The sequence below is a fragment of the Rhinatrema bivittatum genome, chromosome 2 (genome assembly GCF_901001135.1).
Source record: "Rhinatrema bivittatum chromosome 2, aRhiBiv1.1, whole genome shotgun sequence".
Lineage (NCBI taxonomy): Eukaryota > Metazoa > Chordata > Amphibia > Gymnophiona > Rhinatrematidae > Rhinatrema > Rhinatrema bivittatum.
The window spans coordinates 488938076-489010164 of NC_042616.1; positions in this window are offsets into that span (position 1 = coordinate 488938076).

The window sequence follows — 72089 nt, forward strand, 5'->3', positions numbered from 1 at the left end:
GTTATGATTTGTGGGTATGTGGGCCCTTGGCCCGAGATGCAAGTTGTTACTACCTGTGGGAAGGACCCCCACAGGTCTGCACCCTCGGGAGGCGAGGTCAGAGACAGCGTAGACTCTGGATGAGACAATGGAGAGGTCCCGTGGTGCCAGGAGAGGACCCCCGTGAAGAGGAGACTGGAGGCAGTACCTGGGCAGGGACCTCAAGGGTAAGAGTGCCAGACAGACCGCAGAGCGGGGAGAGTGAGACTTGGCCAATCAGGAGGTACTCCAGAGGGCAACCCTGAGGGGAGGAACTGCACAGCGTAGGATGATGTTGTAATGCCGTAGGCCAACCCCAGGACAGGGAAGCCCGAGCTGAGCCTCTGGTGATGACATAGCACCGCCCCGAGGAGCGGGGAAATGTTGGTAGTCTCGATATAGTAGGTTGGCGTGACCCCGAAGAGTGGGGAAGCCCCAGCAATCACTGTAGAAACTGAGCGTGGTCCCGAGGAGTGGGAGACACGGGCAGTCTTGTTCAGGTTGTGGGCGCAACCCTGAGGAGCGGGAAAGTTCCTCTGTAGAACTCACAGGAAGCTGAAATGTCCCAGAGGTAGTCCCGAGGAACGGAAGGCTTTGTAGGTTAGAGCCCAAGAGACGCAGAGTCAGCCCGAGGAGCGGGATAGGCGAGGAAAGCAAGTCCCCAATGCATGCACTAGCCCCTGAGGAGCTGGTGCCAGACAGGGTCCAAATCCAAGGCACGAAGCGAGTTTCAGGAACACATAGGTAGTAATCGAAGACATACAGAACTTGTTGCCAAGTCGGCTAGCTGAGGGCGAAGGTGGAGTTTATGTTTTATCTGTTTTATTGAGTGATACATGTAGGAAACAACTTACAAACCACAACGCTGAAGAACAACACAGAACTGGTGAAGAGAAAAACATCAAGTACAATAACAGCACCAATATACCGTCATGTAATCACTTTTAATACGAGTGTGAAACCCCCCCCCCCCCTTCCTTAAGGCTATGTCCGGCATTCAGGGGATGACCCTAGATCCAGGGAGGCATTGTTCCTTTGCATCCCCTGGATCACGATGCATATTAGCTTAATGTAACAGCTGCGATACCCCCACCCCCATAACGTTTAAACCGCTAGCCCTCCCCCTGAAACCCCCACCCTCCTACCCCACCCCTTAGAGATCAAAGTCAGACAACTAGGTATGGCCCTAGTGTACATCTTTAATTATTAAGTACTAAACTTCTCGTTCTATGAGGCAAGAATTGCAAATAAGGTTCCCAGGTCTGTAGAAAGAGAGCTCGACGTCTGGGCGAACTCCTAGAGGACAAATTCTCCATCTGCATCAGCCGGTGAAAATAACTTCGCCACCCCCAAAAGGACGGTGCAGTTTCCTCCATCCAGTATGTAAGGATTACCTGTTTCCCAATGAAGCCTGCTTTTTGCAGAAGAATACGAGGACCCCTGGTCGGGACTAGATATCGAGTAATACAATGAAATAACCATAGATACGGGGACATAGGCAAATTGACCCCCACCAACGCAGTCAGATAACTTACAATCTGTCGCCAATAACTTTGAATATTCGGACAAGCCCAAAAAACATGTGACATGTTCCCAACAGACACCTGGCAGCGTTTGCAAAAGCGGTACTGGTGAGACCAGCCCGGAACGCTATGTGTGGAGAGATGAAGGCCCGTCGCAAAAATTTGAGATGCATTTCTTTAAGATACATATTACTAGTGATTGGGAGCATGCTCCGAACACTGAAAGCATAAATGGTTGGCATCAGCAGGAAGGTGCCATCTCGATTCCACCGCTCGACCGCTAGCTGAAATGAATCTTTTGGCAGTTCCTGCATTAATCGACGATAATACTTCGAGAGCGTGGGAACTTTCGAGTGGTCAAATTGAAAAAGTTCATCTAGGGCCTTGAACGCTGCCAAGTGTGGCTCTGGTGGTCCCAGAGATCTCACATAGTGACTAACCTGCATGTACCCAAACAAGTGAGATCCCTGTGTTATGCCTGGTAGTCAGATAGTAGTGGAACCACAGTTTAGACCGCTTACCTGGGAATGTAGGAGTCTGGACTCAGGGTGAGAGCGTGGGTACCGGTAGGTAGTCCAAGGTCGGGGCAGGCAGCGATCAATCAGGAACCAAATGCAGGTAATCCGAATAGGCAGGCAGCAGGTAGAGTAATCCAGAGGCAGTCCAAGGTCGGGGCAGGCAGCGATCAATCAGGAACCAAATGCAGGTAATCCGAATAGGCAGGCAGCAGGCAGAGTAATCCAGAGGCAGTCCAAGGTCGGGGCAGGCAGCGATCAATCAGGAACCAAATGCAGGTAATCCGAATAGGCAGGCAGCAGGTAGAGTAATCCAGAGGCAGTCCAAGGTCGGGGCAGGCAGCGATCAATCAGAAACCAATGCAGAAATCCGAATCAGGTCTGAGGCAGCAAGACAGCAATCCAAAACACAGCGATTCTCCCAGGAACAATCGTGGCCGAAGCAGTGAATCAGGGAGCCAGTCTCCCTTAAATAGTCAAGTTTCCTGCGCTGAATCGTCTCTGCCGGCGTCTGACGTCAGGGGGGCGTGGCCAGGGCCCGAATCGCGCGAGAATTGGTTCCCCTAGATGCGTGGAGGTGCTGGCTGGTGCGTCGGAGGGAAACGCCCCGATCCCTGCCCGATCGCGCTGCTATGGCTGCCAAGTCGGCCCCGCTGTTCCCCGGAGCCCGGGCGGTCCCTCCCACACGCTGTCGCGCTGAGACCCGCGTGGCCAAGGTAACAGTACCCCCTCTGCAAGGTCCCCGCCCCCCTCCACGAGGTCCTGGCTTGGAGGGAAAACTAAGATGAAAAGCCCGCAGCAAACGGGGAGCCTGGATATGAGAAGAAGGCTCCCAGGTATTGTCCTCGGGGCCAAAGTGCTTCCAAGAAATAAGATATTGAAGTCGCCCCCTCACGCGTCTGGAATCGAGAATCTCTTGTACCTCGTACTGACCATCATCAGGAAGAATGGGTACGGTGGTCCTCCGCCTCCGCTGAGGCCAAGACAGGATAGCAGGCTTCAGCAAGGAGACATGAAATGCGTTGTGAACACGCAGCGAGGGCGGCAGGCAAAGCCCATAGGTAACTGGGTTGATCCGTCGCTGAATCGGAAACGGCCCAATGAAACGGGGCGCAAACTTAGCCGATGGGAGACGTAAGCGAAGGTGACGAGTGCTCAACCAAACGAGGTCCCCACAACGGAGATCAGGAGCAGGAATCCGCGTCTTATCCGCCCGTCGCTTCATGGCCGCAGTGTGTTTGGCCAACAAGGCATGAGTGGTGGACCACAGTCGAGACATAGAAGCGGCCGTGGCGTTGACCGCCGGGCAATTGGAGACGGTACGAATGGGCAGAGGAAAGTGCGGATGCCTGCCATATACCAAGAAGAATGGGGAGCTGCCGGTGGCCTGGCGAACGTAATTATTATGGGAGATCTCAGCCCAGACCAACAGGGAAGCCCAATCATCCTGGCGTTGGTTTACATACGCTCGAAGAAACGTCTTCACCGATTGATTGGTTCGTTCAGTAAGACCGTTGGACTGGGGGTGATAGGCAGACGAAAAATCAAGCTTCACCCGTAGAAGTTTACAAAGATTGGTCCAAAACTGGGCGGTAAACTGTATGCCTCTATCGGACACAATACTAAGAGGAAGTCCATGGAGGCGAAATACGTGGTGCAGAAAAAGTCGTGCCAATTCCGGGGCTGAGGGCAAACCCGGAAGAGGAATGAAATGCGCCATCCGGGAAAAACGATCCACCACCACCCAGATTACAGTGTTGCCACCGGAGGGAGGAAGATCAGTCATAAAGTCGGTGGCAATATGTGTCCATGGGGACGTGGGAAGAGGAAGCGGGTGTAGTAAACCAAAAGGTCTCCGGCGCGGCGTCTTCTGAGCCGCACAGACAGAGCAGGAGTCCACAAAATGCTTGACGTCCCTCTCCCAGTTGGGCCACCAATAATGGCGCGAGAGCAGTTCCTTGGTACGAGCGACCCCCGGATGGCCAGCTAGTTGATCAGTGTGGGACCACCGCAGAACCTTGAGGCGCAACCGTTTGGGAACAACGGTTTTCCCTATCGGTACAGTGAAGGTGGCAGCCAACTGAAGTTGAGCAGGATCAATGAGGAAGCGGGGAGGATCCGGAGCATCAATGATGTCGAAGCTACGTGAGAGTGCGTCGGCGCGGACATTTTTTTGGGCCGGACGGAAGCGGACAAAAAAATGAAACCTGCTGAAGAAGAGCGCCCACCGGGCTTGACGTGGATTCAGACGCTGGGCGGTTGCCAAATATTCAAGGTTTTTATGATTGGTATATACCGTGACGACATGGCGGGCCCCCTCCAAAAGGTGTCGCCACTCCTCAAAGGCCAGTTTTATGGCCAAAAGTTCTCGGTCACCAATGGTATAATTCCGCTCCGCCGGTGTAAACTTCTTAGAAAAAAACGCACATGTTACCCACTGATCCTCTACTGATCTTTGGAGAAGCACCGCTCCGACGCCCACCGCTGAGGCGTCAACTTCGAGAGTAAAAGGCTTGGTAGGATCAGGGTGGCGGAGACACAAATCGTTGGTGAATTCAGTCTTCAATCGTTGAAAGGCTAATACCGCCTCCTCCGGCCAGTTCTGTATAGAAGCACCCTTCTTCGTGAGAGCCGTGAGCGGCGCCACTAATGAGGAAAAATGAGGAATAAACTGTCTTATAATAGTTAGAGAACCCCAAAAATCTTTGTAAGGCTCTTAACCCCACCGGCTGAGGCCAGTTAAGTATGGCATTGAGTTTGTCAGGGTCCATGGATAAACCGGTGTTGGAAACAATATAACCGAGGAACGGTAGGCGTTGCTTGTGAAAAACACACTTTTCCAGCTTGGCAAATAACTTGTGCTCCCGGAGGCATTGCAAAACTTGTCGAACATGAAGCACATGCTGGGATAATGAGGGAGAAAAAATCAATATGTCGTCCAAATAGATAATGACGTGGGAATAAAGGATATCACGGAAGATGTCATTTATCATGTCCTGAAACACCGCTGGAGCATTGCACAGCCCGAAGGGCATTACCTGATATTCATAATGACCGTCGTGTGTATTGAACGTGGTTTTCCACTCATCCCCCTCCCGGATTCTGATCAAATTGTAAGCCCCCCGCAAGTCCAACTTGGTGAAGATTTGAGCCCCTTTTATCCGGTCAAATAATTCAGAAATGAGCGGAATAGGATACTTGTTCTTCCTGGTGATAGAATTAAGGCCCCGATAGTCAATACAAGGTCTTAGGGACCCATCTTTCTTTTTTACAAAAAAAAATCCGGCTCCTGCCGGGGAAGTAGAGGGTCGGATAAATCCACGATCTAAATTCTCAGAGATGTATTGACGCAATGCGGTGGACTCCGGTTCCGATAGAGTGTAAATTCTTCCCTTTGGTGGGGTCTGCCCAGGCAGAATGTCAATGGCACAGTCATACTTTCGATGGGGTGGCAAGGTCTCTGCGTATTGTTTATTGAAAACGTCCTGAAAGTCTTTATAGGGAATCGGAATGGCACTGGAGAGTTGCGTGGTAAATACGGAGATAACCGGAAGTTTCTCAAGGCAATGTTGGAAGCAGAAGGGGCTCCATGCTGTGAGCTCTAGAGAAGCCCAATCTAGGTGCGGCTGATGAATCCGTAACCATGGTAGTCCCAGTATTATCTGATTCACGGATGCTGGAAGTACAAATAGCTGAATACTTTCTTGATGAAGAACACCGGTTTGGAGCAACATGGGCTTGGTTATGTAGGCTATATGCATTCCCACCGGTTGCCCGGAAACAGAGGTTACCGACAGAGGAGTGGGTAATGGTTCCACCGGAATCCGAAATTTCTGTACTAATTGTTCCTGAATGAAGTTTCCCGCTGCTCCTGAGTCTATGAAGGCTTGGAAATGCAATGATTCGCCATTGAGGCGAATGGTTGTGGGTAGTAATAATTGAGGAGAGGGAATGGTGGAACCCAGGGAGGCCTCTCCCACCCGACCTAGGTCCGAGAGTTTCCCGACTTGTTGGGACATTTGTTGAGGAAATGGCCTGCTCCAGCGCAATACAAACAGAGATTCCTTGCCCGTCTGCGATTCTGCTCCTCGGGAGTCAGGCGAAATCTATCAATTTGCATGGGTTCCTCTGAGTCCCCTGCAGCCGGAGCCGTCGGAGGTACGACCATTGGTTGCTGGAACGTGGGGGCCAAACGGAAATTTCTGCGAGTGGCAGCTCGTTCTCGGTTTTGTTCTTGAACACATAAATCCAAACGGATAGCCAACCGGATCAAGCCCTCTAGAGTCTCCGGAGGATCCCGACCAGCCAATTGATCCTTGATATGTTCTGCTAGGCCTTGTCGAAAAATAGCCGTGAGACTCTCCTCTCCCCAGACCAGTTCAGCTGCTAAAGTACGAAATTGAATGGCATATTCACCCACAGTTCTGGAGCCCTGTCGTATCTGAAGCAATTCTTTAGCTGCGGAAGAAGAACGTCCGGGTTCGTCAAAAATCAGCCGGAATTCTTTGAGGAACCGGTTCAATGAATTGAGGATAGGATCATCTCGTTCCCATAGGGGAGACGCCCACGCTAGTGCTGGACCCTCTAGTAAGGACAGAAGGAAGGTAGTCTTTGTCTTATCGTTGGGAAAAGAAGCAGGTTGTAAAGAGAAATGCATCCGGCACTGGTTGATGAAACCCCGACATAGGGCTGCATTCCCATTGAATCGAGGTGGGGGGGGGGGGGTACCCGGATGGGAGCAGGGGTAACCGCCGGGCTGGGAGCGGGCCCTGTGGGTAAGTGGGCTAAGGCATCCATACATGCCACCAATCGATCTAGGACCCCGTAACTTGATCCAGGACACCTTGCTGTTGTTGGATCTTATTGGCCATCCCGGGAATGGCTTGTAGAGCGGTCAAATCAACTGGCTCCATGGCTTCGGCCAACTGTTATGCCTGGTAGTCAGATAGTAGTGGAACCACAGTTTAGACCGCTTACCTGGGAATGTAGGAGTCTGGACTCAGGGTGAGAGCGTGGGTACCGGTAGGTAGTCCAAGGTCGGGGCAGGCAGCGATCAATCAGGAACCAAATGCAGGTAATCCGAATAGGCAGGCAGCAGGTAGAGTAATCCAGAGGCAGTCCAAGGTCGGGGCAGGCAGCGATCAATCAGGAACCAAATGCAGGTAATCCGAATAGGCAGGCAGCAGGCAGAGTAATCCAGAGGCAGTCCAAGGTCGGGGCAGGCAGCGATCAATCAGGAACCAAATGCAGGTAATCCGAATAGGCAGGCAGCAGGTAGAGTAATCCAGAGGCAGTCCAAGGTCGGGGCAGGCAGCGATCAATCAGGAACCAATGCAGAAATCCGAATCAGGTCTGAGGCAGCAAGACAGCAATCCGAAACACAGCGATTCTCCCAGGAACAATCGTGGCCGAAGCAGTGAATCAGGGAGCCAGTCTCCCTTAAATAGTCAAGTTTCCTGCGCTGAATCGTCTCTGCCGGCGTCTGACGTCAGGGGGGCGTGGCCAGGGCCCGAATCGCGCGAGAATTGGTTCCCCTAGATGCGCGGAGGTGCTGGCTGGTGCGAAGGAGGGAAACGCCTGGATCCCTGCCCGATCGCGCTGCTATGGCTGCCAAGTCGGCCCCGCTGTTCCCCGGAGCCCGGGCGGTCCCTCCCACACGCTGTCGCGCTGAGACCCGCGCGGCCAAGGTAACACCCTGGAGCCCATAATACTCCTGCAAATAGTCAAATGATAACATTGAACCTTTGTCATCTAAAACATGCCCTAGACTCAGGATACCCTTTCGCCTCCAGGCCTGAAAGCATGTCGTGGTGGACCCGGGAGAGAAATCTAAATTTCCACTCAAAGGTAACAAATATGAGCATATCCCAGAAATCCCCAGCAATTTGGTTAAATACGCCCAGGTTTTCCTAATAGGCTGAATGAGTGGGTGATTTAGGATCGGCGGGGGAATGGTCTTTCCCGTACCCATAGGAATATAGCACAAGGCCAGGGGCGCTATCATAGTATGCTCAGCCAGAAGGTTAACACATGAAGATTGCCTCCGAAGCCAGTCACGGAGCACATGGAGATTAGCCGCTAGTCCATATAGGGAAAGGGTGGGGACCCCCATGCCCCCCCCTCCAGGGAAGGCGCAGCCACTTCAATGAGATTCTGGCCTTCCTCCCTCACCATATAAAGTGACGAATAAGATGATCAACACGGGATTGGTCCCGAGCGGTTAGAGTGAAAGGGAAATTCTGGAAAACATAAAGCCATTTGGGTAAAATTACCATTTTAAATAAATGTATCCGCCCTCCCACGGAAAGTGGTAAGTCTCTCCATGTGTTCAACTTTTCCTGCGTGATCCGTAGTAACGGGGGGATATTGAGGCTGTATATACTTTGCATATCTGTAGCAAGATGGATCCCCAAATATTTAATCGAACCGAGAGCCCATTTCAGGGGAAAGGGACCCTCCCGACGCTCCCGGAGGGTCTCCGGGAAAGCCAACGCCTCCGACTTATCCCAATTAATACGCATCCCAGAAATCCCCTCATAAAGCCGAAAAAGGGATAGAAGGGCCTCCAAAGACCTACGAGGAGACGTAATAAATAGCAATATGTCATCAGCGAAGGCCGCATATTTAAAAATTTCTTGCTGCCCACCCCCATGAAATTGTATTCCCCTGATGGCTGGAGTGTCTTGAATGGCTAGCAAAAATGGCTCCAGGGTCAGTAAAAAAAGTAATGGGGAGAGTGGGCATCCCTGCCTAGTCCCTCGTTCCACCACAAAAGATTCAGTTAGCCCCCCATTGACCCATATTTTTGCTTCGGGGTTATGATATAAGAGTTGAATAGCTCGGAGAAAGAGACCACTGAACCTCATTAACCTTAAAATATGGAACATATAGCCCCACTCCACTCTATCAAATGCCTTCTCCGCATCTAGGCTGACCATCAAATAAGGTTCATTTGTTCGAGAGCAGAGAGCCATTGCTACGGCCACTTGTCTGATATTACGCAGTGCGTACCTCTGTTTAACGAATCCCACTTGACCAGGTTTAATCAACGAGGGAAGTACATTCCCCAAATGATCTGCAAGTATTTTAGCTAAAATTTTGTTATCCACATTGAGTAAAGATATAGGATGATAAGATGCGGGTGGTAGGGGATCCTTACCCAGTTTGGGAAGGATGGTTACATATACCTGATTTCCTCCTGCTGGAAATTCCCCCCGGCTAATCAGAGTATTGTAAACCGAAGGGAGCAATTTAGAGAGCGGGACCGTAAGACATTTATAAAATTCCAAGTTATACCCATCTGGGCCTGGAGCTTTTAATTTATGCATAGTATGAATAACTCGAGTAACCTCCTCTTCAGAGATGGGTTCATTCAAGTAACGACTAAATTCCACCGTCAGGCCCGGAAGTTGAAATCGATCCTCAAAAGCCTCCCATTTCGAAGCATCCCAGCCCTCTGTTTTATATAACTGAGAGTAGTAAGCATGAAATGCTTGCATAATACCTGTGGTATGGGTTACAATCTGGTTCTGTGTGTTTTTTATGGCATGAACATACTTAGAACCTCTGGTGGACCTGATGAGCTGAGCCATCAACCGGCCTGATTTTTGGCTAAATTGAAATAATTTAAATTTGTAATATAGGAGGCTCTTCTTAGCCTGCTGATGGATTAGTGTATTAAGAGCAGTTTGTATGGAAAGGTAGCTCTCCCAGGTGGAGTTTAAATATACCGGTCTGATGATGTCATCAACCGGAGATGCCCCCGAGGTTCCCGCTGTTGAGGCTTCATAGGAGGGTCCGGTGGTGCGTGCGTGCGCCTAGGAAGGCCCAAAGTCAAGGAAGATGGCGGCAACATCCAGGCCGCCATGAGGAGTCCCGGGGAATGCGGCGGTGAAAGCTGGCCCGAGCCGCGAGCAGCCCCGGGGAGGGCAGGAGAGCAGTATAGGAAGTAAGTACACACGGTCGCAGCCGTCTGCGACCGATGGGCATAACAGTATACTAATGCTAGAAGTCTAAGAAGTAAGATGGGAGAGTTAGACTGTATAGCATTGAATGATGACAGACTTAATTGGCATCTCAGAGGCATGGCGGAAAAAGGATAACCAATGGGATAGTGCTATACCAGGGTACAAATTATATCACAATGTGTGGCTCTTATCACCCCATTTCTTTGTTGAACTCAGACCTGAAAATCCTGGCAAAGATCTTACAGCTTAGATTAGAAAAAGTTCTTCCTTCACTGGTACATCCTGATCAAACAGGCTTTATAAAAGGGTGGGTTTCCACGGTCAACACCAGGAGGATATTTAATGTTCTACACCTGTCTGGCAGGTTGGGTAAAACGGGACTTAATTGTCTCTCTAGATGCAGAAAAAGCATTTGCTGTATTTCTTGTTCTTACCTCTTTGCTGTTCTAAGATATATACACTTACCGGAGAGATTTCTGCAGTGGGAGAGTGCTATGTTCATGACCCTCTGCGCCTGTCTCTTAATCAATGGGATGTTGTCTCCCTTTTTTCCAATTATGCATGGTACATGTCAGGGATGCCCGCTTTCACCACTGCTTTTTGTATGTCAGGTTACAGTTGTTTGTGTTCTGGGTGTTAGTGCTGGGTTAGTATGGCAGGTTTGCTACATAAATGTTGAGTGTGTTTTATTCCAGGATTTTATGTTACTTCATAGAGAGCCTGCTAATGGAGGGAGTTTCTGTTGCTTTTATTAAGATGTCACTAGAATCTGAATATTCTTTTTGCATAGTGAGTAGCAGGGGAAAGCAGCCTAATTCTGCTCTGTATCCATTACTAGGGCTATTTCTGTGGAGACAGTGTATATGTTTGCAGAACCCTGGAGGTGTAGGATTTCTATCAGCATTCTGTCCCATTCTATATAATCTGAAGTTAATGACAGACCTCACTCTCATATAAGAGGAGTGACTGAATGATGCTAGCAAATTATAGTAGCTTTACTGGAGAGTTATTTCTCCAGAGGTTTCTTTTATGCATATAGGGTTCTTAAGAGATTTTTCTTGTAGTATCTTTATACCCAGTTTAAAACTCCCAGATGCACTTAGTCACACGCCAAGATATGTATAATCTAGGGCACTGGTTCCCAAACCTGTCCTGGGGGACCCCAGCCAATTGAGTATTCAGGTTATTTGCAATGAATATGCATGAGATAAATCTGCATGCAGTGGAGACAGTATATGCAAATCTATCTCATGCATATTCATTGCAGATATCCTGAAAACCTGACTGTCTGAGAGTCCCCCGCGACAGGTTTGTGAACCTCTGGTCTAGGGTATGCTCAATTTCATGTGTTTTTAGGAAGAATTTGAATTTATGTTGGAGATTTTTTGGCCTTTTCTGGAAAATCATTATTTTTGTTTTTTCCAGGTTTACATGTAGAGCCCATGAGTTACAGTAGGTCTCTGGAGGGTTTAAATTCTCTTGCAGACCTTCTGCAGTGAGGGACAGAATAACTAAGTCATAGTTTGATTTCAGGCATTTGATTTCTGAGTCATTTAGTTTTGGTTTTCATTTTTACCTTAAACCTGATGGATGAATACATGGATGTAATTATATCAACGATTATCAGGTAATTCTCTTCCAGTCTGGGACTGAGAGTTTTGCTGACTGCTTGAGGTGAGCTCCCTAGCATGCTAATGCTTGGACTTTCTGATCGGTTTTTGTATTCACCACATGCATCATTTTTTTTTCTCTTTTCTGCTCCTGTCTTGCCCTCTGGTCAAATCTGCGTGTCTCAACAACAAGAAAAAGATTATAACATTTTCAATCAGTATTAATCCTTATGTATTTGTGACTGGCATACTTAAAGTTACTTAGCGAGTTATTCCAGTTTATGCAAATTCTTCAGAGGTAACATAGGGCACAGGCCTTTTATATTTTACAGAACACAGGTGCCCTCTGCAGCCTACTCTATAGACTGAGAGAGGCATAGTCTTTGTGAAAAAAAGTAATTTCTTCCATTTTAATTCCCCCCCCCCCCCCATTAAACTCATGCTATTGTTTCTATCTTGAATCCTGCTAATGCACATGGGAAATGATGTATCATCAGGGCAACGTGCAATCCCATGCTAACATTCTTTTCCACTGGGCTGTACTGGATGGATAATTTTAGTGCCATTAAAATGTATCATCGGGTGCCAAAATAATGAGGCCTTGATCTATTCATGGGAAAACCTGGGATACTGATCTGCAATTGCACACTACCATCATCATAGTGGCAATGTAAATGCCCTCAAAATGACACTGCTCTCCTGGACTCTGTTGCGGCAGAGAAAGATGGTATGTTTTGGGTTTTTTTTCACATGAGAAATATCAATAGAAATTTTACTGACTTATAATATAAAATATAATTGAAATTTCTGATCTATTAGTTAAAATTTGTAACCTATCATTAAAATCATCCATTGTACCTGAAGACTGGAGGGTGGCCAATGTAACCCCAATATTTAAAAAAGGCTCCAGGGGCGATCTGGGTAACTATAGACCAGTGAGCCTGACTTCAGTGCCTGGAAAAATAGTAGAAACTATTCTCAAGATCAAAATCGTAGAGCATATAGAAAGACATGATTTAATGGGACACATTCAACATGGATTTACCCAAGGGAAGTCTTGCCTAACAAATCTGCTTCATTTTTTTGAAGGGGTTAATAAACATGTGGAGAAAGGTGAACTGGTAGATGTAGTGTATTTGGATTTTCAGAAGGCGTTTGACAAAGTCCCTCATGAGAGGCTTCTACGAAAACTAATAATTTAGCATTCGTTTATATACCGAGGTATAGCAGACATTGCCTTCACTCCGGTTTACATTATAACAAACCAGTTACATTTAAATCCATAACAGTATAACAGTAAAAAATTGAATCAGAACAATAACTTAGTAATAGTCAATAAATACATTATATATTAGAAATATGACTGTATAAAAATCTTGTAGGGGGACGGTTGATACCGTAACAAAAGCGAGAAAGGTTTCTGTGAGTCAGGGCGGTCGTCGTAGGAGGGGGATTAATAATAATTAATAAGTCATGGGATAGGAGGCGATGTTCTTTTGTGGATTACAAACTGGTTAAAAGACAGGAAACAGAGAGTAGGATTAAAAGGTCAATTTTCTCAGTGGAAAAGGGTAAACAGTGGAATGCCTCAGGGATCTGTACTTGGATAGGTGCTTTTCAATATATATATATAAATGATCTGGAAAGGAATACGATGAGTGAGGTTCTCAAATTTGCAGATGATACAAAATTATTCAGAGTAATTAAATCACAAGTGGACTATGAAACATTACAGGAGGACCTTGCAAGACTGGAAGATTGGGCATCCAAATGGCAGATGAAATTTAATGTGGACAAGTGCAAGTTGTTGCATATAGGGAAAAATAACCCTTGCTGTAGTTACACGATTTTAGGTTCCATATTAGGAGCTACCACCCAGGAAAAAGATCTAGGCATCATAGTGGATAATACTTTAAAATCGTCGGCTCAGTGTGCTGCAGCAGTCAAAAAAGCAAACAGAATGTTAGGAATTATTAGGAAGGGAATGGTTAATAGAACAGAAAATGTCATAATGCCTCTGTATCGCTCCATGGTGAGACCGCTCCTTGAATACTGTGTACAATTCTGGTCTCCGCATCTCAAAAAAGATATAGTTGCGATGGAGAAGGTACAGAGAAGGGCAACCAAAATGATAAAGGGGATGGAACAGCTCCCCTATGAGGAAAGGCTGAAGAGGTTAGGGCTGTTCAGCTTGGAGAAGAGACGGCTGAGGGGGGTTATGATAGAGGTCTTTAAGATCATGAGAGGTCTTGAACGAGTAGATGTGACTCAGTTATTTACACTTTCGAATAATAGAAAGACTAGGGGGCATTCCATGAAGTTAGCAAGTAGAACATTTAAGACTAATCGGAGAAAATTCTTTTTCACTCAACGCACAATAAAGCTCTGGAATTTGTTGCCAGAGGATGTGGTTAGTGCAGTTAGTGTAGCTGGGTTCAAAAAAGGTTTGGATAATTTCTTGGAGAAGTCAATTAATGGCTATTAATTATTCTTAGGGAATAGCCACTGCTATTAATTGCATCAGTAGCATGGGTTCTTCTTAGTGTTTGGGAAATTGCCAGGTTCTTGTAGACTGGTTTTTGGCCTCTGTGGGAAACAGGATGCTGGGCTTTATGGACCCTTGGTCTGACCCAGCATGGCAATTTCTTATGTTCTTATGTTCTATAAGACATAAATAGTGTTTGGAGTGAAGACCATTTCTGCAGAGGAAGATCAAAACGTCCAGAAGGCTAGAAGAGAGAGGGCTTAGAGATCACAGTTCATGAAATGAGGGAGCATGAAAGCAAACTCCTTGAGCAGGGTCTGTAGAAAAAGCTGGTTCTTTTCTTTTCTTTTTTTTTGTAATTTGTATTCCACTTTTTGTGACATTTCAGATTGGATTGCATTCAAGTACTGTAGATATTTCCCTATCCCCAGAGAGCTTACAATCTAAGGGGCTCATTCATTAAACCACGTTAGGCTTTTTGCCACATGAAAAACACTGTTTTTGATATAGTAAATGGCCTAACGTGGGGATAACACATTTAAATGTGTTCATTAGCATGCAAATGCATGTGAATGATCTCATAAATGTCCTAAACAATGCAAATCAAATAATGCGGCTTGCCGAAAAATTCTCAAGCTCAGTTATTTGAGTCCCAGTTAGTTTCAATTCAAAAGTTGTAGATAAAAATCCCCAAGTACCCTATCTTAAAAGAACTGAGAAACCGGAGCAAACTCCCTTCCACTGCCCCCAAAGTAGGCAAATATATTTAACTGTGATTGTAATTGTAATTATAATTATAACTATGATTGTAATTATAATTATAATTATAATTGAGTATTTATATGCCTTCTAATTATTTAGTAGTTGATATTTGACTGGTTCTCTTGTCATTTCTTCGCTAAGCTTACTGTTCCTATATATCCTATATAGCCCCCCTTCCTGTTCAATGTAATTTCCTCCTTCCTGTTACACTGTAAACCGATATGATGTCACCACGAATATCGGTATAGAAAAGTTTATAAATAAATAAATAAAATACCCCGAGAGTCTGCACCGACTTCCTGTTTCACCCCCTCGCTTCTAGCGAGGGGGTGAAACAATGGTTAGGGCGCACTAACCATTGTTAGTGCGCACTAACAGAAAATGATACAATTTGACACTTTTCAGGTCAGTTAAGGTCAGTTTAGGAATGAATATGTATTCCTATTGGCTGCCCTCTTATTTATTCATGTTACCAAGGTTCCCACTGACAATATATGGGGGATGGGAAATGGAAACGGTTGGTAGCTTGACAAAAAAAGTAATGTGATCAGTCAATGTGACTAGAACTTGTGCCCTATCCCTGATACCGGGAGTGTTGTGATCTTCCTGCATGCAATGCCATATCCCTGATACCGGGAGTGTTGTGATCTTCCTGCACGCAATGCCCTATCCCTGATACCAGGGGTGTTGTAATCTTCCTGCACTCAGTGCCCTATCCCTGATACCGGGAGTGTTGTGATCTTCCTGCATGCAGTGCCCTATCCCTGATACCAGGGGTGTTGTGATCTTCCTGCACTCAGTGCCATATCCCTGATACTGGGAGTGTTGTGATCTTCCTGCACACAGTGCCCTAACCCTGATACCGGGAGTGTTGTGATCTTCCTGAACACAGTGCCCTATCCCTGATACCGGGAGTGTTGTGATCTTCCTGCATGCAGTGCCCTATCCCTGATACCAGGGGTGTTGTGATCTTCCTGCACTCAGTGCCATATCCCTGATACTGGGAGTGTTGTGATCTTCCTGCACACAGTGCCCTAACCCTGATACCGGGAGTGTTGTGATCTTCCTGAACACAGTGCCCTATCCCTGATACCGGGAGTGTTGTGATCTTCCTGCACGCAGTGCCCTATCCCTGATACCAGGGGTGTTGTGATCTTCCTGCACTCAGTGCCATATCCCTGATACCGGAAGTGTTGTGATCTTCCTGCACACAGTGCCCTATCCCTGATACCGGGAGTGTTGTGATCTTCCTGCACTCAGTGCCCTGTCCCTGATACCAGGAGTGTTGTGATCTTCCTGCACACAGTGCCCTAACCCTGATACCGGGAGTGTTGTGATCTTCCTGCACACAGTGCCCTATCCCTAATACCAGGAGTGTTGTGATCTTCCTGCACACAGTGCCCTATCCCTGATACCGGGAGTGTTGTGATCTTCCTGCACTCAGTGCCCTGTCCCTGATACCGGAAGTGTTGTGATCTTCCTGCACATAGTGCCCTAACCCTGATACCGGGAGTGTTGTGATCTTCCTGCATGCAGTGCCCTATCCCTGATACCGGGGGTGTTGTGATCTTCCTGCACACATCCCAGTATCAGAGATAGGGCACTGCGTGCAGGAAGATCACAACACTCCCGGTATCAGGGATAGGGCACTGTGTTCAGGAAGATCACAACACTCCCGGTAGACTAGAGATGTGCATTCGTTTTTCCAGAATTAGGCAATTTCGGGAGTTAGCGCGCACTAACCCGAAAATCGGGGCCCCCCGAAAAAAATACCTGAACCACGGGAAAAATGAAATTTCCCGCAGGGGGCCCTGAAACAAAGCCCGAAATGATACAAAAACATGATGCACATCTCTGGTGTAGACAACCCCTGAACTATAAATTATTATGTGTGTCCTTGAAGAAATATGCCTCTTTAAAGAAAAGGGTTACACTGCTTATAAAGCTCACAGAAGGGGATGGTCATTCCAGCACCCTCAAAATGCAGGGGCTGCATTGAATAGATCCTCCCCTAATTATCCCTCACCAACTGCACTAGGACTTTCATAGGGCTTACTGGTAATGGAACTGTAATGTCCATTACATACAGGTTAGTGAAGGAAAGAAATGGATGATTACAGTTTTTTTTTTTAGTACATATGTCTGGTTGAGGACTTCCTTGCAATATACAAGTCAACTCCATTTCAAGATATATACAGGGATTGATTCCAAAGTATTTATGCAGATCAAAAATAGCAACCTGACATATTTATGCAGGGTAAAACTATATAGAACAGGGATAACACAAAGATCAAGCCTGGGTCACTTAATCCAGTTATATCAGTCTTCTATTTACTTGACACAGTTAGACAGATCACTATACTTTGAGAAGACTTTCACAGTACTCTTCTTCTTACAGGATCACATACATGGGTATGAACACTCATGGGGCTCTCCTGTTCCAACAGCTCAATGTCTCAGACTCTAACTCTCAACTTGCCAGAACATTGGAATGTTCCTAGCAATCTGTTTTGAACCCTGAGGACCAATACATATCCTCAGGAATGGGGCCATGCACCAGGTTAACAGCTGTCTGAGCTTCCTTCTGCTTAGGCCACTTAAGCCACTCTGTGGCTCTACATTGCAAAGCTCTAGCTTCTGACTGAGCAAACTTCAGCTTGAGGCCTGCCACAACACTTTTCGCCCTGACTGGCTGGGGGGTCCCCAGGACAGGGTTGGGAACCCCTGATGTATACATACTTCTCACGTACTGTATCTGTGCTGAGCCTTTGGGCTGTGCATTCTACAGCTCGACTGAGAAATCCCCTTCAATCTCTGGTTTCACTAATGCTTTTATACAAAAGCACACGGATTTGAACAGTGGAAAGCTTACTCCTGGCCTTGCTGAAAGTCTTGGATCCCTCTCCTCCTTTTACCCTTGAGTTCTTCCCTCTAAGGGGGCTATTTACAATGGAAGTCCAATTTCCTCAGGATTTCCTGAAGGAGGATCCCCTTTACTACTCTCAGTTCTATTACACTTACTGCCTAGAAATCTCTCACAGAGAGGGATTGCATATTCCTCTCGGGAGCTTGACATTCCTTCATCTGCCATGTTTCTCAGATACTCTCTGGCACAGCTCCTCTCTGCACAGCTCCTCACACTTCTGATCCTCACTTCTCACACTGAATATCTTTATTTATTTATTTATTTATTTATTTATTTATTTAAATGTTTTTAAAATATACCGACATTCATAGGACATATCATGCCGGTTCACAATCAACATTGTAAGGCGAGAAGGAGAAATTACAAATAACAGGGAGGGGGGAGGTGGAGCAGGAATGGAAAAAGGAGAGGATGGGGGCCAGGTGACAGCAAGCGCAGAAGTCGCGGGAAGGAGAGAGGTAGTAAAGTGCTAGGAGAGAGAGAAATTGATAGGAACTGTGTTAAAAAACTGAGTATAAAAATTAACAAATTTACAAAATCAGCAATTCCATATCTTCCTTTAGAGCAGTGATTCTCAACCCAGGTGTTATACTCACGGTCCCGCGTCCTGCCGGCCGTGCCTCCTGGCTCCCTGTCGCGAACTTGGGGGGGGTCCTCTCCGCTGTTGGCTCCGGTGTAGGCCTGCCGGCGTGCAGGATGAAGCCGCCATTGTCTGTTGCTTGCCCTCTGCCTAGGCACATGCACGCGCCTGGAGAGAAGATTTAAAGGCCTGCAGTGGGAAAATGCCGCCGGCCTCCTTCCCTGACATCAGAGCTCTGCCCAATATAACAGGGCAGCAGTTGGCTTCCCGACGACTTGGCAACAGGTCTTCTTCCGTGTTCCTGGTGCTTCTCCAGTGTTGGTTCCTGCCTTCACCCTCCTGTACCTGTCCCTGCCTCCCTTTGCCTGATCCGGACCCCTGCTCCTGCACCCTTCGGATGGACTCCCCTAGCTTGACTCCTGGACTGGACATCCCCTCGCCTGTTCGCCGCCTGCCCCGAACTTCGGACCAGACCTCTCCACATTTTCTCACTGCCTGCCCAGAAGCTTTGGCCTGGAACTCTCATTTGCTTGCCGCCTGCCTTGGATTTTTGGACCAGACTACTCTGAAAATTGCCTGCTACCTGTCTCAGTTCTCCAAACCGGGCCTTGTCCGGGTGACTGGCGTCGCTGCAGGGGCCCCACCTAAGACCAGCTGATCCCGGTACCCAAGGGCTCAACCTGGGGGGGACCAAGGGTTGGTAGTGGCAAAGCTCCAGCTGGCCCTTGCTCACCTCAGGCCTCGCCTCCTAGCACTGGTGGCCCGTGGGGGCCCAACCCTCTCGGGTAGTGTCAACAGCAACCTAGGCCAAGGGTCCACATCCGCCACCCAGTCATAACACCAGGACTTAGAACATACCTAGCCAGACAGAGTTTCAGGATATCCACAATGAATATACATGAGATAGATTTTCATACAATGGAGGCAGTGCATGCAAATATATCTCATGCATCTACATCGTGGATATCCTGAAAACCAAGCTGGCTGGATGTTCCAGTGGAGTGAGTTGAGAATCTCTGCACTAGAGCACACTCAAAACATTTCTTGAGACCATACTACCAGGGGGTTCACAGTTCCCTGGATCATACCATTTGGTTCAGAGGCTCCATTTGGACAGAAGAACTAGTATCCGTGTAGTGATTTCTGTAACAGAAAATGTGTATGTTATGGAGGCAGTGCATGCAAATTTTTTCTCATGCATATTCATGTTGCAGTCCGCACCGCTTCCTCTCCCTTGTGCCTGACCAGTGCCTACCTTCGCGGCTGGAGACGCCGCGCTCCGCGACCCCAGGATCCCAAGATGCCGATGGCTCCACGTGGTGTCCGCCATTTCCTGCCTGTTTCGCCGCGGCCTCGCGCGCGCGAGTACGCTCACTTTGTGCGTCCAGCACCCGGAAGCCGAGCCCCGCCTGCGATGATGACGTCACGCACCCAGGGCGATATAACCGGCGCCCGGACACCGTCTCATCGCCTTGCAACGAGGTTCACTACTACTGCCTTGTAGTTTTGAGTTGCGCTTCGTCTTCACTAGTTCCTGTCGCTGACCTTGGATTGCCTTGACTACGCTTTGCCTGCTGCCTGCCTCTGACCCTGGTTTGTTCCTGACTACGCTTTGCCTGCTGCCTGCCTCTGACCCTGGTTTGTTCCTGACTACGCCTTGCCAGTCGCCTGCCCTGATCTTGGCCTGTTCCTGCTTGCCCAGCCTGCCGCCTGCCACTGATCTCGGCTCGTCTCTGGTCCTGCTTCAGTCTTCAGCTTGCTCCAGTTCCTGCTTGCTACGGAATCCGTTCCAGGTTACAGCGTGCACCAAGCTCCCGCTCATACATACTTTGTTTCAGGCTACGCCTGCTCCAGTCCCCGCTGGCCACAGTGACTCTGTTACCATCCTCCGCCTGCCTCAAGTATCCGGTCTCCTCCCTACCAAGTACCTTTGGATTTCCTTGCTCTCACCCCTGTCACTGGACTCTCTCTAGATGCCCAAGTCCCAAGGAGCCAGAACCCTACGGGCTCCTCCTGGGGGGTTCCTGGTTCCCGGGTGAACACCTCGAGCCTCTGGCTCCGCCTCCCGGCCTACCCTATCACTCGAGGTAGGCCGGCCCAAGGGTACACTACTTCGCCTGCAGTATCAGACTGCAACAATTCATTGTGGATATCTTGAAAACCCGACTGGCTGGGGGGTCCCCAGGAGCAGGATGGGAACCACTAATGTATACTCAATCATACCTGTTGAGCAGCTTGTAAATAATTTCTTGTGTAAATAAAAGTCAGATCAATTTTGGAAGCATAGCTGTGGAGTTGTGTACTACTATTTCAGATCCTGACCACTGTGAAAGTGTGTTACTGCAGACTAGACTAGATTAGAAACCCTTGACTTTGAGTGCTATCAACCACGGTCTATTAAAACATCTGATTCAACACCATCTAAAGCAGGTCTTCCCAAACCTGTCCTGGGGACCCCACAGCCAGTCGGGTTTTCAGGATATCCACAATTAATATGCATGGAATAAATCTGCATCTACTGAGTCTCCATGATATGCAAATTTATCTCATGCATATTCAATGCGGATATCCTGAAAACCCAACTGGCTGTGGGGTCCCCAGGGCAAGTTTGAGAAGCCCTGAACTAAAAGTACACTATTACAAAATACAGTGGCCAAGATCATAGGGAGTCTTAGTTATAGTGAACATGTTACCCTGGCTACCACTAAAATACTGCAACAAATTTAAACCGTTCATGTTAATTTTTAAGATGAGGAATTATATGGGCCCTGATTATTAGTATGGAGAGTATCTCTTTATATTTCAAAATGCAAATTGTGCTCTTCACAAGGATACAGATTATTGATTCCCTCTCACAAAGAGGCTTGCTTACAGAGTACTTTTGGTTATTGTGTCATCATTGTACTATAGTCTTCCAATAGAGACTAGGCTCCAAAAGGATTATTTACGCTACCGCAAGGAAGTACAAACCTAGATATTTGGACAAGCATTTGGCCAGCTAGAAATTTCATTTCATTTATATTTATAAGCTGGATGAATGATCTAATCAAAGTGGCTTACAGAAAAGAAAACAAAGTGTAACCTTTTTCTTTGGAGGGGCATATTCTCCACGGGAACACAAAATAATTTCTTTCTTTAGGGCTCTCTCTCTCTTGCCACCTATCCCCTCCAGATACTGATTCCCCCCTGGGTGACTCCTTTTTATGGGGGAAAGCTATAATTTGCTTGTAGCCCAGGTGATGAGGTGAATCCCTTATCTGTGTGCAGCTGTTTAGTGTGGTGCTGATGCTTGGCTGGGGCAAAAAATGCTCTGGGTGTTCAAAAATAAAAGTGTACTGATAGCTTCAAAAGGTAATCACTGTCCTTGTGAAATAACCAACTGCACATATGAGAGTCCTTTCCTCTCTGTATGTGCTAGTGACTGAGGTTCCTGGGCCATTCTTTGTTCTCCTGAATTGAGAACATCAGAGTCCCAGTCTCTGGGGAGATCCTATGCTGAGAGGGAGATTCCCTTAGAGGTTGAAAACAATCCAACCTGAGTCCACCAGCTGATCTGCAAAGCTTCCCAGTCTGTGCCTGGGTCCTGTATGCGAGATGAGGGGTTTGGGAACCTGTTTGCTATGGTGCACTCAGACGCACATTTATCGCTCAGATATTAACGCCTGCCTGGAGCAGGCATTAATAGCTGAGCGCACGTAGAAGACGTACAGAAAAGCAGAAAAAACCTGCTTTTCGTTTTCGGTACTTCTTCAATTAAAAAAAAAAAAAAAAAGCTCAGCAGACTGCCGAGTTATGAAAACCAATGCCGAGTTTACCGGTGTCTGTCTACATAACTAGCAGCCTCCTTGCTAGAATGACCCCCTAATTTGCATATTGCATGGCGCCCCCCCTTGCGGGTGCCATGCGTGCACCAAGAAAATGAGCGCTGAAAAGTCAGAGCCTGCTTTCCGCAAAATTTATTGCATCGGCCCCATGGGTTGTTAAGTTTATCTAAGTGGAGCTGTTTTTAGTTTAGACTTCGATGGAGTTTCTTTTTAAATTTTTATTTAAGTGTTAATGGGTGGAGGAGGAGGTGGATGGTGAAAGGGTTGGAAGACATGGGTAGGGCAATATGGCAGTACGTTTTTATGTTGTAATTTTTATTGTACACTGCTTTGGACAACTCGACTGAGCCAATAAGGTAGTCTAGAAAAGATTATAATAATTACATAAACAAACTTGTTTAATCTGAACCTCTAATGATCGATCCAATGGAATCCAACTTATCTCCAAAATTTTTAACTTACTAAATATAAAAGTGCACCACATACTTCCCTATAATTGACTGCAGGGGATTTAAATTAAAAAGGAGATGCAAGAACCAAGACCCTTGAGAAACCCCATATGGACATTTATTTATTCACCAACATTTGTCCATTCAACAATACCGATTGTACTCTTACATCCAAAAAAAATTAATCCAAGACTGAACTGTACCTTTAATTCCCAATTCTTAACATCTAAACAACAAAATCTCATGAACTACCAAGTCAAATGGACTTGATAAGTCCAATAGCACTATCATCATTGTTTCACCCTTATCCAAACAACATAGTGTTACATCCATTAATGATGCAAGCATAGATTCTGTGCCATGCTTGGTCCAGAATCCAAACTGAGAGTCATTCAACAGCATGGATTTTTCAAAAAACAAATTTAACTGTATCTAGACTACCTTCTCCAAAATACTGGCCATAAAAGGGAGATTTGTAATAGGCTTATAGCTGATGTTACGCGTGCCGGCCGCAGCAGATCCGCGGCTCGGCCCCCTCACCTCTCTCAAGTGAATCCAGTGCCTGGTTCCTCGTTCCTGGTGGTGGTAGGCCGCCGGTTCCGTCCTTGGCCGCCCCTGGTGCCTCTGGCTCAGCTATAGATCCTTGTGCTCCATGTCGGGCCTCTCCACGTGGCCCGCGAAGAGATGCCACCACTCAGTGTCGTGCCCCTCCCTCACTATGTCTTAAGTAGGGCCCACGGCGGGAACTGAGCCATGGCCCTGGATGATGATGTCAGCGGAGCTCCGGTACTTAAGCCCGGGCTCCGCTCCCTAGGATTGTCTTTGCAACAGGTCTCCACATTGGTCTTGTACTGGTTGCCTCCTGGTGATTTTCCTTTGTTCCTGGTTCCTGATTCTCACTGACTCCTGTTCCTGGTTTCCTCATTCCTGTGTTCCTGATCCTCAACTTATCCTCGGATTGCTTCCTCGGACTTTGACTTCCGCTTTGCTAGACCACGCCGTTGACTCTCTCCAAGCCCGGACCTCTGCTTTGCCTGACCACGCCATTGACTCTCTCCAAGCCTGGACCTCTGCTTTGCCTGACCATGCCATTGACTCTCTCCAAGCCCGGCCCTCTGCTTTGCCTGACTACTCTGTTGCCTCTCTCCAGACCCAGACCTCTGCATTGCTTAACTACGTTCTTGACTCTCTCCTTGTCCAGACCTCAGCCTTGCTTGCCACTGTTTTCAGATTGCCGCCGGCCCTGATTCTAGTTTGCCCTATGACGCCTCTTCAGTCTATGTTCTGGACTTGGCCTATTCAGGCTTCGGCTTGTTCTTGCTCGGGCGCCCCCTGCCTGAGTTTGGTTCTATTGGTGCCCGGGTCTCCGGGACTCTTCCTCGTCCAGTACAGAGTTCTTCTCTTCTCTCTTGCTGTCTCTGTGCTGACCTCGATCCTTCCATCATCGACGACATACGGAGGCCCACCTAAGTCCAGCTGGCCCTAGCACCCAAAGGCTCAACCTGCGGGGAACGAGGGCTGGTATTGGTAAAGCGCCAGCCAGCCTCCATCCTTCAGCCCACTCCACCTGCCGACGGTGGGGACCCGTAGGATCCCTCCTACGGGTTGCGTCAACCCCACCTCGGCCCAAGGGTCCACCTCCAACGCAACAGCTGACACATAATTTCAGGTCCAAAGTAGTTTTTTTAAGATAAGCCTTATAACTGCATGCTTACACAAGTAGGAACCTTTCCTGTTGAGACAGACATATTATCTTCCCTAAATGAATCAACAGTTAATCTGGTAGGAATTTCATAATGAATACACAGCTAGACAACTAGAAGTGGCTCATAAATTTCCAACAGTTTTCCTCAAACTCACTATAGATAGGGCATGAAAATCCTCAAAACTACTCAAAGGACTTACCATATCTTCCTCTACCACCATTTTAATATCATACCTGTTAGGGGTTTGCATTCAATTAAAATGAATGAGGAAACCAAACCAAAACAGTCCATTTTCATTTTGGTTTATTTGGTTCATTTCTCCTAAAATGAATGTATTGATGCCTCAAAAAATTTCAAAAAATGTTGGATTCATCTTTTTTGGCATTCTTTCCTGTGTAACTCCCTCTTTGGGGACCTCCTGGAATGCAGGAGTACACTGTTGAACCTGGGGCCACGTTACTCCGAACTCTGTCTTTCTCACACCAACAAAAAGACAAATTTATAAAATATATAAAAACAAATAAAAATAAAAATATAAGAGCTAATTAATTTTTATTCCAAAAATATAAGAAAATAAGAAAACTAAATACATAGGGATCTTCATTTTCAGTTTTATTTTATTTGTCCTGTGAATTTCAATGTTTTAACAAAAATATCTGTGGAAAAATTACTTTTCCACTGATTTTTATCTTATTTGTTATTACAAAGTCATTTTTACACTGATTATGGGCCTCATTTTCTAAAGTATCGCAGGCCTGCGATACTTTAGAAAATGAGGGGCGGGGGGCCAAAACGGGGGGCGGGCCTGCGCTAACCGGCAGCAATCGCACCCAATAGCGCCACCATAGAAGGTGGAGCTATTGGGCGCAAACTCGGAATCGAAAAGGGCCTTACCTTTTCGTCATCCGCGGCGTCTTCGCGGAGTCGGCCTCGGTGACGCCCCGACTCCTCCTCTTCCGGGGGCCGAATCCGCCCCCATTTTGGTATCGCACGTGATAAGGGACTTTTCGCATGCGAAACGTCCCTTATCGCGTGCGATCCGTCTGGAAAATGAGGCCCTATGTTTGTTATAACATCGAAATTCCCAGGAAAATCAAATAAAAACTGAAAATGAAGGTCTCTAAGCTTTAAAAAAAAGTAACAAAAATCCAATAAAATTACATGTAGTATTTATTTATTTATTTAAAAACTTTTCTATACTGTCGTTTAGTCGTGTACCATCACAACAGTTTACAGAGAGGCACATACATTCATGTTTGGGTAACAATATCTAACAAAGTGCCAATAGAGTTTCAGTTACATGTTTTAATAATATAAGTTAAATGATAAGTGACATGGATCTTGTCCATTTATATGATTACTAGGGTAACCATACAATTATTGTACTTTATACTGAATTTTTTTAATCTTAGTAGTTAAGTAGGAGAAAATAATAAAATATGCAAATATGCATCTGGTGACTTTTGTGCTGTGTGTTGAAGTTCATTTGCCTGTTCATTTATATTTCTTATTCTCTGTTCTCACTGTAAAATGCTTTTTTGAAAAGCCGTTTTAAAACCTTTTTTGAAGAGTTTTAGATCTCTCTGTAATCTTGTTTCGAATGGCATTGTTTTCCATAATATTGAACCGGCTAAGGATAGTGCTCGCTCTCTTACTTGGGTCAGTCTAGCTGTCTTGACCGAAGGGATGGCTAGAAGGGCTTTATTGGCTGATCTAAGATTTCTCTGGGGGACATGTAAGAGTAGTGCTGTATTTAACTAGTCAGCTTTTTCTTTGTTGATTAGTTTGTGAATCGTGCAGAGTGTTTTATATTGTACTCTTTGTTCTATTGTTAGCCAGTGTAATTCGGCAAGTGTTTGAGTGATGTGATCTCTTTTGGTTTTACCAGTAAGTATTCTGGCAGCAGAGTTTTGTAAGATTTGTAGTGGTCTTATCGTTGAATACGGTAATCCCAGAAATAGTGTGTTACAGTAATCTGTGCTAGCGAATATAAGTGCCTGTAGGACTGTTCTAAAGTGTGCTTGGGTTAGCAAAGGTTTTAGCCTCCTGAGGACCATAAGTGTGATAAAACTACCCATATAAGTACCTTGGTACAACTGGTCATGAACTACTTCACTAAATGTCTATGTCTAATGATATATTGTAACCGAACCTTTAATGGCACCTGGTAGAATGTACTATAGTACGCTTTTACCCTCATTAAATATGTGCCTACGTGTAAACCGTTGCGATGGTATTTAACTTAGCAACGGTATAGAAAAGTTTTAAAATAAAAATAAATAAATAAGTTTTGCGTAGCCTTCTTTAACTTTTAGCTATATGTGTTGCTTAAGGCTGAGTTCCGTGTCAATTATTACTCCTAGGTTTCGAGCTTTTTCGGCTAGCTCTACTTTCTGATCATTCTTAAGTTTGATGGGGTTTTGAATCAACTCAATGTTTTTTCGTATTGACATGATAGCAGAATTAAGAAGAACAATCATGCCTTCATACTTTTCCTAAATTTCAGATATTTCTTCTCAAGTCATAGGGTAAGTGGTAGGGAATTCCACTGGGAAGGTGCCACATATGAAAAACTAATTTCTCGTGTTCTTTCTGCAAAGATTTCTTTTGGTGAAGGTAGCTTTAGAAGTTCCAATCGAGAAGAACATAAAGGGCCAGATTTTAGTATCTACACCTGATTTTATAACATGCGCGCGCAACCGTGCACATGTTATAAAATCCGGGGTCGGCGCGCACAAGGGGGTGCACACTTGTGCACCTTGCACGCGTCGAGCCCTAGGGGAGCCCCGATGGCTTTCACTGTTCCCTCTGAGGCCGCTCCGAAATCAGAGCGGCCTCGGAGGGAACTTTCCTTCCATCCACCCCTACCTTCCCCTCTCTTCCCCTACCTAACCCACCCTCCAGCCCTACCTAACATGCCCCATACCTTTGTTAGGCAAGTTGCGCCTGCCTCTGGGCAGGCGTAGGTTGTGCGCGCCGGCCAAGTGCCGGTACACGATCCCCCGGCCTAGAGGCCCAACGGAGGCCTTTGACCATGCCCCGCCCCTTTTTCAAGCCCCAGGACATACGTGCGTCCCGGGGCTTGTGCGCATCGCCAGGCCTATGCAAAACAGGCTCGGCGCGTAGGGCTTTTAAAATGTGCCCCAAAGTATGGCTATGTTGATATGAGATAATATTTCACATGTAAGGTGGTGTACTTCTGTGAAAATCTTTAAATGTTAAGCAGAGAATCTTGAATTATATTTGTGAAGTTACTGGTAGCCAAGGTACCGTTTTAAAGAATAGGACTGGGCACAGAAGGTTTTAAAAGGCTGAAGTTGTGCCTGGAAAAAGTGGGTTCTGGTCTTTTAAAAGCAACTTTTCATTGAGACAGCACTAGATCCTATTTTGGGAGGCCCCAAGTTGTAGCCTGGGTCCATCCAATTGGCTCATTGTGTAAAGTGGTGCCAGTCTCGAAACAATAGCTAAGCTGAGAGGAGATAGGTATCTTCCTTCTTGCCAGCAGGGAAGTGGGCTCCAGGTGGCCAGGGAGGCCATGCAGGGGAGGAGAGCACAGTAGGGTGGCAGAAAGATTTCTGGACAGTGTTCAGATTTTGGGTGTTGTCCATTCATTGATGAGAATGTTGGGGAAGATGAGAAGGAGGTTGAAGAGTAATAGAGGGTGACTAGTGGTGGAGGAAAGAAAGATGGATAATGGGCTAGCGCATCTGATGAGCTGAAGAAAACATTTGAGTGTTACATGGGCCTCTTTAAAATTTAGCTCCAATAGGGGCTAATAAGCTCACTATCCCCCTCTTTGCATAATTTTAATATGCTGTGGTGATCTATAGGTTTAGTGCAGGTTTTCACCTAAATTAAACTAATTTGGATCAATATTCAGTTAAGCTGGAGGCAAGAAAATTATCAGGGTATAGGTATCCATATAACTTTAGCTGAATATTCAGTAGGACAAGTCTCCTACTGAATATACTCAGCTAAAGTTATCTGGATATAGTTATCTAGGTAAATTTGCAACTGGTCGGTTTACTGAATACTAATGTAGTGAGCCGTGCATCACTCTCCCCATGCTACGAAGTACAAATGTGCAAGTGGGCTGAATGGGCCTCCGCACGCCTCCAAGCTTTCAGTGAAGGCACCAATTAGTGTCCAGTGAAGTGAATGCAAGAATATGATACGCCGGTACCATATTCAGGCCAGTGAGAGAAGGAAAAAGCCTTTTCTTCTCCCACTAGCTCTCATACACACTTTTCAGGGTTAATGGATAGGGGTGGGAGGGTCAAGGCGTGGATCTGTTTGGCGGCTACATTTCGCCTGCATGGGGAGAAGGGGAACCTGCTTGGCCTACTACACCTTTTCACTTAAATGGTATGGGAGGTGGGAGGGAGAGCCTGCTTGGCCTGCTATACAATTGTACTTCCTGGCATGGGGAAGGGGTCCAGCTTGGCTCCTTTTGTGATATAGGAAGTGGGTGTTTTCCTGCTGCTCTGCTGCTTTTGTTTGTGATTTTTTTTTATCTGGCCAGAGTTGGTTAGCTAGCTGTACCCAGCTAGTACTGATATTCAGCACTAGGTTGGTTAAGTTTAAAACATGGCCCGGAACATCCCTGTTCTGCCCCCTTTTTTTATCCAGCTGCGTAATGACTTTACACCCCTAAAACTTAAGCTGTTCAACCGGGGAGGGAAACTCAAAATTGGAGTTTGTCTGGCTAAGTCCTGAACTTAGCAAAACAAACTCTATTGAATATAGTATGTCCCGCATACAAGGTGTGTGCCAGCACGCATATGCTAATAAATGTGAATAAGCCTCTTATTAGGGAGGATGTTAGATATTTAGGCCAGCATGCATTGTTAGGTCCAACCAACCACTAGATGGCAACAAATGTCTTCTTCTAGCTAAACGCACACTGTTCTCTCTGAGATTGACATGCTTTAGGAAGGGCTGTTTTTTCTCTCTGTAACCAACATGTGCAGGCCTTGCATGCTGCAGTAAGCCTGTGCTTTTTTTCCCCCACTGTGTTTCCTCACTCTCTCTTAGCAATGACACAGCATTCTTGCAGTTTTTTTATGCACTGTATGTTTACATTGCTGAACTTGGTAGGAAAGTTGGTTCCACGCTTTGCTCCTGAAGCCTGTCTCTAAGATTTCTAGTGTTGGTGATATTTCTAAGAGCTATCAGGTTCACATTTTCTATCAGAACTCTTTACCTTGGAGAGACCTAATTGCAATTTAAAACTCCTTGGTGTTTTTATTTCTTTCTCAGTACCTGTCACCTAATGGGAAGTTGCCTGTTCAACTAATTTATTAAACCCAGCTGTGTACACGTTTGCTGATTCCTCAAGGTTAGGTTTTGCAGTTTGGAATGTCAAATGCTCATATTCAGTGTTTACTTTGAGATTGAAATATTCTGACAGAGCTTTACTCTCAATCCTTAGTCATGTTTTCTGTAATGTCTCATAAATATTATACCAACCTCACAATCTCCACACAAGGAATATAATTGCAGTACCAACCCAACTATTGCTCCACTCCTCTCACACTAAACTTCAATCATTAACTGTTTGAAAAAATAATTATAAGTGGAAAATGATAGTTTCATACATTGCCATCCTAAGGTTAATGTGGCTTCAACCTTACTACCATCCAACCACCTTATATTCAAATAGTAAATTTTTCCAAAATCCTGTAATATATATTTTTTTAGAAATTTTTCTCACATTGCATATTAAAATCAACGTAAACATTTAAATCACAAAAATTAAAATTAAAATACCATCTTAAATGCTTTCCAAATATAAAAAGGATGATACTTAAGTCATTCTTGCTTGTGCACTATCCCACTCAAATTTGTAAATCCTAATGTGGCCGTGTTTCAAAACTTAATCCTTTTCCACATTGCTATTCTTAAGTGGGTGAACCTCACTCTGACATTACGGCTGCTTCTACCGTAATATGGTTCAACCTCAATCACCAACTATCTGATGGCTTCCATTTAAACATTATCATGTGACCTGGAAACAACCAATCCTTACTAATTCTGAAACATTCCTCATGACAGGGACATGCCTTGCTTTAGAAAATGTCACAGGAGCAATGTCCAATACAGTTCCTCATTCAATCCAGAATTGCTCCTGGTAATTTAACCAGGCATTTAAATCACCACCTTGCAAAGGTATCTAAACCTGTTCCAATATTATCCATTTTAACTGCTCAAATGTGTGTTGTTGAGCAATAAAATGTTGTACAATTGGAGCACTAATAGTTCTTGTGTGCAGTTTTGACTGATGTTCTATTAATCTTGTTTTAACTGAGCAATGAGAACCAGACGAGCAGATGTGGATAGGGGACAGATTCCCAGTCCCGAGAGTTGAAGATTCATTACCATACTTAGGGGTTCTCATCCCTCACATCCCTGCTAGAATGCAATTGTTAAACTACGGAACTACTTGGAAGAAGACAAGTAATCAGCTAAAATATTGGATAGATCTACCGCTTTCATTGGTTGGGAGGGTGGCACTATATCAAATGATGATTTTTCCCCAATGGCTATGTGATGCATGAGGTTCCATCGTATTGGTCTAAGAAAGAGCTGCTAGGGATAGAAAAACAAATCCGTTGATTTATTTGGAAAGGTCTGAAACCCCGCAGAGCTCTGGCTAAATTGCGGCTCTTAGACAACACAGGTATTGAGCCTGGCAGACCTGAGAATGTTTAATGTTGCTTGCAATTTAAGACTCATAGGTGATTGGGTTATGGATACGAATTATTATACCCCCCCTTGTCTATAGAACAGCTTTGATTTAAGCTATTGCACTTACATTTTATCTTGCATAGAACGTGGCAAACTCTATCTATACACCTCAGGATAGTGTTCTGTTACATCTTATTATAAATGTGTGGCGGTGGTTTTGCCGTATAATGGGTCTTACTCCCCAAACCACTCATTTTTTACCGTTGTTGGGAAATAAGGACTTTAGCCCTGGATGCACAACAAAGTATTCCGAGATTGGTATGATAGGGGAATTAGAACAATATTTCAAGTGGTAGATGATGGAAATCAGGTTCGTTCATTTCAAACCCTTAAGGATGAATACGGCCTTGATTCCAAACACTTTTATGCTTACTTACAAGTGTGACACTACATTCAGTCTTTGACATTATCTGACCCACATAATCATGCATGGGAACTCCTTTCCGATTGCTTAGATCTGGAGGATCCTTGCAGACACAAGATATCCTTTTGGTACAAAATAATACGTAAGCATAGTTTGGCCATACGGTGGGATGTTATAGTGGAGGGATGGAACAGGGAGTTAGGGACCAAATTGACCTTGGCATATAATAAGGGCTGTTTCATGAGGGAGAAATTATAACTGGTAACTACGCTTCTTATGGAACTTCAGCTTAAGTTCCTACATAGATTCTATATAGCCCCTATGAAGGTCTGTAAATTGGAAGTCTCAGATTTTGGTCAGTGTCTAAAATGTGGTAAGGTTAATAGTACTTTGGGCCACCAGTTTTGGACTTGTCCGCTTTTGTGTCACTTTTGGGTTAATGTTTATGGGTATAATACTAGAGTGAGTGGCATCTCATTATCATTGCAGTGAACGCCTCCTTATGGGATGATATTCAAGGAGTTTCCTGTTATTAGCCAAAAAATGTATTTTGCAGAAGTGGATAACTACCGATCCGCCAACTTTGACGCAACTCAGACATCTTGTCCATCACACGTGTACTTGATAAATATATTGAGAAAATTGAATGGTTCAAGAAAAGAGTTATTTTGTGAAACAATGGGAGGTTTATTTAAATTTCTTGTCTCCCTTTGCACGTGGGTTACTTCTCAATGATTTTCCCACAGAACATTCTTAGATGGTTCTTTGTTCTAATGTAAATGAATATGATATTTCCCTCTTTGTAATTTTGGTAAAAGATCAGGGTGCTCTAGGAATGGAGGCAGTGGGGATGAGAGGGTTTGGGGATAACCTGATTGTGCATTTCTTATTCAGATCTCTCTCAAACCTGATGGTCGGCAGAACCCCCTTCCATCAGGTACTTGCTGTTTAACTGGGTAATTCATCAAAATGCGTTATGGCATTAATGTATGCGATAATAATGCTAGCGCATGGTGTGAATGCAAATTTTTGGAAGGGGTGGGATCAGGGAGGAGTTTGGGTGGGATTTATGAAAATGATGGGCAATGTTGCACTGTGTGATAGCATAACGCATACTATTGCACTTTTTTAATGCCAGAAACAACTACATCTTTTTTCCTGGTGTTAAGCTGTAAGATATGCCTGAAATGCAATTTGCGACAAATGTTTAGAATTGCATTTTGGCTATTTCTGGGCTTGAGAGAGAGAGAGAGAAAGAGAGAGAGAGAGAGCCAGCCTTTGGGGGCTCTCACATTGTCAACTATTTATATCTTGCTGTAGCTTGATGGTACCCTGTTATAGAGTCCATGAAGCTAGGGTGAGATGGCCCTCCTATAGAGATATAAATACTTCACTGCTATGAAGACCTTATAGATAGTCTCTCTCTCTCTCTCTTGTTCTCTCTCAAATAAATTATTCTTTTTTAAGGAGAGTACGATTTTTTCATCTGGGCAGGCAGGGCACTATCCATTCAATTTATGTTCCGTATGTGCACAATCGCATTCTAATATTAATTTACCTCTACAAAAATGCATGGGTATAAACTAGGGATGTGAATCGGGCTTCAGACGATTGAAAATATCGTCGATATTTTCAAAATCGTCAGAAATCGGGGGCTCCCCCAAAACGATAGGAAAACCCCACGATATTGATCTTGGGGGTTTCCTTATCGTTTTGGGGAGGGCGGGAAAAATGGCACACAAAAATAACCCCTAAACCCACCCCGACCCTTTAAAGTAACCCCTTAGCTTTCCCCACCCTCCTGACCCCCCCCAAAACCTTTTTACAAGTACCTGGTGGTCCAGTAGGGGTCCCGGGAGCGATCTCCCGCTCCGGGCCGTCCTCCGGCTCCCGGGCCATCGACTGCCACTAATCAAAATGGCGCCGATGGCCTTTTGCCCTTACCATGTGACAGGGTATCCGTGCCATTGGCCGGATCCTGTCACATGGCAGGAGCACTGGATGGCCGGCACCATCTTGTGCTCCTACCATGTGACAGGGGCTGACCAATGGCACCGGTAGCCCCTGTGACATAGAAGGTGGGGGAAGCTAAGGGGTTACTTTTAAAGGGTCGGGGTGGGTTTTTTGTTTATCGGAATCGAAATCCGAACTGATTCCGGTTCCGATTCACATCTCTAGTATAAACCGAGGCTGAGAATGACATGCACTTCTAGCAAACTTGTGTATATGGTATGGTGTCCGTGTCAGCTACTATATCTAGGGAAAACAATGAAGCAATTGAAAACACATTCATTGAACATAAGAGAGCTTTAAAGTATAAGAAGGTGGAGGCACCATTGGTACAGAATTGTTTATCCCTTGATCATCAATCTGAGGATTTGTTCTGTACAGTTTTGGAGATGCTGCACAGTGACGCTAGGGGTGGTGATTTGAACTTGCGGTTGTTGCAGAGTGAGCAATGATGGATCTTTAATTTGAGAACGGTCCATCCTGAGGGACTAAATAAGGAAGTTGACTGGTGCATATTCATGTAGGTTGAAGTCTGTTCCATCTGATTGGTAGGTTTAGAGGTGGGCCATTCCTTTTAAAAATGCACTTCCGTTTTTGTATTGATGAGCGTTTGTTGCCATTTTGGAGCTGCAATGAGGAGCTGGGTTCGGCCGTGAATGAGGGTAGGTACCATAGTGGTAGGCTGTTCATAAATAATAAGGAGAAAAGGTAAAAGTTGTTGTTTCATGTGTTCTTTTTTGTAGATAAAGTTTGTTCCCCTGAAGAATGCATAAGTGAATGCCGAAACATTGGCAGTGTTGGGTGTGTGTGAAGTTGAGGTACTGTAGCGGGTTGGAAAATGAACAGAGTTTTTGCAAGTATTAAGTATAAGTTGGTGAAATTAAAACTGAAAGATAAGTAATTCTAATAATAAAAATGACTATAAATAATATAATGTAGAATTGGGAAGAAGTAAATGACGTGAATTTAGTGTTCATTTATGATGCTGGTTGTAGCTCATTGCGGGCAAGAACCTGGAGATTGTATTAACAAGAGCATATTTACTCTGATACGGATTCCCATTTTTTAAGTGTATATTTCCTCATGATTATGTGGGTGTGAGTTTTGTAATTAATTACATGAGGTGGATTTTCCATTTTTTGTTTTAAATATATAAGAGACAGCCAGAGAAGCTATTGGGGAGAAGGGAAGAGACAGGAATAGAAGAATATGGGTACAGGGCTACTGGTGCAGAGGGTGGGGATGGGGGACTAGCAGAAGGGCTGGGTGGGAAGTATTGGGATGCTAAGCCTCAGTCATTGTTCTTCTTGGGAAATGTTATGATGGAGCATCTGAGAGAGAGACGGGGAAAGGGTGAGGGGATTGACAGAATGATGGATATAGGGTTGGAGAATTGAGAGAGAGAGAGTCTGGTGAAAAGATTGAGAGTGGTGGGGGCATGGTGGAAGGATTGAGATAATCTGATGAGGACCGATGGAGGAATTTTGAGAGAGAGAGTGGTGGAGGATAGGATGAAGAATTAAGAGAGATTGAGACTGGTGGGAAAAGGATGGGACTGGATTGAAAGAGACTGGTAAGAACAGGGTGGGGGGATGAAAGATTGGTTGAAATATTGAGCAAGGCTGGTGGGATCTAGATAGGATTGAGAGACTGGTCAGGATAAGATGAGAGAACTCAGAGATAGACTGGTAAGAACAGGATGGGGGTACTGATAGAGTCCTAATGGTGGTATGGGGAAAGAAGGGTCTCCAACAGTGAACACCATCCCACCCTCCTCTTTCCCTGCTCATCGCAGGACCCCTTTTCCCACCCCCACTTATCATTTTTTGAGAATGGGAAGCTCTTTGGTACTGTGCATTCTGGTTACTTGGCTCTTAGTGTGCGAAAGATTGGCCACCCCTGCTGTAGAAGATTAAGGAAGAAGTAACAAGGACCTCCTCCTACCCTATCCATGCCCTTCCCTAGTTGGAGAAGAGGTGTGAGCAAAGGAGGGAGAACACAATTGGGAGGGGAGAGATGATATAGTGGGCAGGATGACAATGGAGAAAGAGAAAACACAGAAGAGAGCTCAAGATAAATAAGAGAAGCAAGAAGACGAGAGGTAGGGAAAGGGAGAAAACAGTAATGAAAAATACACTGCTGAAGAAAAGCGATAAAAAGGAGGAAGAGACAAATCCAAAAGAGAGAAGAAAAAGGAAGGAGGACAGCTAAGAGAGAGAACATGAATATTAAATAGAGACATAACCAGAGTATGGGAAAAGAAAGAATCAAAAAATCAAGCCAGAGAAGGCAAAGGTTGTAAACTATTTTATTTTCTGTAGTTCATTTTTTTGTTGGCTGTAGTTCATGCACTTTTTAAATTTGGTTGTAAAAATTAAACATTTGCATTGCATTTATCCTATTGTACTATGGTCCAGATCTTGCTTTTGAAGAATGGCTGAAGTAAAGATTTTTTTTGGACACCCTTCCTGAGATTCCAGAGTATATATTGGGCACTTACATTCCTTCTATTAAACATTGGAGAAAAATTCTCCCCAAGACAGAGAGAGACAGAGAGAAAGAGAGAGTGTGTGTGTGTCACCCCCACACCTTAGATCTTAGAAGAGTATCCTCCCCCAATTAGAAGAATCCAACTACTGGGGCTGTGGAACTGAGAGTGGATTCAGCACCAGGACTCTGTGTTATCCCTGCCTTCTTGGCTAACTTTTGAAAGAGGGGCTGTATGTGTCTATTTGTCTAGTGAATCTGGTTCAGAGGGTCAGATGTACTACAGAGTTGTTTCCATTTTATATCTAAGAGTAAATTGCTTAATATAATGTTTTTGGCACTATATACACTAGCTGTTGATGCAGAAACTTCACAGTTCTCCATCTGTCCTTTATCTGTACAAGTGTTCTTCAGTAGATGGACCTAGGAAAGAAACAATACCCTCCAGGGCATGCAAAGGTAATCCCTCCCAGATGGTCACGGATATTTCTAGAATTGGCAGAAATCTCCTTCCAATATACTGGAGGTCAAACAGAATATCAAACACTGCATGGTTCCCAAATGTGCTCCTTCTCTCCAGGGTGAAGACTCCAGATGAGAGTCTCCAGATGGTAACAAGAAAGTCTTACTCATGGTTCTCCTTTTTGACAAATGGGATCTTTCAGATGAAAGATTCAGGCAGCAGAGAACAATCAGTTCTTCCAACTTTCCCCACTTTAGGGAAGGAAGCAGAGCTGTAACCAGGCAATTTGCACTCTCACCCATTACTCAACACATGACACTGCGAGTTGGGAGACTCTGTTCAATATTTGTATAGCCATGCCCATGGCCAGTGCAAGGCGCCCTAGGAAAACTTTACAGCCTTGCACCCCCACCCCATCACACCCTCCTCCCGCACAATTACAAATTATGCATTTATAATAACAGATTTTACATGAAAAAAAAGCTGTTCAAAGCACAGTCTTCTGAGGTAAAAATATCACTTACAATATGTATATTATACAGGGTAGCCCATGGAAAAGTAGCCTGCCTCCAATCCCAGTGCATTGGAGGCAGGCTACTTTTCCATGGGCCACCCTGTATTTACAGGGTGCCAACCAGAAAACTCTGCAAAAAAGCAAGAGACACTTGGAACCTATTTGGTATTAGGCCTACCGTAATGTTTCTAGGGCATGGGCATGACCCTCAGAAAGCCATGAGAAAAAAGAATTTCTATATCAAAACATCACTAACTCCCAGTACTCAAATAGCAAAAAACTAACCTATGAAAGTTAATACTTTAAATATTACACCATACCTAAAATAGCAGTAAAACCCCTATTAGGAAAACAGAGCAATTCAAGCTGCTGTGGATCCCTACATATAAACTACACGCTAAGGGGCAGGTTTTCAAAGGGTTACGCGCGTAAGATACGCGCGTAACCCCCGAAAAGCTGCCCCTTCCACCCCTTGCGCGCGCTGAGCCTATCTTGCATAGGCTCAGCGCGCGCAAGCCCCGGGATGCGTGTAAGTCCTGGGGCTTTCCTGGGGGGGGACGCGTGTTGGAGGGCGTGTTGCGGCCAGAGCATCATCAGGGGTGTTCAAGGGTGGGGGCCTGTGCAAATGTCTTCTTAACGGTTTGCCACATCTCTTTCCCTGTAGGCAAATCTGCAATTAGCTTTAAGATGTTATCATGTTGTGCAGGATGATTTCTCATTTAAACTTGGCTTTATGCCTTTCCCACTGCTGCTTGGCTTCTCTTTTACCTGGGCATTCTTTTTCATGTGCATCCATAATGTCCATTTTGCTGAAGAGGGCTTGCATCTCGGTTGGCCATGCAGCATAGCAATTTTCATCTTCTAGCATCACAAGGTCTTCTTCTTTAGCTCGAACCATGTTGCATAAGAAAAAAAACTTCTGGAAATTTCTGGCATGGCTTAACACGTTTTGTGTTTAAGACCTGTTACAGCCCAAAAAAAGGCTACTCACTGGGTATCTGGGCCCATAACCAAGGCTGTGGTTCAATCTTTGTGTTGAAAGTAAGTAATCCAGCAGACAGATTTTAAAATCACTCAGTGATACCCAGTTCCCTCTCCTGCCCACTCCCTTTTGCATTACAAATGCCCCTTGCCCTAAGCAAAGACTTCCCCAGGTAGTATACCCCCCTAAGTTAGTCCCGCAAACTCTGTGGCAGTCTAGGGTAGCCCCTTCCTCTTCAAAATAACTCTCTGGTGGACTAGGCCCCCCCCCCCAGGCCCTACCCCTGGACTCCCAATCTTTAAAAAGTATGGGTCGTTCAGAGCCCAGCCCCAGGCGTGGTCAATGCCATTTTCCAAAATGGCACAGACTGGCCTTTGCCCCTTTGACGTGCCTACCAATAGCTTCAGGGAACAATTAGGTACTTGTGGGGGAAGTGGGGGGTTACTTATTTTGAGGCCTATACCTTTAACAGGCCTCCCAGGAACATTGGGATGTGCATTAGCATCCCAATGTCCCCAAGAAAAAAAATAAGTACACCTCCCTGAAAAGCCCTAAAATAATAAGGCCGACATTTTTCTAAGTTAGCCATGTTATTTTAAGAACATAAGAACATAAGAAATTGCCATGCTGGGTCAGACCAAGGGTCCATCAAGCCAGCATCCTGTTTCCAACAGAGGCCAAACCAGGCCACAAGAACTTGGCAATTGCATTGAACTGCCTATCTAATAGCTGCTTTGCATGCCTTAGGCAATTTTATGCATGCAATACAGCTGACTTCCATAGGAGGAGGAAATCTTTGAAAATATCACACAATAAACAGTGCTTGATGCACATTAAATGCTATTTATTGTGCGTTATAGCCATAACATGGCTTAGTAAATCTAGACCTAAGATTGTATGCCCTATTGGGATAGGGAAATAATAACAGTACCTGAATATAATTCGCTTTGAAGTGCCTGAAAAAAGTGGAATATGAATAAATAAAATAAAAATAAACAAATATTTGGTTGTTTTAAAGGTTTGTGGTTCATGAAATGAGCAGGAAGTTTTGCACAGATGCTCCATGTACAGTTTTGACCTAAGATGGAGATACACATACTGAAACTGTTCATTTAGTGTTGTAATTGATTTTGTTTCAATTTTGGTTTTTTAAGTGCACATTATTTACAAATAGTATGCACTAAAACAAGTTAAAAAATGTTTGGTTTTGTTTAGTGTCATTTTTGTTTAGAAATGACACAAACAACACGAGAAATATCATTGATATTTTAAATCACTGCACATCATTATAATCCCTGCAGGATGAATGAACCAAACAGGCAGACAAAATGCAGACATTGCAAGAGGATGTATGACATTTCAAATCTCCTGCTAAGTGACAAAAAATGAAGAGACTTCTGTTTTGCATATGTAAAGGGGCTGGTATGTTGGCCAGCTGGGTTGCTAATAGATACTGGAGAACAACAAACATCAAGGCACTGTTCTTTTAATAATCTGTATTAGGGTCTGCCACTTAGTTAAAAAGATTACAATTATTCCAAAACACTGCAGTAAGACTGATTTTTTAGAGCTCATAAGTATGATTATATGACCCTATCACTGGAAGAACTTCATTGATTGCCCATATTGACAAGAATCAGATTTAAGACACTTTGTCAGAACTATAGAGCACTACATACAGTCTTCTAATCTACCTGGCAGATCTATTGATTTTGTATCAAACTCAGAGAACACTTCACTCATCACAGAGATTAGACTTGAGCATACATATTACCTAAATCATCATTTAGCTATCAGGATCCCTGGCTTGGAATGCCTTACAGCTGAATATTTGGATTGAAGCTAATTATCTGAAGTTTTTAGGAAGCTAGTCAAAAACTAGATGTTTGCCTAGGTATTCATGATTAAGTTGAACATAGATTTTCATAGGAATAGGATTCGAGATGTGGGGGTGTGAAGACAATTGGAGGAAGTTTAACTAGAGAGTTTTACTTGGTGGGTGTTAATTCATGTTGGAATTACCAGTATATGCCCTGTATGGTTTGTTTGGTAGGACTGAGAAATTATGTATGTTTGTAAAGTGCTTAGATCTTCAACATGGGCAGTATATCATGTGTAATAAACATAAACAATAAACATAAACAGTGTCTGAGACACTATGGCCACCTTTTCAAAGATGATGAGGAAAACGTCTGACTTGTCCTTAGCAACCATTTTGGTCGGCCTCAGTGCCTGCTCAGAAAAACTCAAGTTGTGGCTCACAGGGATTGCCACCCTGCCCGATCCCGTAAAGCAGTAGATAGCTGTTGATGGTGCTGTTCCCGGGCTGACAACTGCTCCTGTAATTGCTGCTGCCGTTGTCGAGCAGATGTTTGTTGCATGCTTCTGCTGTACTTGCGGTTGCCTGGCCATCTATGTCACGACTTTCTGTTGAGCAATCATTTTGCTTCATAAATTGTTGTTAAGCCAGAGATTCTTCCTGCCATTTTAGGAGTTTATTTCCACATCTCTCCCTTGGTAACATCCTGTTTCATAATTCAGAATGGAGGCATCATATCTCACTGCTGTTAACACGTGTAAGGGATTCGGCCTGTTTTCTGGATGAGGTGGTAATAAATACTGGGAAACAATGAGCGTGCGAAAGCTTCTAGAACCTGATTATACGGTCTATCCAAGTGAAAGCTTCTTCTCTTCTTCCTAGAACAGGGAGCAAATCTAACATAATTCTTGCAGTGCATGAATCCCCATCTTACTATCTGTCTACCCCATTACAGATTACAGCAAGAAAGTAATGAAATGAAATACTATTACTACCGTTTGTGAAAAACTAGAATGGAGATCTACAGGTGTAAACAAACAAAAAAAAAAAAAGTCCCCATAGATTAGGATGGGAGCTTGCATGAATGTGATTGTCAGCCCTGGATTTGCCAATAGGCCCCTGATATGCCTAGGGCGGCAAACATTTAGAGGCAGCAAGCCGGCTAAGATTTGTTGCTTTCCAGATCTGCTGAATCTCATTCAGCATAGAATAGCCCTCTGCTACCTTGCAAAAGACCCTTACAGGAGGTGAGGGAGGGGAGAGGGGTGTAAAGGCACCAAAAGTGCCCGGGGACAGCAAAATTCTAAATTCATCCCTGGTAACTGTGATCCTGCTGGAGTTATCAGCCTGAAGCAGAAGTAAATATATATTCATGTCTGAGGCCTGCCAAAGGTGAATAAAAGGTGTGCATGTATTTGGGTGACTCAGTGTGTTTATAAGTGTAAGCCTACCCTGCTTTAAATGTTCCCTCTTTCCATGTATCCGGTATCTCTTTAGTCTGTAGCATTACTGAAACATGACAGCATAAAAAGACCATAAGGTCCATCTACGGTAGTGATTTTCTTTATGGCCCAACTAATGATTTTCTTTATGGAGCTATAATCTTAGAGGTCTAGTAATATGATTACAGGGACTTTCTTTCAGCACTTACAGGATTAAGACTTAGAGAACAGCATGACCCAATCGGGATTTGGATTTCTTCAGGGAGAGCAAAAACTATACAGTAGACAGGACTGGTGTAGAAGAGAGAAATGTTTTCTCCTGTATAGATTGCAGTGAAGAAAGTGTGAGTGGGGGAGGGGGGTGTGGGGAGGGGAGAAGGAGGGTTGAAGAGAGAGGGAGGCAAGGAGAGAATGTGAATATTTTCCTTTTCTTTTCTGATAGTTTTTGGTGGGTTAAACAAAGCACCCAGTTTCCAGTGTACTAAAATTCTGAATTTGCCAGTTTTAGCAACATTCTTGCTTCCAAAGTTGAGTTTGGAGCTGGAACTGCAGACTGCATCAGAGGGAATAGAAAGAGCCGCGGAATTCAGCCTGTGACTCGCTTAGATGTAAATGTCCCAGGAATGTTCATTTGAGAGAAAAAGGGACAAAATTTGGATGACATGGGAAAATTGGGAAAAATTATAGTTGAGTAGCAATATAGTGCATGATGTAGAGATACATTTATTCCACATTTTTGCTTGAAAACATATGAATAAGTCTGAAGCACAAAATGTATTTATATATCCAATGCAATTTTACAAAAATGAGCAGACATGAAATACACCTGTGTAAAATGGGACGTATGGTAAGGCAATATATTGTAGTAACTGTTAAACGCATCGAGGTCGATATTCAGCAGGACCAGTAAGCAGGAAAGTCACCTGGGTAACTTCACCCGGTTAATCAGCAGAACTTAAGCCGGGTAAGTTTGCTGCTGAATATATGTGGATACCTTTACTCAGATAACATTAGCTGGCTATAGTTAAGGCAGCGTTTTCCCCTGACCAGACATACTTGGCTAAGTTTATCTGGCTAGTGCTGAATAATGGAGCAAGACAGGTTAATTTTAGCCATGCTGCCGGAATGCTCCCTGCCCATACTCTTTTTATCCGAATAAATTGTATGTGGGTAATGACTTAATGCAGTTAAAATGTCACCGGGGAGAGGGGCAAGAATTTTAAATCTTGGGGGTTAAAGTTATCCAGACAAACCTTTTTGAATGTCGACTTCATTGATAAACCAGATGTTCAGCATAGATCATGGTTTGCTCCTGTGAGGTAAAAAAATCACACTATATATAGTTTGTTACTTGATGACTTTGAATTTTGTACAAAAATGTAATATCATCCCCAGGGGTGGATTGCAGGAAAATATCAGCCCGGGGGATTTTTTCAAAACTGGGCCACAGAGTATCTGACTCCCTCGCACACTTTTTCTGCAGCACGTGTGACAACAGCTCCCTAAAGCACGCCACGGCGACTCTGGAATCAGGCAGAATTAAGCCTAAATATCTCCAAATAGATTTCATATTTTTTCTAAATAACTAAGAAATAGAGCATACTCTAGACCAGCAGTGAGTAAACAAAGCTGCAGACCCCGTTCCATCCATTCAAATCAGTTAACATATACACACAAATATCCTGGTCTGGCCAGTAAAAGTAATGAGACAACTACACTGTCAGCCAGTGTCAGACATACACACATGCTCAGACACATAAACAGATTTACAGATTGCGGAAACTATATTCACTGACACATACTCTCTTTATCAGACAATTTCTCAGACACATAGATAAATCTGCACACTTGAGAGTGTGTGTGTGTGTGTGTGTGTGTGTGTGATTGTGTCAGAGAGAGACACCCACACATGCACTCTCTCTCTGACACAAAGTATATGCATAGGTATGTGTCGCTATCTGTGTGATACAGAAACACACTTTCTATAACATATTGTTGTCGTGCTGCTGCTTATGTGCTCATACAGTGCATGCTGCCACCCCAGCACTACCGCATCATAGTTTAAAGTTCTTGCTTGCTGCCAGCCCTTCCTCATTCTGCAGCAGTCTCCTCCTTTTCCAATCCCACGCTGAGACTCGCTGGTTCCACATCTAACTGCTCCTCTTGCAGCTCAGTCCAGTCACCTCAAACAGAAGCCTCCTGTTGCGCCCGTCGGTCGCAGGCAGCTGTGACCTCTACTGCTCACCTCTTTTCTCTCCTCTGCTTCCAGTCTGGGGAAGAAAGCCGTCTCTGCTTCTCCACGCCGACCCTCATGGTGTTCCCTGGATGGCGTGGGTGCTCCTGGCAGCCATCTTGCTTCTGGAGTAACCTAGGGCACGCGCGCGCACCTGGCCCCTTCTTGAGAGCGTCATGGCGGGAACCTCGGGGGCGTCCCCAACGCATGACATCACCTGCTTCTACTACTTAAGCTCAGCTGACCTTCAGTACGACGAGTTAGCAAGGATTCCAGTCCTGCTTATTCTGCCTTCCTGCGACTCTGGTTGCTGTTCCTGTCTGCTCCTCGGGGGCATCGCTCACACTCAGGGCTATCCACTCCTCGGAGGGCCTCTCTCGCTGCCTCTGCTCTCTTTCAGTGAGTCCTGCATCATTCCTTGGACAACCTGGCCCTGCTCTGTTCCAGGTCTTTGCGGTGCCTATGCTTCAATCTACTTCTTCAGTGCCGAGTGAGAACAGTGCCTGCTCTCCACCTTCCTCTACCTTCACTGTGTGGATTCTCAGGTTACCCCGCTCTGCAGACCACTACCAGATCCATACCATCTTGTGCAACTTGCTACCGGCGTCCGTCCTACCCCGCGCTGCGGACCACTACCGGATATCAGCTGCACAGACACCAGCAAGAGAAGGTGTTCTTCAGGGCACCCCGCGCTGCAGGTTATCACCGGCTCTCTATTACCTTGTGTACTTCCATTTACTATCTCCGGTCTATTCTGCACTACGGGCCTCTACCAGAGATATCCTACACAAGTACCACTGAGAGGAAGTATTTCCAGGACCATTCCGTACTGCGGGTTATCATCGGAAAAGACCTGCTTGCAGGTCCTACATCTTGGACTAAGTTCATTACCTGTTCCTCGGGTACCAATGCAGTATAATAAAGTTATTTCTCTGATGTCCATCATCACTGAGACTCCGCCTGTCATGGTGAGTCACTATAGGGCTCCTCCCTGTGGGTGGAGTCTACCCATACCATGACCCAGGGACCCACTGTCTAACTCTAGACACACAGAAACACCTCCCCAACACTGCACAGGTACTTCCTTCCGGCTCACTCTCTCCCTACCTGTGCCTGTAGCTTGCCTCCACTTCTCCACCACCCTTCCACCACTCCAGTGCATTCCCATTGACTGCATGCTACATAGTCTGCTGCTTTTATTCTTCCCCAAGCTTGACTCTGCCTACCTACTCCAGGGGATAGGGGACCAGACGTGATCCATACTTTTTCCTGGGCTTATAAAAAGAAAACCTTAAGTCCTGGCCAAGACAAGAGAGAGTCACTAAACCAGCTCTTTCCAGGTCCTTTGTTGCAGAAGACATTCCCGACATGCCACGGCATATAATTGACCCTGCTAAGGTCATTCTCTCCGCCACATTTCCGATGCCACCTGGAAAAACGGTGGTTCCTCGCCAACTACGCTGGAGGATCCTTCGGTGGGCTCAAGATTCCTTGATTGCAGGACATCCAGGTCAAGTCAGAACACTCTCCACGCTCCAGCGGTTTTATTGGTGGCCTACCATGAGAAAAGACACACAGGCCTATGTAGAGTCCTGTCCCACTTGTGCCCGCCAGAAGCCTCCTGTGGGTCGACCGTGGGGACTCTTGCAACCGCTGCCTATTCCGAGTGAGCCATGGACACCATCACCATGGATTTCATAGTGGATCTGCCTGCCTCCAATGGCAACAACACTATCTGGGTCACCATCGACCATTTTTAAAAAATGGCCCATTTCATGGTTCTGCCTGGTCTTCCTTCAGCGCCGCAGCTTGCTAAATTCTTCATCCGACACGTGTTCTGGCTCCACGGCCTCCCTAAACATATGCTCTCAGATCGTGGTGTCCAATTCACTGCTTGTTTTTGGAGGTCTCTCTGCAAAAAATTCAACAACTCGTTGGATTACACCTCGGCCTACCATCCACAAGCCAATGGGCAAACTGAAAGGACTAATAGAACCTTGAAGCAATTTCTGCGGGCCTACGTGAATTTACGACAGAACGACTGGGCTGAGCTCCTTACTTGGGAGGAGTTCAGCCTGAACTCTCATCAATCTGCCTCCACGGGATCATCTCCCTTCCAAGTGGTCTATGGACTGCAGCTTCTACCACCACTTCCGCTACCACTGTCTGTTCCCTCTCCAGCAGCACAGTCAACTGCCCAGGAGTTGCATCAATTTTGGAACAACACTAAGCAGCTGATCCAGCAGGCTGCCCAAAGATCTAAGAAGTCCTTTGATGCACACCATCGCGAAGCACTCAGTTTAAACCCGGTGATATAGTGTGGCTCAGCACCCGCTTTACCCGACTTAAGATGCCCTCCACTCGTCTCGCTCCCAGGTACATTGGCCCCTTTCCGGTGCTCCGCTGTTTGGGCCCTCTCACCTACAGACTCCAGCTGCCTTCCTCGCTCAAAATCCACAACGCCTTCCACATTTCACTACTAAAACCCTTGATACTGTCTGGCTTCTCCAAAAAGCTACCGGAGCCTCAACCATTGTCATCAGAAGCAGACGTCACGTATCAAGTCCATGAGGTCCTGGACATAAGAAAACGTGGGAAAAAGTGGGAGTAGCTCCTGTCCTGGGAGGGTTTTGGACCCGAGAAGAACAGTTGGGAACCTGTCACCAACATCCTGGACAAAGACCTTATCCGGCAGTTCCATGCTATACATCCTCGAAAACCCAAACCCCCGGGGGGGGGGGGGGGTCTTAAGAGGAGGGGTACTGTTATGACCATCGGTCGCAGATGGTTGTGACCGATGCAACTCACTTCATGTACTGCTCTGCTCTCATCTCTGGGCCTACTCGCAGCTGAGGCTAGCCGCTACCGCCACATTCTTCTGGGTTCCCAGGACTTCTCATGGCGTCCGGGATGCTGCCACCACCCACGCTGGCTCTGGGCCTTTCTAGGCACGCATGCGCACTACCAGCCTCTCCTTTGAAGACCCAAGGGCGGGAACCTCAGGGGCATCCCTGGCTGATGACGTCACCAGGCCGGGATTCTTAAGCACCACCTTTGCCCCTTGCTAGCTGGCTTGGCAATGAGTTCCTTCGCTACTGATACCTGCTCATGGCTTCTTGGACCCGTGGTTCCCAAATTGGTTCTACCTGCCTCTGGACTCTGCTCGGGTACCCGCTCCTCGGGGGCCCTGATGCGCTCTTCTGTGAGACTCTGTCTCCTGGCTTCCCCCGCTCCTCGGACTAGCCCTGCGCCTCCCAGAGCTCCTGCCTTCCAGCCTCCCTGCTCCCCAGGGTCGCCCCTTGGAACCACCTTCTGCTTGGAGTCTGGACCCACGCTTCCCCACTCCTCGGGGCAGTGCCTCCGTTCTACAACAACGACGATGCCTGCGCTTCCCCGCTCCTCGGGGCAACGCTTCAGTTCTGTTTCAGTGACTCTACTCAGCACCTTAACTCCTCGGGGTAATGCTCTCGTTTCTCTGCCAGAGATTCCATCGTGCGCAGCCCCGCTCCCCGGGGTTGCTTTGGTCACTACTAGAGAGATTCACCTGGGCTTCCCCGCTCTGTGGGTTGGCCTACATCACCACGCCAGAGCCTCTCTTGCTGCGCAGCCCTGCTCCTCGGGTCACTCTCCGCTGCAGACCTCCAGAGGTTCCTGCTTCACGCTCCCCACTCCTCGGGGCCTGCCCAGCGCTTCTCTCTCTCGGAGGCTCCTGCTCTGGTACTTGCCTCTCCATTCAGCGAGTATACTGTGGGTTCTCCCAGAACTGTGTCTCTCACCCGCTCCTTGGGATCCCCCACAGTATTCCCTTTACTGCACCTACGATCACGTGGCTGTGACACAGAACGCTCCATTCCTCTACACTATTGAATCTCCTTCCACAGCTGACCTCGCCTCCCGACGATGGGGACCTTGGGGCTTCTCCCCACAGGTAATACCAACCCTCACCACGGGCCAAGGGCCCACGAACCCAAGAATCCTAACAGGGACTTTGTCCAGTGCCTAAATATACCACATCTACTGGTTCACCTTTGTCCACATGTTTATTCACCCCTTCATAAAATGGCTGCAACTATGCAGGCTACTTTTCAATTACAGGGGCAATTTAAAATTGCCCTCAAAATGCTTTTCCTGTTGCTCTGGCTCTTCTTACCCTCACTGACAGGTGAAAGGGAAAAAGTACAGATCCCCAAGTGGGCTGCATCTGAATCGAAGAGAAAGTAATAACAGCGAAAATTGCAGGGTGGATGCCACTGAAGAGACAAGCGGAAAGCATGGAGAAACTGATGCACTTATGCTTCATGATTCCTTTGGGATCTTCCAGGTAATATTAATTAAACAAAATAATGAAGTTTGGTCATGCAGGAGGCTAAATCATTGCATATATTTGCAGGTGAGCTGCAGGAACCCACAGGAAATTCTGTGGTCACCAAGCAGCTGCTTGAAAGCTTCCCGCATAAAGCTACAACTTTTCAGCAGTCTGTTGCACCGTATGTGATTTTTATTTTCAGGAGAAAGCACTGGCTACAACATGAGTGAAAATGAAAGGACAATCAAGACTCAAAAGAGTTCTCAAAACCCAGAACTCTAGCAGCTGAGCCTTAAAAGCAGGTGCAAGGTATTTCAGCTAATAAGATATTCTCATAACACGCCGACCATTCTGACTGAAAGGTCTTAGTCTGCTTTATCTCATGAAGCATCTGTTGGGGTTTTTTTTTTTAAAGCTATATTATTGAAGCACTCTTCTTCCCAGAACTAAAAGATATAACAGTGTTCAGTTATAAAGAAAATGCTCTGTTTGCAGAGAACTGGCAGATTAATGCTCCCATAGGAACATAAATAAAAAACAGCAGGAAATACATATTGCATCCAGTCAAAACACAAATCCAGTGATGTGTTGGAGAGAGCTTTAATGTGCTTGTGGGAACCCCGTGTTTAATTTAGCTTTTTGGGGGAGGGAAGGCTGCAACTTTTCTCCTGTTCCTTTGAGCTTCCATTTCAATTGTAACCAGACTCTTCTGGGTGATGAGGCCGTCATTCTTCATTCACAACGGGCCCGGGGATTTTTCTACATTTTTAACACTCGCTCTCATGTAGTCTAGTGATCACAGGCTTATAACAGCAGACCTCATCCAGGGATAACAGACCTTGGTTTCCTCCAGAACTTGGTACATAAGAATTGCCATGCTGGCTCGGACCAAGGTCCATCAAGCCCACCATCCTGTCTCTAATAGTGGACAATCCAGGTCGCTTGTATCTGGCAGAACCCATAAAGTAGATTTAATTCCTGTTGCTCACTTCCAGGGATAGCAACAGCTTTCTTTAGTCTACCTGGCTAATAATGTCTTATGGACTTTTCCTCAAGGAATTTGTCCAAAACTCTTTTAAACTTAGCTATGTTAGTCACCTTGATCACGTCCTCTGGCAACAGATCCCACAACTTGATAGTGTGCTGAGTGAAAAAGTACTTTCTACAATTTGTTTTGAATCTGCTTGTTGTTAGTTTTATGGAGTTTTATTATTATTTGAAAGGGTAAATAACTGCCCTTTATTTATCCGTTCTACCCCACTCATGATTTTATAAACTTCTATCTTGTCTCCTCTCAGCCATCTCTTTTTCAAACTAAAGAGCTCTAGCTTGTGTAGCTTTTTGCCACCCCCTTTATCAATTCTGTCATCCTCCTCTGCATCTTTTCTAGTTCTATGTCTTTGTTGAGTTGGGATGACCAGAACTACACATAATACTGAAGGTGCAGTCACACCATGGCTTAATACAGAAGCAATATACCGGTATTTTCCAATCTATTCTCCATTCTTTTTGGATCATTCCTAACATGCAGGGCCGGAGGAACCACTAGGCAAGCTAGGCCTGTGCCTAGGGCACCGATATTTAGGGGATGCCGTGGCAGGCGGCAGAATTTTGAAAGGGTAAAAAGTGCCCTTTCAAATTTCTGCCAGCCCTCACCTCATCCTGCCTCCCCCCCCCCCCCCCAGTGCCACCCTCCCGACGCCCCCCCTGGTGGTCCAGTGGATGGCCTGGGAATGATCTGCCCCTCCTGGGGCCTCGGCTGCCACTAACCAAAATGGCGCCGGTGGCCATTAGTCCCTACCATGTGACAGGAGCAAACCAATGGCACCGGTAGCCCCTGTCACATGGTAGGGGCTGAAGGCCACTGGCGCCATTTCAATTAGTGGCAGCCGATGACCCGGGGGTGGCAGATGGATCCCGGGCCCCCTGCTGGACCATTAGGTGAGTTGTCAGTTTTCTTTGGGGGGGGGGAGTTGGGGCTGCGACCGGGGGGGGGGGGAACGGTGCAAGGTTGAAGGTGCCTAGGGCGCCCAATCCCCTTGCATTGGCCCTACTAACATGTTATTTATTTTTTATCTCTGCCACACACTGAGTCAAAAATTTCAACTTATTGTCCTTTTCCTGGGTAATGACTCCTAATAGAGAATCCAGCATTGTGTACCTGTAGTTAGGATTATATTTCCTTCTGTGCATCACTTTACATTTTGCACATTAAATTTAATCTTCCATTCAGTTGCCCAGTCTCCTAGTTTCACAAGGTCCCTTTGCAGTTCCTTGCAATCCATTGCTGTTTTAACAACTTTGAATAATTTTGTATCATCTACAAATTTGATCATCTCATTCCTCGTCCCCTTTTCCATATCATTTATGAAAATGTTTAAACAACACATGTCCCAACACCAATTGCTGTGGTACTTCACTAATGAGCTTTCTCCATTTGAAAACTGACCATTTAGTCCTACCCTCTATTGCCAGCCTTTGAACCAGTTACCAATCCATAAAAGAATACAGCCTCCTATCCCTTGACTTTTTAATTTCCTGAGGAGTCTCTCATGGGGGTCTTTATCAAATGCCTTCTTAAAATCCAAATATACTATATCAACCAGCTCAACTTTATCTACATGTTTATTTACACCTTCAAGCATTTTTTAAAGATTCAAAAATGAGACTTCCCCTTGCTAAAACCCTGTTGACTCTTCCCCATTAAGCCATGTCTATTTATATAGCCAGTGATTTGGTTTTTAAGAATGGCTTCTATCATTTTGCCCAGCAACAATGTCAGGCTCACCAGTCTATAGTTTTCTGGATCACTCCTGGAGCTCTTTTTAAAAATTGGCATCACATTGGCCACCTTCCAGTCTTTTTAGGAATAATGGATGTTTTAAATGATAGGGTACAAATTACTAGCAACAACTTAGCAATTTCATGCAATAGTTCTTTTAGAGCTTTGGGGTTGATGCCATCCATTTCTGGTGATATGTTACTCTTTAGTTTGTCAATCTGATCTATTACATCCACCTTTGGCACAGATATTTGTTTCAATTGCATAGAAACTTCACCATTAAATAATGTTTATGTTCCAAACATCTTCCTCTGTAAAGACTGAGACAAAGAATTCATTCAGTTTTTTTTGCTATTTCTTTGTCTTCTCTGATCATCCCATTTGCCTCTCGATCATTTAGTGGCCCAACTGACTCCCTCACAAGGTTTTTGCTTTGAATGTGCTTGAACAAGTTTTTATTAGTAGTTTTTGCCTCCTTGGCAAAGTCTCTCTTGACCTGTCTAACTAGTGTTTACATATAACTTGCCAGTACTTATGGTCTTGCCTATTTTCATCATTTGGGTCTGTTTTCCATTTTTTGAATGATACACTTTTAGCTTTAACTGCCTCCTTTACCTCAGTATTAAACCATGCTGGCAGTCATTTGGTCGTCCTTTGACCTTTTTTGAATGCATGGAATACATTTTATCTGGGCTTCCAAAATAGTGTTTTTAAACAATGTCCACTCCTCATACAAACTTAACCCTTGCAACTGCTGCTTTAAGTTTTTTTCTAATTTCCACATTCTATCATAGTCTCCCTTTTTAAAGTTATATTCTTCTGTAGTAGCTTTACTTAATGGCCTCCCTCCAGTCATTATGTCAAATTTGATTGCATTATGATTGCTATTGCTTAGCAGTCCCACCACATTAACCCTTCGCGCCAGGTCATGAGTTCCACTAAGGACTAGATCTAAAGTAGTTGCCCCTCTGGTATACTCAGACTGATCCTGAGGATTGTGAACACTTTTTCCACAGAATCCCCCATGTTGGATGATCTGAGAAGCAGAAATCTTCCTTGGGAATTTAACTCTTATTTCCCTCATAGCAGTAGTTACTAGTTAGCTGAGCTCAGGTTGACCCTGTGAATCTCTTGTTGAAGAAAAGAGAGGAAGTCTCTGTGGGGTGAATTTTCAAAGTCATTTATGTGCATAAAGCACAGTTTTATATGCACAAATAGCCCGGGGCTCACTGCATGCAAAATTATGTGCACAACCCAGTTTTTCACATTCTTATATGTGCTCTATGGAGGGATGTTGCGGGGGTGGGGTTGGTGGGAGAGGCGCAGTGTTGTAACTTACATGCATACTTTTTTTAATTTAACAAAGTATGTGCATAAGTTAACCTGCACAAGTTATGATCTTGATACACCAGGTATAACTTTGTATGGGTGAATTTATGCGCATACCAGGGGCACTTATCCAGAAATCTTCAAAGCAAACATATATATATAAGTTTGTTTTGAAAATGTTGGGTAAAATCTGTACGTAAACGTTACACGCAGACTTTACCTCTACCCACACAGTTATAAAATTACCCTCCCTATGTCCAGCAGTTTGGGAGATTGGACCTGATTTAGCTCCAGCTGAGGAACATGGGGCCAGCCTAATAGTAAAAGAAGTATGCTGTGCAGTGACAGTGCAGTTAACAGTAGGGATATGTTCTTAATAGCATTTCTGAGTGGGAGTTGCTTACACATGCTAAAGACAGTGATTCCCTGCTGTCTACAGTACCATTTCCTTAGAATATGACTATTAGGCAGGCCCTGGCTTCTCAACTATACCTGAGCCAGGCACAATCTCCCAGTTTTGCTGGCAGCATGATTTTTCCTTTGTTTTATTTATTTTTCCTCATTTTAGAGGGAGGAATTAAAGGGCCTGAAAAGGTACCAGGTGAAGGAGAGAAAAGAATGAGATTGGGAGTGAGACTAAGAGGCACGCACCTGTCTATGTGTTGTGACTATAAGTTTCAAAAGAAAAGGAGCCTAGAAAATCAGTGAAGAATTTGAAACCTGATAGCCCTTCCAGGGGCAGGGTTGAAATCAAAATCCTCCATAAGGAGGAAGAAATGAAAGATAAGATCTCAAAGCTGTGTTATAATGAACTGCCTGGGCAATTACTATGAACTTTGGAAATACGGAATGAAAGTCATATAAAAAGAGGAATAAGAAATATTAGTACAGCTAATCCAGCAAAAGTATGTGAGAGGAGAAAGAAAACTATTTATACTCTGGAGTGTTATTCAAGTAGGTAAGGTAGTTGAGGGAAAAACCTATGTAAACCGGGTCACCAGAATCCCATTGTAGAAACAGATTTATAGAAAGTCTGTCCAATATTTCTCATTCAAAGATAAGAAAAACTGAAGTCAGGCTCTCTGCAGCATTTGCTGCAGCCATGTGTGCCTAGAAAACAGAAACAGATGAAGAGAAGCAGAAGAAAATCCTTGGAGATTGGGACAACCTCCTGCAAAACTGTGCATTATAAAGTGTGAGTCTAAATTTCAGAATCTGAGAAGTATGTTTGTAGTCATTATCAGGAAGCATATTTTACTTCTGGGAAGATATGGTGTAATCTTGCCTCTAGTGATTTTCTGAGAGAGATACGGTATAAAATGAGGAGCAGTTCCTGAATCTGGGACTCCTGATGTGTGGGAAAGTCAGGCTCTGACTTGGAGCAATTCTCTGTGCATAGGAAATTATGACATGCTTAATGTCTTTGATCAATTACATCAAGATTAACATTGAGATCAGATTTGTACTTCTGGAAATACAATGAGTTTACAGAGCTACATTTCTCAAAGACAGAAAAGGATAAATTTGAATCTAGTGCTGCACCATTCCCACTCCCTTCCCATTCCTCTCAGTTGCCTGGCATCGCTCCAGGTCCCCCGCTGGACCACCAGGGACTTTTGGCAAGTCTTGGGGGGGGGTCAGGAGGGTGGGGGTTGCAGTAAATTAAATATAAAGGGTTGGGATGGGTTTTTTTTTTGGGAAACGAATACATATGTAACTAATGAACGGATCAGGGTCCCCCGAGAACGGATGCAACGGATTTGGGTCCCGACGAATCCAAATACTGAATGGGACAAATCCGTCCCTGCTGCACATCCCTAGCGAGCAGTTTCCCACCTTTTTTCCTGCTTCCGACGCTGTCCTCTCACGGCCTGGTGGCCGCTGATTCTACCATCACTGCCGCTGCCATCAGCAGTGGGCCACTGCTCTCTCTCGCGTTCTGGAGACCGCCCGTGGCTTGCTCCTGCACAGCAGGCCTTGTCACCATGCCTTGATGTGGCCAGGAGGCCGCCGTTGCTGCTACTCCGTGGCAGGAGGCCACTGATTTCTCCTTTCCACCTCGTGGCCAGGAGGCCGCAGATGACGTTCTTATGTGGTCTGGAGGCCGCCCGGAAGTCTGTCTTCACGGCAGGAGCTGCTGTCGTCCTCTTCCTTCATGCGGCTCAGACGCCGCCCTGAAGCTCTCTTCCATTGTGGCAGGGAGCCGCAGACGCCAGGCCTACTTTCTCCTTCCTCCTCAGCATGGCTGCTGTTCCTGGTCCTGCCTCTTTAGGCATGGGGCCACGCCTCCTCTCCAGATTTAAAGGGCCAGCGATGGATGAAGCTCCTGGCTCCTCCTCATGATGTCATCCTGGGTGTTCCTCTTCAGCCCTACAAAAAGGCTCAGCCTTTCAGTTCTTCTTCGCAAGGAGTCAGACTGCTCCTGGATCCTCCATTCCAGGTCTTCAGTCCAGGGGTTCCTGATGTCCAGCTCCGCTTCTTCAAGGCACTCTGTTCTTCATGGAAATTCCCTTGTCTTTCTTTGTGGTTCCTGATCTTTCGTCTCATCTTCGTTTCATGTTTAGTCTCTCGCCAGATCCTAAGTCCTTGTCTTCAGATGTCTTTGTCATCTGACCCTACTGATGCCTTCACCTTCAGATCTTCCTGAAGTCCTCATCTTCTGATGTCCTGTCCTTCCTGTAGTCCGTCATCCTATTGTTCTGCCTCTTGGAGCCTCCTCGCTGTTCTTGGTTGGGTGACTTGTGGGTCCGAGGTCCAGATGTCCAGATGTCTCAGATGTCTTGTTCTCCAGTTCACTTGACACCTCCTTGATGCTCTTGACTGAGTGTCCTGGGGGTTGAAGTCCAGATGTCCTGACATGCCAGACGTCTTTGTGTCAAGTTGTCTTCGTCTTCAGAATCCTTTTGATGTCCTTGTCTTCAGTCCTTTTCGCTGTCAAGCATTTGGAACCTTTGGGCTCCTTTGTCAAGGAAGCCTTCTGACTTTTTGGCGCCCTCGTCAGGGTAGCCTTCCTCTCGGATATCCTGGTTCCAGATTTTATCTCTTAATGGACCGTCCTCTTCAACTTCGGTTGACCTCCTGATTCATTTTCCGCATTGGGTCTGAAGCCGCCGCTTCTTCAGGATTGGCCGTGCCAATTACACTAGGTCCCCGAAGCCTCAGTTCAGGATGGATGCTGCTACGAGTCATGGCCAGATACCTACATACAGAGTTTTAACTCTTCTGTCGTCTTTTCACTCAGCAAGTGTCTTCATCAGTGTCCCTGATGTTCTTCTCTTCAGCCTTGCCTCATCCTTATCATGTTCTCGTCTGATCCTCGTCTTCAAGTATCATGTGATCGTTTTCAGTCTTCAAATCTCATCTTGTTCTAGTTCCATCGTCTGCCCTCGACCTCTGTCCATCCTGGTGCATTTGCTGTTCCCATTTGCTGGCGCATTTGCTGTTCCCTGGCGCATTTGCTGTTCCCATTTGCTGTTCCCATTTGCTGAAAGGGCTATCGAGTGGCCGGAGGGCTACCCCAGAGACCAGCATTGCGTTGTTGGCTCTCTACTGATGTGTCAGCTTCAGTGGAGGTGCGAGTCCCTGATCCCTGTCCTCCTATGCTGGGATACGTCTCACCTGCCTCGGCGCTTCTAAGGAGCTCCTCTCTACAGTTGCATCGTGGTCAAAGGGCACATCACGCTCCCCGAAAGCGGGATCACTCCCTAGCGCTCCTGCAACATCTTCACTTCTTCAAGGCACTCTGTTCCTTGTTGGTCCTCCTTGTCTTCGTCCATGGTTCCTGAACCTCCATCGTCATCTTCGTTCCATGTTCTGGTCTCTCGACAGATCCCGTCCTCTTGTCTTCAGATGTCCAGATGTCTTCCTGTCTTCAGATGTCCTGATGTCCCCTTGTCTCTGGATGTCCTGATGTCTCAGTCCTCTGATGTCTTCATCCGTCATGTTCCAGACTTCCCTGTGGTCCTCCTCTCTACTGGTCCCTGATGTCCAGATGCCATAGATGTCCAGAAACCTAGATGTCCTGATGTCCCGAAGTACCGGTGTCCTTTCGTATCCAATGTCCTACGTTCCAGCTCTGATATTCTGAGTCCTGATCCTGAAGTACCATTAGTCCCTAGCTCCGGGTCCAGCTTCGCCTCGCCCCGGTCCTCATCTCCAGCTGATCTTCCTGGGAGTAAATCTGTATCTATCTGGTGTCTGAGTTTGGTGGCTAGAACCCTCTTCCAGTTGGATCTGTCTTTGAGAACTGCCCAGATTCCTTCTTCGTCCTGAGCCTCAGCCTGTGCTTCTTCCGCTCTCCACGTGGTCCGCGACCAGCCTCTTCAGGCTGTATAGGGGGCGCGCCATGGGACAGGGTGGTCCATGACCAGCCCACGTCGGCTGTGTAGGGCGCCCTGAGGGGCAGTGTCTGTCTAGGTCTCCGAGTATCCTGAGTCCTTATCCTCGCCCGAGTCTTCCCAAGTTCCAAGTCCTCATTCTGGGGTTGTGTTTAAATTTATAGGGGTAGATTTTAAAAATTTGCGCGATCGAGTACTTTTGTTCACGCTCCAGGCACGAACAAAAGTACACTGGATTTTATAAGATACGTGCGTAGCCGCGCGATCTTATAAAATCCGGGGTCGGCGCGCGCAAGGGGGTGCACATTTGTGCAACCTGCGCGCGCCGAGCCCAGCGCGCGCTGCCTGTTCCCTTCGAGGCCGCTCCGATTTCGAAGCGGCCTCGGAGGGAACTTTCCTTCGCCCTTCCCCCACCTTCCCTTCCCTTCCCCTACCTAACCCACCCCCCCCCCCGGCCCTATCTAAACCCCCCTCTACCTTTGTAGAAAGCAGGCGTAACTTTGCGCGCGCCGGCCGGCCGGCAGCCCCGCTCCTTGTTCCGGTCCCGGGGGCTGGTCCGGAGGCCACGGCCACGCCCCCGGAACGGCCCCGGGCCGAAACCACGCCAGCGTCACTGCCCCCAAAACGCCACACCACCGAAACGCTGCGCCATCCTGCCACGCCCCTGCCACACCCCTGCCACGCCCCCTCCCGCCCCTTTTAAAAAACCCCAGGACTTACGTGCATCCCGGGGCTCTGCGTGCGCCGGCAGCCTATGCGCCGGCGCGCAGGGCATTTAAAATCCGCCCCATTGATTTTATTTGTGAAGAATTCTTTTTTTGCGTTATTAATAAGGTTCTTGTAGTATGATAGGTAGGTACGATAAAGTTAGTGATGGTATTGATTTATTTTTACACCATGTCTTTTCTTTCTTCCAGAGCTCTTGTTTGGCAGATCTGATGTTGGCATTGTACCATTGGTTTTGATGGTTGGTGTTTTTTGTAGTTTTTCTGATAGTGGGGTTAACATTGTAGGCTACATAGTTGGTGATTGTGAGCCATGAGGTTGTGGCTTTTTTGGAGGTGGATAGGTCTAAGGGGTGGATTTATCAAAATGCGGTAAATACCGCATGTGATAGCAAAAGGGGCATGTTTTATGCTAATATAGCATTTATCACAATTTGCGCTAATTACCTGTGCGAAGAGCTAAGTTAGCACAAATTGCGATACCATTTTCAGATTCTGCGATAAGTGCCAGACCTGTTGTATTTCCTTCATTTAATGGTCCTAGACACAGGGGAGGGAGGGAGAGAGAGAGAGAGAGAGAGAGAGAAAGAGAAAGAGAAAGAGAAAGAGAAAGAGAAAGAGAAAGAGAAAGAGAGATATTTGTATCCCTATGGTAGGCCCACCTAGTAACTCGAGGTGGGCTTTAGGTAAGAGTGTAGGGGCTGAGGGGCCACTTTGACATTCTACGTGACACCTACGAACAGAACAGTTGTCTCTTGTGAAGATTTTCTGGCCTTCGGAGTGAGGAAACTCACTCCAAGATGAGATTTGGGCAAGGTTCTCTCAACCTAGCTTGAGGGACTCTCTACCTGGGTAACATCAAGCTAGGTTGAGAGAACATTGCCTAAATCTCATCTTGAAGTGTTTCCTCACTCCGAAGGCCAGCAAATCTTCACAAGAGACCACTGTTCTGTTCATAGGTGTCACGTAGAATGTCAAAGTGGCCCCTAACCCCCTACACTCTTACCTAAAGCCCACCTCGAGTTACTAGGTGGGCCTACCATAGGGATACAAATACCTACCTATGGGCCATGACATTATGGCCAGTCTCTCTCTGGCTCCATCAATTCACCTGAAATAGAACTTACAGGAGACATTGCAAATGGTGATGAAACCCTACCGCACAGTCACAGCAGCTATCACACAGCCTAACACAATCCAAAGAGGTGTAGTTAAAATCGGCATTATGGCTGTGCAATAGCTCTTTGCAGACAGGCTAACCCAGCCCACTCTCTGCCCCTAACTCCTCCTATTTTCTGAATTTGCATCGCACCATACAATATGGTGCGATCGCATGTGTTAAATACATTTTTGCATGCGATAAACCCTTAACGCATGCAAAAACACCTTATTGCATTTTGATAAATGACCCCCTAAGTTTGCTAATTCAGGTTGGAGTTTTTCTTGGAGAGTTTGAGATTACATTTATTTATTTATTATTTTTATATACCGACATTTGATCTCAATTGAGATATCACACCAGTTTACTCTCAGGTACTGTATGTATTTCTCTATCCCCAGAGGGCTTACAATCTAAGTTTTTATACCTGAGGCAATTGAGAGTAAAGTGACTTGCCCAAGGTCACAAGGAGCAACAGCTGGACTTGAACCCTGGTCTTCTGGTTCATAATCCACTGCTCTAACCACTAGGCTATTCCTCCTCCCTAAATGGAGGACAGTGTGTGATTGTCATCGGAGTCTTGTTTGGTGTTGTAAGATTTGAGTTGCAGTTCATATAGGAGTGAATCAGAGAGTGATCTGACCATGGGATCTTAGTTATATGTGTGTCATAGGTTAGCCAGTTATCTGTGTTGATGAAAACAAGGTCCAGAGTGTGTCTGGCTTTGTGGGTTGGGCCGGAGATGATTTGTTTTAGTCCTAGTGTAGAAAGTGCGTTGCTGATTGTCTCACAGGTAGGTGAATGGGGGAGTGTGTCCATATGAATGTTGAAATCACCTAAGATGTTAATAGGTTTATTTAATGAGATGTTGGTCATAAAAAATTCTATTAGTGGGGAGCAGTCTAGTGTGCTGGGGGGAGGGGGGGCAGTAGATTAGACAAATTTGTAGTTTAGCAGAGTCAAATATTGTGACTTCGTAGGGCAGGCATATTTTTGTAGGGAGTAGTTTCAACTGTAGGTTTTTTTTAGCGATTAGCATTAGTCCTCTTCCTTTCTTTTTGGGTCTAGGTATTGAGAACGTTTTATAGGTTGTTTTATTGATTTGGTTAATTAGTACAGAGTCGGTATTTTTTATCCAAGTTTCTGTTATTGCGATGAAGTCTGGTTTCGAGTCATCAAGTAGATAATTGAGAATTGGAATTTTTTTCACAAAGAATTGAGCGTTGAATAATAGGAAGGAGAATAGTATGCAGTTGCTGTAGAAGTTCGAGTTGTTGTGAGTGATGTTTATGAGGCATCGTTCGTATCTTTTTGGTTTTGGTGGTGTTGATGTGCATGATGTCTGTATGTTTTGAAGTATGTTACAGATGCCTTTGCCAGTGCAGATAGGGATAGGGTTGATAGTCATGTTTGACTGCGGTGGGGAGGAGAACAAGAATAGTTCAGAATTGTGCACTAAGGGACACACTAAGGGACACACTAAGGGGCGGATTTTCAGAGCCCTGCTCGCCTAAATCCGCCCAAATCCGGGCGGATTTAGGCGAGCAGGGCCATGCGTGCCGGTGAGCCTATTTTACATAGGCCTACCGGCGCGTGCAGAGCCCCGGGACTCGCGTAAGTCCCGGGGTTTTCGGAGGGGGGCGTGTCGGGGGCGGGCTCGAACCGCGCGGCGTTTAGGGGGCGTGTCGGCAGCGTTTTGGGGGTGGGTACGGGGGCGTGGCTACGGCCCAGGGTGGTCCGGGGGCGTGGCCGCGCCCTCCGTACCCGCCCCCAGGTCGCGTCCCGGCGTGCAGGAGGCCCGCTGGCGCGCGGGGATTTACGCCTCCCTCTGGGAGGCGTAAATCCCCCGACAAAGGTAAGGGGGGGGCTTAGACAGGGCTGGGTGGGTGGGTTAGGTAGGGGAAGGGAGGGGAAGGTGAGGGGAGGGCGAAAGGAAGTTCCCTCCGAGGCCGCTCCGATTTCGGAGCGGCCTCGGAGGGAACGGGGGTAGGCTGTGCGGCTCGGCGCGCGCCGGCTATACAAAATCAATAGCCTTGTGCGCGCCGATCCAGGTTTTTAGCAGATACGCGCGGCTCCGCGCGTATCTACTAAAATCCAGCGAACTTTTGCTTGCGCCTGATGCGCCAGCAAAAGTAAGCCAATTCGCGCTATTTGAAAATCTACCCCTAAGGGGCAGGCCCCTTTGTTGCGCTCCTTAGGCGCGCAACACCTGGCGCGTGGCGCCTACAGCTGGTGGCCTCGTTAAGGGCACTCCCTCAGTGCCCCTGGTGAGGAGGGATAGGGGGTGTGAACCGATGCCGAGGGGGGAGGTTGCTCAGTATTGGTTCTGGGAGTGCGGAAGACTGTGAAGGCGTGGTGGGGCTGCCTGGACTTCTTAACGGCAGCGGGAGATGGTGAGGAGAGGAGCCTGCTCCTGTGCAGGGCTTTGTCTTCGGCTGGTGGCCTCATTAAGGGCACTCCCTCGGCGCCCCTGGTGACGATGGATAGGGGGCATGTCCTGGTGCCGAGGGGGGAGGTGGCTCGGTGTTGGTTCCGGGAGCGCGGAAGGCCGTGAAGGCGCGGTGGGGCTGCCTGGACTTCTTACCGGCAGCGGGAGGTGGTGAGGAGAGGAGCCTGCTCCTGTGCAAGGCTTTGTCTTCGGCTGGTGGCAGCTCAATTCCTAGTTAATGTGTTTCATTTTCTTTCATTCAATATCTATTCATGGCATTAACCTTCACAAGCTGACGGTTATCACACTGCAGGTCAGCTGTCAATGATTTAACTCTCATTAATCTATACCCTACCTGTATCTGGGATACTGCTAATCCAAACCACATTCACTTATTTATATAATCACTCTCAATGTGTTTGGCTACTCCTTTGCTGTTTTCCTGTGTTTTTAACTTTATTAGGAGTTAAGAAAGGAGCTGATGAACAGCTCCCTCTCAGCTCAGTTTCCACTGTTGCTTTCTCTGTTTTCCAAAACTGTCACAGATTTTTCTAGCATGTGTGGATCCCGATGTCAATGCTTTGATGTGTACTCAGATACCGGTAGTTCTTGAATTGATCTGTGGAGTTTGTACAGAGTCTTGATTCTATCTCTTTTCCTTTTCTCCTTTGTTGTTATATTAAGTTTAAAGAATTCAGAAGGACTTGAATACTTTTTAAAAGGAGTTTGCTAGGTCAAATGAAATCATGCTTTGTCTGTTTCTGGTGTTGTTACGCTGTCCTCACACTGAAGCCTCTGTGTTGCCAAGGTGATGGCTTTAGAATGCATCAGTCTGGTGGCTGATGCTGTGCTATCAAAACTTGATTTTTAGCTTTTTGTCATGGTAAAACACAGACCAGACTATTAGAAAATCATTGGACAGGAGTCAACTTTACAGTCACTTTAAATTTTAAGCTTCAAAACTATTTAAAATGCATTCCTCAATACACAAAAACATTCCCCACAATAACACCCACTAGCTCCCATGCCCACAAACATCCACTATATCCATTTAACTACCCACTCACACCAATACTTACCATTTAAAAATTTTAAACATTACAATTAAAATAAACAATAAATGTTAATTTTCCAGCTACCATCTGATGCTCGCCTCCTGAATTAAGCCTTTTAAATTCATTTTTAATGCTGTTTATTTGGTGAAAACATATTGCTCCAATGGGTCAACTTTCACCTGAAAGTGTACTTCTGGGGCATAGCAAGAGCATTCTTAAAATCCCCAGTCTGCCCACCTGCACTATGTACTTGTTTCACTTTATTTTTGCTGTTTTAGATTTTATTTTTCATTTTCATGGTCCCTGCTCCAGATTCATTTGTGACATCAGCAGGGCTGCGGGCTAAACTCAATCATTGTACTTGGGGCTTTCCCCAGACCCCCTATACATTTTCCAGCTCCCTTCTCTCCTTCCTGATGTAGCATGAAGCCCGCGGACTCACCACTATGGCCGGGTTCTCGACGGGAGGGCTGACAATGGCAACGGTCTGATGCCGTACTGTTCACTTTAACTCTTCCCCTCTTTCCTGCCTCTCTACACCAATATGGCCTCTTCTGTGCCACAAACACTTCCTCCACCTTGTAGTTCAAATCACAGCCTCATCGTGCCATGGGGAGCCTATCACTGGCTTCTCTGGCTCACGACTCCATCACGGCTCTCTTCTGCTGCTTCAGGTCCACTCATTGCTGCTCCTGCACCATGGAAGCTTCCCCCATCTCCCGTAGCTTCTACTTCTGGCCTCTGCTCCTCACTGCTGCCTTTTCTTTGCCTATTCACCTGCTCCTGCCATACATCAAAATGACGCTGTCCACTCAGGAGAAAGGCACCACTGTGGATTCACTGCAATACATCATTTGGGTGGACGGAGTCCTTTTTTGGCAACAAAAGAAGAAAGAAGACATCGGAATTCTTGGTCCCGGGCCTCCAGGTTTGGGTGTAGGCTTAGACTTCGGTGATTTGAACTGGCCTTGAGCCTGGCCCCAGCTTCAGGCCTAAGTCTAGGCCCAGCCCTCAGCTATGGAACCTTGTTTTCTCCCCTGCTTCCCCCCTGCTTCTCCCCTGCTTCAACGGCAGGGGAGAAGAAAAACTGATACTTCACGCATATCCAGCATAGCTCTCTGCTTCAACGGCAGGGGAGAAGAAAAACTGATACTTCACGCATATCCAGCATAGCTCTCTGCTTCAACAGCAGGGGAGAAGAAAAAAGGATTCGCACTCACAAAGCGGGGAGTAGCTGGCTTGTTACGGCGGTTACTACCCCAAACCAAATAAGCCTGATACTTCACTTTCAATGCATATCCTGCTTCAACGGCAGGGGAGAAGAAAAACTGATACTTCACGCATATCCAGCATAGCTCTCTGCTTCAACGGCAGGGGAGAAGAAAAACTGATACTACAAGCATATCCAGCATAACTCCCTGCTTCAACGGCAGGGGAGAAGAAAAACAACCAATAAGGGCTGAATAACACAGTCTGGGTAAAACAAATAAGCATGGGTGTAGCTTGCTTATTGCGGCGGTTACTTCCCCTACTTCCCCTACTACCCATAACTAATCAAGCTTGATATTTCACTTGGTTGCAGCTCCATCACTGCTCTCTACATTAATGGTGGGGGTGGAAGAGAAATAGAACCAAAGAGCTAAGAGAAACAGATAAGTATGAGAAAAAAATGTGAAGCTTGCTGGGCAGACTGGATGGGCCGTTTGGTCTTCTTCTGCCGTCATTTCTATGTTTCTATGTTTCTATGTTTTAGGCTGGGCCCAGGCATTGGATATAGGCCTAGGCCTGGTCTGCTGTGACAGGAGCTGGCATTAGGCCTGGGCCTATGCGACGAAACTTGGCCGTGGTCCAGGTTCCGGTACCAAGTCATAACATTTCTTGGGGGCAGTACCAAAACTACAACTGCCCTCCCCCAAATATATCAATGAGCAACTTGAGGAGGGGGCATTTGAGCCAAGAAGGACAGACAACCCCAAGAGTGGGGGAGGGGAAAGTAGAGACATTTTCATAGGCTTTACTTGCTTTATTTACTTACAAATGGGCTATAGGTATCATCTGTCCTGGCTATTTTCCAGAATACAGGGAATGGATGGATGCATCTTTTGATATCCTTGATCATTCTCAGATGCTGGGGCAATTGGTGGATTTGGGGGTAGAAGAAAGCCTGTGCAGTGGGTTGAATCTTTTCTCACAAATAGATTTAGGAAAGTTGAGGTGGATGCTCATCTATGTCGACCATGGTCCTTGAGCTCAGGAGTCCTGAAGGGCTTGACTCTGTCTTCATTTCTATTCAATGTATACCTTCACTCCCTAGGAACAATAATAATAAGCCTGGGGATGAAGATGTACATTTTTGCAGATGATGTACAAATTTTGGTTTCATGGTGGTATTCACATGAAGATTCAATCAGAACTTTAAGTTCCTTAATTTTGGATGTGATTTAATTATTTGAATCTATAAAAAACTAAGACAGAGATCTTGTGGGCGGGTGCTGCACCATGGCCAGAAAACTTTTCCAAGATTAAAAATGGGGACGAATTGATTGAACTTTCTGCAGAAATAAGAACCACTGAAAATCAGGTGCAGGCAGTTACCAAAAGAGCTTTTTCTTACTTATATTTGGTATGCAGCTTCCTCCAGTGCTTCACCCGCAGGATGTGAAAACAGTTATGCTGGCCACAGTACTATCATATATTGATTATTGTAATTCTGTCTAATTAAGACTTCCAAAAGCCAATGTCCCTATCCTCTAATACCCTTCCCACCTTACACTGTCTCACTTCTTTCCTCTCTCTACCCCTGTTCTTTTATAGTCCCCCATCCACCTGCCCATGCACACACCCATCCTTCCCTAGCTCCCCTTCTACACAAACTCATGATTATGAGTGTTATCTTTGAAACTGCCTAGAAATGTTGATAGGTGGTTTACAAATTTTTAATAAATAAGCCATTTATTTCTCTAGTCCCCCAAGACACACCCCGACTCTTCTAGTCACACAACTCCTCCTAGCCCCTTTCCCATGAGCACCTCCCCGCTCCTCGAGGTAGTGCCTTCATCTCTCTACCAGAGATTCCTTCAGGCACAGCCCTGCTTCTTGGGGTTGCTAACATCAGTACTGCAGAAGATTCAACTCAGGCTTCCCCGCTGTATGGGACAGCCTACGTCATCACACCAGAACCTCTCTCGCTGCACAGCCCCGCCCCTCAGGACTGTCTCTCCCATCCTCCTCCCAGCCTCTTCTTTTTCACATAACCCACCCATCACCTCTTTTCCTAAACCCCCTATGTCTTTTCCATGGTTTTTCCCTTTTACTTCTTTACATTTGTTCCATCAAGTAGAAACTTGAACAAGGGCCATGGGGAGGGGCATTATGTGTTCCAGGTTTTCTTTGCCTCTCTTCCTTATTTTTGTGGTTTCCTATTAAGCCAATGATGTTTCTTTTTTTTCTTGTTAAATTATTAAAATTGTTATATTATTCTCATTGTGCTTTATTTGAATGAGAATAATATAACAATTATAATGCTGGTCAGGTTAAAGGGACAAGGAAGAAAGAGGTAACAGGTTGAGCCACGTCCTTCTCCACTGCTGCTTGACTACTGCTCTCAACTACAAAGAATTATGGTTGAAAGCTACAAGTGAGCCAAGCAGCAGAGGTCAATGCAACCTGACATGATGTTGCCATCCTTCTCAACACGGAATTACCATGTGTACCTGGGGAGGGAGAGAGAGAGAGAGCGAGACTGAATGTTGTTCATGTGCATGCAAGGGCCGGGGGGAGCGGGCAGGAAATTCGGAAAGAGAGACTGATATCATCAGAATGCATGGGGACGGGAGAACCGGAAGGAGTTTGACAGCTCTAAACCCCACTCCCTCCAGGCAGCAACTTCCCTGCTATGGTGGCTGCAGTGTAATGGCAGCATGGGGTTTGTGATGATATTCTAGAAATTGCTAATACCATAAAAGTGGGGAGAAGAGGTTAAAAGTTCCCTCCTTCCTGTTGGGGCTTCCCTTATCAGCCTTACTTTTCAATCTATATCTGCTCCCACTCTGCCGTCTTCTAATTGGGTTGGGTGTGGATATACAATTTTTATTCTGTATAATGTTTCTTGGGATAATACCATGTCCTTTGTCACTCTGTGCATAAATTCTGTGAATATTTGGTTATCTCATAACTGTCTGAAAATGAATGCATCAAAAACTGAAATTATTCATTTAACCACCATCCTAAATTCATCTCATTGCCCTCCTAGTATATTGAAAGTTGATGGCCATTCTATCTCAATCACACAAAAAGCCAAAAACCTCGGTGTAACTTTAGATGCAGAGCTGTCCATGATCTATCACTTACCTGTAGTTGTTAAATCTTCATTCTTCAAAATTCATTTATTGAAACAGCTAAAGTCCTTTCTTGATAGAGATGATTTTTTCCTGGTTTACAAGCTCTGATTCTCACTGGCCTAGATACTGTAAAGCCCTCTACATAGGCCTTCCAGCCAATTTAATCCAACCACTTCAATTAATTCAGAATGCAGCTGCTCGCATATTAACAAATTATACCCGCCATGGACATATCACACCCATCCTCCAATCCTTGCATTGGTTACCTATATCCTTTCGTATACAGTTCAAAATTCTCACAGTCATTCACAATTTAATTTAAAATAACTTTTCTATCTGGTTATGTACAACCTTATGTGTTTTCAAACCTGGTAGAAACCTCCATTCAGCAAACAAAAATCTTCTAGACATTCCTACTACTAAGATAGCTAAACTTGATCTCACTAGAAAGCGTGCTTTTTCTATAGCTGGGCCCACTCTCTGGAATGCTTTGCCTGACTTTCTCCACTTAAAGTACAGTATACAGTTTTTAAAAAATGTAAAAACTGATCTTTTTTAAAAAGCTTTTGGCAAAACAGGATGAAAAGGTTTCTGTCAACATAGATTAATATACTGAAGCATGTCCAGAAGTAAATTGTTTTTGTACATTTTTCATTGTATATTTTGTTTTTTTATGATTTTATTATTCTATTAATAGTCCTTAGTAGTTTTGTTAACTAACATTGTGAATGTCATATTGTGAACTGCACCAATTACTAGAGAAAAGCATTCAACTTTATTATACAAGAACAATTTAAGGAATGTGTCCTAAAATATAAACCCACTCACACACACACACACTCATTCACACTTTAAAAACATGTCTCAAGTGCATCTCTCAAATGCAAGATGGTAGTCAGCCATATAACCACAAAGATTTATACAATGCTATATCTCGTGCCTTAATACAATGTTTTACACATAAACTTTCCTGTGGATGTACCCACTTACAATCTATACCTGGCTTTCGCCCATGTGGTCTCATTGTATTAAGGCACGAGATATAGCATTGTATAAAACTTTGTGGTTATATGGCTGACTACCATCTTGCATTTGAGAGATGCACTTGAGACATGTTTTTAAAGTGTGAATGAGTGTGTGTGTGTGTGTGAGTGGGTTTATATTTTAGGACACATTCCTTAAATTGTTCTTGTATAATAAAGTTGAATGCTTTTCTCTAGTAATTGGTGTAGTTATATATATAGAGAGAAAGTGGTTCTTTTTCACCCATAGTGTATACCTGATATTGTAAACTGCCCCATCAACATTGTTTATAGGGTGTGGTATATAAAAAAATAAATAAATTCCCAAATAAATAAATAAATAAACCTAGGGGACTAAATCATACCCAACTAGTTTCCCAGGGATAGAGAGGAAAGGCAGGGTCTTGTAAATGTAACAGATAGGTCAGTTGAATACAAGAATTTGTTACAAGCTCAGTTTTTACAATTTTATTCCTCAGAAATTACCTGCAGAAAAATTAGCAGTTACAAAAATGGATCAACTTTTCAAAATTTACCCATGAAATAAGCAAAATATACATTCCACAGGTATATTTCTGTCTAAGCAACTTTCTCCTTTACTCTTTCATTCCAGATTAGCTTACTCCTACCTGGTACCAATGTATTTACCTAGGATCGCTCATCAGATAAGCATAATTAAGTATATTACTATCTGAATACATACATATATATATATATATTTATTTATTTATTTACTTATTTATTTATTTATTTATTTAGGATTCTTATATACCGACATTCTTGTATGATATACAAATCATGTCGGTTTACAATACAACAGAACAATCGCAGCAGGGCGTTACATTGAAACATAAAAACATAGCGTCTAATAACATTTAATATAATACAACCGAACAATCGCTGCTAAGGCGTAACATGAACCTTAGTGTATATATATATATATATATATATATATATATATATATATATATATATATATATATGTCTCTGAACAGTTTAGCTTTGTCTCCGCTGTCTCAGTTGTGTTTATTCAACCAATACCAACTTTGAAAGAAAGAAAATTATTTTTTATTTTAAACTGTCCTTTCCAGGTGTTCCAGTAGTTTCTCTGGTGTATCCACAGATGGTAAGTATATCTGATTTATGCTTGTTTCTAACTGTATTTCCTTAGTGTTCTCTTCCTCTAACTAAAATAAGTAATAGCACCGTCTTTGCTTTTTCCCCTCTGCTTTTCTTTTCTATTTTCTTTCTTTTCTGGTATGTGTCTGTGTGACTATCTCAGTTTTCCTCTGTATGCTGGCTTGCCAACAAAGGTGTGGTACAGGATTTCATGTCGCTGCTCCGCCAGTATCTGAATTTGTCTCTCTCTCCTTTCAGTTTACTTCTCTCAATTCTTGATCTGGACCCCGATGTTAATGTCCGGGTGTTGTCCGTCTCTCCTCTTCTTCTCTGATGTCTCTGGTGCAGGTGGCTGAAGACCTAACTGTCTGTAACTAAATAAAAACAATGGGCCAGATCTTAAAAGATACGCGCGGGCGTAGATTTGTTCGCACAACCGGGTGCGAACAAATCTACGCCCGATTTTATAACATGCACGCTGCCGCGCGCATGTTATAAAATCCAGGGTTGGCACGCGCAAGGGGGTGCACACTTGTACACCTTGCGCACGCCGAGCCCTAAGAGAACCCCGATGGCTTTCCCAGTTCCCTCCGCCACCCCCCACCTTCCCCTCCCTTCCCCTACCTAACCCGTCCCCCAGCCCTACCTAAACCCCCATACTGACCTTTGTTGCAGATGTTACGCCTGCCTCCGGGCAAGCGTAACTTGCGTGCGCAGGCCAGCTGCCGGCACGCCATTGCCCGGCACGGCCGCAACGAAGGAGGCCTCGGTCCCGCCCCCGGACCCGACCCTTCCCGCCCCTTTTTCGATGCCCTGGGACATACGCGCGTCCCGGGGCTTGCGCGCGCCACCAAGCCCATGCAAGATATGCTCGGCGCGCGCAGGAGCAACTTGGGGCAGCTTTTCGGGGGTTACGTGTGTATGTTACGCGCGTAACTCTTTGAAAATCTGTCCCAATGTGTTCCCTAAATACTCTAAGACCCCCTCTTCCGAAGATGTGTTTAGTTCTGTTGCTGATGTGGTATCTACGCCATCTTGTTGGAACTCTGACTGACTTAGTGTGGAAAATAAAAGATAATTAATCACACCCTATGCTATCTTATAGAGGGAAAATCATAAAAGAACTCAACTCATTTGCACTCCATAAACACAAACAGACTCCTCTGTTGAGTATAATAAATACTACTGCAGGTATTTAGAAGAATCTGGACTTTTAGATCACAGATACTATTTTCAATATTCGCTCCGATTAACTCAGATGCTACTGCTTTAAATTCTTGCTAGTGTTCCAGTATTAAGTCCCGAATCAGAAATCACTTTTGCAGACTGTGGTTAATAGGGATGTGCATTCATTTTTGGACGAATTAGACAATTTCAACGAAATTTTCTAATTCATCCTGGTTTGGAGGACCTGAAAAACGAACGCAATTTTTCTGAAATTTTGGAAAAATTTGTTTTTCGGTTAGTGCGCGCTAAACTGAAAATCGGGGTGTCCCCCCGCAAAAAAAAGCCCGAACCGTGGGAAAAATGAAATTTCTCACGGCGGGCCGAAAACGAAGCACAAACCGAACAATTTTACCGCTGCACATCTCTAGTGGTTAATATGTAGTGACTTGTGTCCCACAGTCTGCTTTAGTTACACTGACATGTCCTGAGGAGGAATCTTATGACTGAGTCACGTAACTGTTTCTACTTTTAAATTTAACAGAATTCTATACCACATTTAGAAGATGTATAGAGCCATATAATATTCCTGTTCTTCCAGCTTTTTTACTCTCTCAATGTGCTCCAGCACTGCAGCAAAGAAGATTATCTACACTTTTCTCAAACAAATGAGGCTGGGATTATAACCACTTGTGTTACTTTAAAAGAACAAATTATTTCCTCATAAACCATTAAATTCTTTCACAACTTGTCTACATTAAGCCAACAATATTTCCGTGAATTGGCTGATTTTTAATCTTTAATCTGCAGTTCTATCTTTACCTGATGCACTAAACAAAAGCAATACATTAATCTGTACTCTCACACATCTTATTCATTTACACTCAGCATTATTATGTTTTTATACTAAGAGACACAAAACTATTTCTGGTACCGGCTGCTGTGAAAAACAGACCTGTTCCCTTCAGTGTCTCCCTCAGCAATCATCATGTTCTCACTGTTTCAGTTTTAATCTGATCAATGCTCTGTTTGTGACATCATTGAAAATAGTTCTAGACTTTCCTTTGTATTAGGTTTTAGCCAGCTTCACACCTCAGAACACTAATTTTCTTAGTATTAGTTTATTTCCAAGAGCTTTTAGGATATTTCAACTTCCTTTTAGATGGGCTTTTGTATTTGTTGATCACCTGTGATATGAGAGGTGGCATTATACCAGCCCTGTCACCATTGATCCTGAAGTTTTTTCAGAAAAAGGTGGGGGCTACTTCACTTACATATTGACTTACTTACTTCACTTACATACTTACTTACTTACTTCACTTACATACTGACCGACTACCTCATCATGGGCCTGGATAAAGGTCACACTTATTTACTGATCCTCCTGGACCTCTCAGCTGCCTTTGATACGGTTAACCATTCCTCCCTACTAACTCAATTAGCAAACATCGGAATAACAGGAACAGCACTATCGTGGTTCAAATCGTTCTTAGGGAACAGAAAATACAAAGTCAAAATTCACAACAAGGAATCTCAACACTACCCTTCATCTACGGGAGTTCCACAGGGCTCCTCCCTTTCACCAACACTCTTTAATATCTACTTGCTCCCTCTTTGCCAACTGCTAACTAATTTAAACCTTAAACACTTTCTTTATGCAGATGACGTCCAGATAGTCATCCCCGTCAAAGAATCCTACAGCAAAACCCTAGAATTCTGGGAAACTTGTCTTAAAAAAATTGATGGACTCCTCTCCAACCTCAATCTAATACTAAACTCTTCAAAAAGCGAACTCCTCCTAATTTCATCTGAAAACAGTAACACCGACTCAAATCCTCCACCCAATTTACAAACTCCACAAGTAATAAACTTGGGAGCTATCATTGATAACAGGTTAAACTTAAAAGCATTCATAAATCAAACTACTAAGGACTGCTTCTATAAACTCCAAGTCTTAAAAAGAATAAGACCTCTCTTCCACTTTCATGACTACAGAACTGTTCTGCAATCAATAGTATTTTCTAAACTAGATTACTGCAACTCTTTGCTATTAGGTCTCCCTTCATCTCACACGAAACCCCTTCAGATGGTTCAAAACACGGCTGCGAGAATATTAACTAACACACGGAGAAGAGACCATATATCACCAATCCTCAAAGACCTGCACTGGCTGCCAATTCACTACAGAATCATATATAAGTCCATAACCACTATTTTCAAAGCTATACATCAACACTCTCAGCTCAACCTCCAAATTCCTCTCAAAAAATTTACATCCAACAGACCAATCAGAGAGTCCAATAGAGAAACACTACAAGTACCACACTCCAAATCCATGAGGCACATAACCACCAGAGTCAGGGCTTTCTCCACTGCAGGACCAACACTGTGGAACTCTATCCCACCAGATTTGCGACAGGAACCCTGCCTGCCCACATTCAGGAAAAGACTCAAAACGTGGCTATTCATGAAAGCCTTTCCTGAACTAAACTGAACCTATTCCATTATTAACTAGGCGCTCAGACTTTGCCTTATTCATGGTAATTAATATCTCTACCGCATAATTAATATCCCTACCTCACAAGGACAATTCATTAATTCATTAATTTCATTAATTCATTAATCCAGTAAAATTTTCCCAGATAAAAGATTATCTCTCAAAAAATGTTTCCTTTAAGAGGACTGCTTCACGTTTCTCATCTCCCCTCATCTGATTCCTGGACAGCATGGATACCAACTCTAACATGTGGACTAATTCTATTCTGAACTATCTCTAGTCCGGAATTTGTTATTTCTCTTTTCTTTACTTAACTTTATCTCTTTTCTTCCAGCTACCTAAGCTTCCAAGTTCACGGTCCTCGTTTAATGTAACTTTGTCTCTTCCTTTACCTAATTAT